Source organism: Nannobrachium achirus, assembly GCF_963921795.1.
Source record: "Nannobrachium achirus genome assembly, chromosome: 9".
NCBI lineage: Eukaryota > Metazoa > Chordata > Actinopteri > Myctophiformes > Myctophidae > Nannobrachium > Nannobrachium achirus.
In genome coordinates, this window is record NC_137818.1 from 49,068,072 (window position 1) to 49,139,970 (window position 71,899).

Below are 71,899 nucleotides of genomic sequence, written 5' to 3' on the forward strand. Positions count from 1 at the left end.
ATATATGGCTATGGGATTTACATCCCATCGCCCGGACTTGATTCTTGATCACAGCTGTGTAATCAGTAGAGTGGAGAGGGACATTTATTTATAGTTTTAACTATAACTATAGTTTTATACATCACACAGCTTAGATATTTGGATCAAATCAGAGAGCAGACCTGTGTGAACGCATTGATATAAATAGCATATCTGAAGTGTGAATATTGCAGCCACAGCGCCTTAATATAAACATGGGTCCCTTTCCTCACTAAACCCATTGGAAATGCATTGGGTGCTTAAAGTTAAACATTTTTATTTTTTTATAATTATACTACAAAACATTTCAAAAAGAAAAATACACGCACACTTGTCCTCAGTAAGCTGAACACATAAAAATTTGAATGGTGTTGAAAGGTGTAAGCGTTTAAGAGATGAAGCGCGCCAAAGTTTTGAGGATACTGACTAGTATAGAAATAAATAATGAAGATAACATACGTGTGCTCGCCTTCCAGGCGAGCCCACAATTATCTGCGGGACACATCCGGTTAACAGCAGACATACAAGCTCACGTCGCGTCACAGATGCAACCGTTATAGATCACACTCGGCTGCGACGCCGGAAATGCCGCTTGCCTTCTGCGCAATGCACGATGGGATGTTGGAAAGTTGTGGATACTTTGTTGTGTGAAAGTAGCAAATCTACAAGCTCAATGTACTGTATCGCACCACGACATTGTGTTAGTTGGTGGATTTGATTAAAATAAAGACAAAGACGTGTATGGTTTTCATAAAACTTTTATTCATGTTGTTTCATTCAAGACCATTAACAAAAGTACATACATAGGAGAACCTCTGTATGTGGCTCCTCAGGAACCCAGTGTGAACTCCACAGTTGAAAGTAATTTTGACTGTAACTCAATGTGCATAGAGGCACAACAGCTCTCCCACCAATGTCCCCAGAGCACAATTCATTCTGATCCTTACGTTTTTTTTTTTTTTTTTTTTTTTACTTTATCTTTTTTTTTTCTAATATGTTACCATTCCCCTTTTTTTTAAGTTAAATTTGTTTTTGTTATTTTGATGTTTGAATCTTTCACTAAGGAAAAAAGCACACATTACATACAGTATATTTCAACCCACAGGTATTTGGGATGCATACCAGTATTATTTCTACTAGAAAAAAAAAACAAAAGCCACCCTAAGATTGTTCTGAATATTTTGGCGGTTGGCTGGGGGTCAGAGGATACATCTAATTTTTTTACATTTTTTATTTTGCTTGTAGTTTTTAGGCACCTTATTCTTACTTTATCTTATGTATTAATTAGCAGATCAAGTTTTGATGAACAAAAAAAAAGAAAAGAAAGAAAACAATTAAGAAAATATGTGCAAGAAAAAAAAAACAAGATTGTATAAAAGAACTGCTAGATATAAGATGGCATAAGGAATTCTGCACCTGGGAAATTTTGCTTAAATGAGCATTTGAATACCAAGAAGGCATCTAAGATGATTGGTAAAAGTAAATCCCCATTTGATAAACTACATTCACATACCACACACACACACACGCACACGCATACACAATCACCATGCTTTCACTTCAGCTCTTGAATAAAGCATTTTAAAAACTGCTCAAAAAAACGAGCAGAGAAGTAGCCTCAGTTTAAGCTCGCACATATGAGAAATATGATCCTCCTTATGGAGGGAACTTCGCTTTGCTTTATATGTTTTTGTAGGAAAGCATACAGTAGTGGAAACTCAATGACACCATTTTAAGTTTCCTTGAGTAAGGAGAAAACTACAAGGGTGGGAAAAATAAAAAGAGCGGATGGCTCAAAACACATGCCAACATCAAACGCACTCCCACACCAACAGGAAAAAAATGGTTGCAGGTGCAGAATTCCAGACAAAGCAGAAGAAATCAAAGGAGATGGGGACAAAGACAGTCACAACCGTCACTCTTGATTTGGAGGGCCAGGGCCCTCGAAAAAACAAACAAACAAATACCTCCATTAACATACTTTAAGCAACTCTAGGTACAGCGCGCACACACACACACACACACACAAACGCACTCGGAAGATTTCCCCATGTACACTGCAGTGCAGAAGTGGACATGGGAGACTGGGAACTATGGAATGAGAGGGTTCCCTTCGTAGATGTGGACAGGGACATGGGTAACACATGCTGATTACTCTATGTATGCGCATGAATTTGTGTATGAGTTTGTGTGTACAAGTATGTGTCCAAGCAAAACAAAGCACCCTTGTCCCCTGTCAGCTTTAGTTTTTTTTTATATTATTTTGTTTTTATACATTTGTTTTCGGGATAGTGTTTCTTAATCTAGGTCCGCCTACTCTGGATGAGGTGGAGTGGGGGGCCGGTCTGTATTGCTCAGTCGATGACACCAGGCTGACGAGTCTTCCATTCCACATTGAAGCCCTGCACACAAAAATAACATACAGACTTCAAACTTAAAGTTGACTTCAGCTTGATTTATACTTTGTCATAAGCAGTGTCGCTTGCCAAAGATAGCCAATATATACAAGCTCAATCTAGAAACTCACATGTGGTGGGTTTGTAGATTAATATTACAATAGCCAAACACCAATCTAGCATTAAAGAAAGTTAAACAACGTCTTTGTTGCAGATTCTTTCCATAGAATGATTAATCTAAAAAATAGCTGATCTGCAAACTCGCATTGTGGCACCCAGTGAACTTGTAGAGTGGCTATTGCATATAATGACATGCCCAAAATAGGGACACAAGGTCGAATGTGGTTAAACGCTGGTGGAACAAGAGGCGGAAAATGACAAAGGTGTACCTTTGAGTTGTCAGGACCACGGGGCTGCCTCACAATGACAAGGCGGGGGGCACTGGCATCGTCCAAGGTGATGCTCTTGAGTCTGTTCACCAGCCGATCAGGACGTGGGGTTGCAACCGGCTTAGGCCCTTCACTATACAGATGAGAAAAACAAAAATGAATTGAATTTTAGTTCAACACATTAGATCAGGGGTTCTCTTACTTTTTTTATGCCACAACCATTTTATGGTAAGTTTATTATGCAGACACCACACTATTTATCATGCAATTTCAAAGTGGAAATAAAGAATATCTTAAAATAAAAGCACACACTGTTGGCCTTATGAACATTTATAAAAAAAAAAAGAGATTAAAGTAGTGAAACCTGCAGATTTGTAAGCCTCTCTTATCAATGAATAAATAATATTGCAGCACAGCCCCAAAACACCTCCACGGCCAAAATAGGGATGCCATGTCACCCATTTAGGACAGAGGCTGAATCTAAAAATGTATTCTAAATCATGAAAAACGTCTTATTCAAAATGTACAGTAGGTTGCTATACTGTAGATAGCAACGACTAGCCCAAAAGGGGTTCCCGTCCTAAATGGGTTAAAAGTGGTTAAGGAATATGACACACACATTCTCTCCCCCTGGTGTCCTTACCAGACTCTGCGTACGTTGCAGGCACTACACTTTCCTGTGCGTTGATTGAGGATGACTGAGAACTCCACCTCATCCCCAGCCTGGAGTTCCAGTCCGTCTTGCACCTCTTTGACATGGAAAAATAACTTCTTGCTCTCGCCGACTTCATATGTGATAAAACCAAACTGGGGGAGAAGTGCAAAAAAGCATCTTAAGTATCCTTATTCACAAGTGGCAGCAATTCAGAAATGCACAATAAAAAGCGACATTCACAGTTTATTCCTAATGCACATGAAGATTAAAAGGAGGTTCAAGTGATATGCCTTTGTGTTGGCAATCATTTCTATAGAGTTCAGGAACATGGGTCTCAGTCTATCCTGCTCTTTAGTAAACAAATGTATTATTCATTCATGTGTTCACCCAATATAGTATAATCTGCCTTGTTGCTTATTGTAGTTCTTAAGTTATTAAAGGGTTATTAAAATTATCCATTTCATGATATGACTTATGTCATATATATGTCAGGATATAACTGGTACTAAATTTCCATTTCATAATTTAACTTGTGCAGATAGTTTGGAGGAGGATAGCAGGGCACATACGTAGTCTCCCATCAATCATTTCATTGTCCCAACGACCCATATAAAATGCTTCTACAATTTCCCCCAAATTCAAGTAGCCTAGACTTATTTTTGCATGTCTGTTTATTTGGAGCAGGACAGATGGTAGAACCCCGTTACTGGAGGAAAAAAAACAACTCTATAGCAATTATTAAATACTTTTACATAAAAATCACTTACACCCCTTTAAAAGGTTTGAGTTGAAAGAGATTAACTACCTGGTCTTTGACACACTCCACCAGGGCTCTACGATGCGGCACCACACTACAAGCCATCTTCTGTCCAGTCTGAGCCACAGTACATAGCTGGAACTTGACCATCTCTCCCTTCTGCAGACAATCAACCTTGTTTGCCATGCCCATGATGCCAAAAGGGTAATTCTGTCCTTTAGTTCCACCTGAATGAGCCCACAGAGAGAGAGAGAGCGACAGAGGGAAGGATTATTTGTGTTCTACTGTGTCTTCCAACAGAAAGGTCTTGTATTACTTTTGTTCAATAACCACATTCAACCTGGCACACCTTGCGAGGCTTGGTAGAGCGGCTATGCTTGCCTTGTGACACTATCGTACAACAGAGTATAAAAGAGGTAAGGGGTTAACTGAGACGCACCTTCTTCTTGAACTTCAATAAGTCCTTGGTACTCTGTTTGGGAAGGGTCCACGCTGCGTAGAGGACGGATCACTTTTCCTAGCATCACAGTTGCACTGATGTCCTCTCCGACCCCAACGCCATTCACTAGTAAAAAATAAAATAAGTATGCTTAATCATGCACAGACAGAAAGAAATGTATATAATCGGTGGGAAGTGAGTTGCATAAGTTAAACAAAAACACTTACCTGCTGCCACTTTGGTAACTTTCTCAGCACTGACTTTGTTTCCTTTTCCCTTGGACAGGATGTATTCCACTGTATCGCCCAGCTCCATGCTCTCCAACTCTCCACACACCTCGCTATAAGTGAGAAATGTGATTAAGTTATATTGTGACTGAACCTTAAAACTATGATTCTGATTGAACATGTATTAGGCCATGGAGCCCCATTTGATACCATTCTTTTCAAATAATTTGAGGATTTTACAACGGAGCTCGGGGTACCAGTGTTAATTTAACGCAGTGTGTGCAAATGCACCCATATCTGTACACTTTCAGAGTTACAGACCCATAAGGGTCCATTTGGTTTACGACTATCAATAATTCGGTCCCCCTGGAAACCATGAACAATTACCTGTAATGGAAGAAAATCTCTTGGTCGTGATTGGCCGTCTCGATGAAGCCAAAGTTGTCCTTGAGCGTGGCGACAAAGCCCTGCAGCTTCTTGCTGTTGTTGCTGACCGGACGGTTGAGGACCTTTATGTTGACAGCGCTCTGCTGGCCGGTTCGCTTCACTTCATTTATGGAGAACTCCACCTAATGGCCAGACACATTGACAAGTGTCACATATCGGTCACTTCCCTCAATTATTTGTGAAATGTTCATATCCTAATACATTTAGAATGATTAGTTATGTTGCCAAATTCAGCCGATTTATTTATAAATAATCCAGCATATCGTCGTTGTCGGGTGAAATCCTTGTATGTCCAAAACCGTACGTTTTGCATTTATCATTTAAAAATAATTCAACTAGTGAAAACAGCCGATCTACAAGCACACAACGCCTCGCGGTGCGAGGCGTTGTGTGCTTGTAGATCTGCTGTTTTCACTACTTTTGTGCAACGGCCTAGTATGATGAAGCAGGGCTTTACTTTGCAAAAGAACATACACATTTGAAACTTACAAGGTTTCCACCCGACAACGACGATATGCCTGTTAAAGGACGACTTCACCACTTTTCAACCAATCTTCATATAATTGGTCCTCAATAACGTTTGTGATAAAATGGCAAAGAAAATCTACTCTGTGTCTCATAGGAGGGCTGTGGACAGTTCAGTAACCCGTCTGCCAGTGACATAATCAATGGAGAATCCAAGGCAAGCTAATAGAAACTGCAGGCTTTCTATTCCTGAAAAGTTGCAATGTTGTAATGGAAGCCATTGTTTTTTTTTGTGATAATAAAAATCTAAATATATATATAAAATAATTATATGAACATAGGTTGAAAAGTGGTGAAGTCGTCGTTTAAGACTTGCAGGACAATGTAGGACATATTAAAATACCTTATCTCCAGGTTGTGGGCAATAGGATCCCTCCAGATCCCTGATATGGTAGGTCACCGTCATTTTCACTCCGCAGTCTTCATATGCAATCACTCCCTCCTCAGGTTCCTACAGAAGACACACAACACAGGACACATTACAGCATTAGACCACTTCACTAATACAGGCGCCAACAGATCAATGGCCATCACTAATGGCGTCTTTATCACTGCATAGTACCGCTTGAAACCTTTTGGTTTTCAAATTTACATGGGGCAAAAAAAATAGGATAGTGTTTGCAACTGTTACTTTTCTTAATATCACAAGGGAGCAGACTAGTCTTGCAAGGCCAGATGAATGTGACATTAAATTCAATGTAGGGAATAAAACTGTATGTAAACAATTCAAAGATTTAAAAAAGCAAAACTGCATTGCAGAACAAATGCAGAGACCATATTGGGACATTATCAGGATTGATCTCAAAGCAGTATGTATACATGTGTTAGAGGTTTCATCACTGTACTAGCCACTACATTTTAACAACTGCATGGCCAACTACCTGCCTAAAATGTTATCAGATGTTATCAGAGGTTTTATGTTTGACTGTACAGAGGAAACATATTGTTTGCAGACAGCATTAGCTTTGACTTTAGTATCGTTTTTGTACTTTCCTAAACAGATGGATGGATGTCTCCATTACGACCAGCTACAATGGTCCTTTCTGCAGTGAAGTCGAGTGTACCATGCAGTGAAAAAGCACCATGACACGCCATGTAGCTCTCAGTTCTACACACAAGCAAAGGATGTGGTTGAAGTAGTTCACAACTGATTTGTGTGGACCACTGTCTAAAAAGTAGTGTACGGGATGAAAGGTTGGGCTGAACAGGCACGCATTCAGTGGCACACCATTAGTTAGCAATAACCATTAGTATTAGCCTAGATTATTTTAACAAATCTCCAACTAGCTTGCTTCATTAACCTTCTCATTTGACAATTCAGGTCTGATTTGATCAATATTGAAATCAAGAGATCAATTCCAAGACATTTAGGATGAAATCATCAACAACTTCTGATTGCATTGGCCATTAAAGCTATACCTGTACGCTTTAAGCCCTCTCGGCAGCTGGGATTCGATATCTGGTCTCCCACATGGGAAACTAAAGATCTACCACGTCAGGCTTATGATCTTCGGGCAGGAATACGTGTCAACCAGTAGAGATTGCTGTAATCCCTGCATTAAAGTATGGCTTCCTCTAAGATGATGTGCATCGCACAAAGAACAAGGTCTTCTTGAGTGAAGACAAATCAAATATCAACTGATTTACTTAAAAAAGCATGACTGATTAGAGTGAACACTGAAACATTGATACATAAACATATTTTAGAAGACCAAAGTTAACCACTATATATTTAGTTGACAGGGGTACCCTAGGGGTCTATACTTGGTCCCTTCCCTTTTACCTTCAACACCAATCTTTTTGCCAAATAGCCTATCTGCAAGCTCACAACATGTGTCGCAACGCAAGCTTATAGACTATAGAGATGCTATTTTTGCACAATGTTCGCCCCAGAATAGGAAGCTAGGTAGTTAAAGGTTTGTGAAGTACAGTTGATGTCGTTTAGTCAAACAAAATAACTTTATTCAAAATCAGATTAGTTTCAATGTCAATTTTGGCCACAACCATGCATCCCTATGATCAGAGCTCATTGCTTTAGACCGCTTGGTGAGGCACACTGAAACAGCCGCAAAGGAAATAAGATGGATTAAAGTTTCTAATTCTAGGTAGCTCAGGTTAATTGCTGACCATTCCATCAACAGTGGTGGTAAGTAACAGTCTACATAAATTGCCCACAGTCCAGCAAACACTGACCTTGACCTTTTCTACAACTTTAGCCTTGAGAGACAAGAAAAGATTAGATCAGGGGTGGTCAGAGTGAACCAAAGGGCGGCACAATGCCCAGGTCTGCATTAGATAGTCACACTCTAGCTAAGAAAAATACATTCTTAATCTTTCAACTCCATGTAATAACTTTTAGATTGCTCCAGTAAAACAAATAGCAGACAGCTCTAATAACGAATTTATACTAAATATTAGTATATTTACATTTGTTTTTTTTGTTTTTTTACAGGTTTTGCAACATTGTAGATTATTTTGTCCATGAGAAATGTGCATGGCTTTTTTTGGGGCCAATCTTTCCCCAATTTAGTTTGTAAAGCAATTTCTGAATGCCAATTTCTGAATTCCCCACATAATGTGGTGTGTTGTCTTGTCACTGCTGACCCCTACTGGTTGGCTCAACACCCCTGCTGACCAGCCTGTAGGAGTCTGTGGTGCAGCAACAAGGATCACCCCTCACTGCCCGGCTTCCCTTCCGTGAATATGGCCAACTGTGTTCGTGTGGACGCCCGGCCAAACCAGATGCACAGCAGAGGATTAATTCCCCTCGCCTCTGCGGTGGTGGACAGGAACTTTACTCCTTCACCGCCTGAGCGCCCAGGCATACCGTGAGCTTGTCTATGTTATTTGACTTATCTCAGTGGGGAGGCATCATGCAAAAGCCCAGAATCCTACCTTGTCTTTTTTCTAATGAAGTATGAGGGGGTGGAGTGTTGTGGAAGGAAAAGAGCATAAAAGGAATATTAGAAACTAATACCAGCCAACTTCAAACCCCAAGAGTACATATGCACAGCGGCCGCTTTGCTCTCACATCACGCCCTGGGTGGGAAACACACATGATGTCTGAAGGAGGTTGTATGCAAGTGTAAGAACTGAACTCGAGGATCACATCGGGAACTAAGGCCCAGAAGATGGGAGAGAATAGGACCCACAGAGCCATGGGTTTACTCAGTGACTTTCAGCACTCGTACCTTCGTCTCCTTTCCCTTGGTGGGACTGGCGTTCTTGGGGGAGGCGGGGGGCACTTCCTTCTCCACCACGCCTGCAAAACGCTGCTCCGACTGCGTGTGAAAAGATACGGTGCCCTTCGGCAGCTTCTTGATGCGCACTGCGTGGTTCCTCTGAGCGGACAGCATGTCCTGGTTAGGAGAGAGATGGTAAAGTGTAAAAAAGTAAAAAGAAAAAAAGTTGACCATACGTTTTAACAGTGGGCAACACAGGCGGCAAATCTGGGCGATAAATATTTTTATGTTTTTGGGCGACATTTTCTACCATCGCCTCGTCACCTGCTATCACCATTAGTTGCCGGGTCCCACTGACCTACAAGCTCACAACACATTGCAACGAGTCTGTTGAGAGCTTTTAGATTGGCTATTCTCGTTATTCATCGTACAACGAAGTAACAGTTATGCATGTCTGAAAAAGAGAAGAGATGCGACTTACAGGTACAACTGTGAATTCAACTTCGTCTGAGATGTGTAGCTGACTGTCTTCCAGGACCTCGCTGAAGTGAAAGAACATCCTGGCATCCCGATCCACGCACTTGATGAAGCCAAAGCCGTCACGCATGGCGGCGATCACACCCTAGAAGGCAGAAAAAAAAATTCCCTTCAAATCACACAAAGCCAATTAACATAACAGAGGCATTAGCATTTATTTCGTATTTTTAGATTTGACTTTTTAGTTTCAACTTTGGTCTTCAGTTTAGCTGTATTAGTTTTAAAGCAGGTTTGCTCATTTAGTTTCAAAAAGTGTTGAATTAAAACTAAACGGTTAAAACTGGCACAGCTAAAATTTTAAAGCTACATTTCATATTCGCCTTGAAAACGAAGGATTTCTCACCATTTCGCGGACCTCCTTGGTGAAGTTGAAGGTGTCAGAGAGGATGTCAATGTTGGTGGCTCTCTCCAGCTTGTCTCTGCGGTCCGTGGAGATGTTGAACTGGACGTGGTCTCCCTCCAGGAGGGTCACCTTGGACTTTGTGTCCTTCTCCCCGAACAGCAGCTCCTTGTCAGTGAAGCCAATCCTGGCAGTGATACGGCCTGGTAGCGGGTCGTTCTGCCAGTCACAGGAGACAGATGGTTGAGAATGCTGTGGCTGTGCCCCAGAACAATCAATATTCCCCTAATTAGCAGCACAGCCATAGCAACTGACAACCTAAGCTCACAGAGTAGATCAGCTATTTTTAGTTACATATAACCATAGTAAAATGACATGGACAGAAGTGGCCAAATGTTTTATTAGTGCTGCACAAGGTAATCACGACAACATCCCACCATTTTAGAGGCATAGGTGTGAACTAGATTTTAAAGAATTTGTAAATGTGTAACTTTGTACGCGGTCTGCGCTGTTTTTTTGGACATCGTATAACACGGTGGCCGCGGATGATCTGCAGATGATCAAAAACATGGTAAGAGCCTGGCAGTGGGGGCTTATAAAATGAATTTAATCCTGTCAGTAAATCAGTTTTAATGAAATAGCATTTTATGAAGAGTGCCTTGGCTGTTTTCATAATTTCCCTGAAGCTGAAATATGACCTTGAAACCCCACAAATAAAATAAATAAAAAACAAGCAAGTGGACACCAGGCACTAAAAATATACAGATCATTTTGGGTATTTTATGCGCATACCTGGTTCTTGGTGGGAACTTTGGGGATGACCTTGGCGACTGTGCCTTCAAATTGCTCAATGCTGATGTCCTCGAAGATGACCGTTCCCTGGGGGAGCAGCCTCACATCAGTGGCTACTTCTTTACCCTTGGATAAGAAGAGATAGAATTGTTAAAATCTTCTTTGTAGACATGATAACTTCTCCCAATTTGAGCCACGTAAATTCTAGGAATGACGGTTTAAACTTTAAGGCATCACCCACCTAACCATTTTATAATTTATAGAAGACAGATTAAAAACAGGGGTATATAAGGGTATATAGGGTATATCAATTATTTTTTGAGATTAGTAACAAAAATAAATTAATACATCTACAGCTTTTACAAAGGAATCACATAAGAAAGGTGTTGTAAAAGAGCGACATCTAGTGGCTGAATGTTGTCTCAAGACCCTTTAAATTAGAGTATATGAGGACACCTACATTTCTGTCTTTAATGGTGAATTCCACATCGTCTCCTGCCTGCAGAGCCTCCAGATCGCCCTTGAATTCACTGTAGTGAAAGAAGATCTCCTTAACCACGTCAGCCCTCTCGATGAACCCAAAGGCCTCCTAACAAACAAACAAACAATACCACATGTTCAACGCGACAGTTCACCATAATGCAGTGTTTCTCAACCTTTTTTCTGCATGGGCACACTTTTCATGTCCCAAGAATCCATGGGCATACCAACATAATAAGTGTAAATATTGTCACTGTCGGGAAGAAATTTGTATGTTTCTTCGCAAAGTAAAGCCCTGCTTCATCATACAAGGCTGTCGCACAACAGTCGTGAAAACAGCAGATCTACAAGCACACAGCTTGTAGATCGGCTGTTTTCACTAGTTTAAATCATTTTTTAACATGATAAATACAATACATGGCTTTCGGTCCCCAGGCACAGTGGTTGAAAAACACTGCCATAATGTAACGTTAGGATTAGCAGTGGCATGGCTAAGCCTTACCTTGGTGGCACACACCACACCCTGGCACCTCATCTGCTTTTTCTTCACCAGGTGAATATTGTGAGCACTGACTGCACCGGTACTAAAGAACACAACAAAAAGAAACAAACTCAATCATAAGATCACGATTATGTGGAGCCCTAGCTGAAGATTGAGGGTTTCCGTGGAATTCGAATGTGGACTATTATTACAGCTGCTGTCATTGTTGAAATTGTAGTTAATGAATTGTTTTGGGGTACCCTAGAAACCCTAGAAACAAGAGGGGGGGGGTCTCTGCTCTAATTGTAAACTGTCTTTAGGCAACTTGCTATGATTTGGCACGATAATGAAATGTCATCAGTGCAACCTAGAAAAGTATGCGTTTAACACACATTATGAGTTAAAGCCCAATCATAACCTCAATTTTATACATGTCAACTGTTAACTGATCTTGCAGTTGAGGATTCAAATCGATTGCCTGCTTTTTGCTTTATCCTTTTAGCAAAACTTCATAACTGTACTACCTGTATCATTAATAAGCATGTTAATGTATCTAATCAATCAAGCCATGGCCCAGATACCTTTTTCAATTTTACGACTAGAAGTTGGAAAATTCTGAACATTATCCTGTAGTTTGTGACCAATACTCGCTCGTTGGCGAATGTGCGCCTCTATGATAGAGCATGATTGTCAACGATGTCTTGTAAAATGTCTTTGTGTTGAGCTCCATTACTTAATCGAACAAATTTTGGCTTAAGGACTCACTGCTTGTTCGTCTCCATGTAGAAGCTGACTTTGTCTCCTGTGTCAAGATGCATGTTGCCCTCAATATCATCTGGGGTGTAGGTAAGGTAGAACACTTCCTGTGGAGGTCATACGAAATAGTTACAGCTTTGTTACCCAATTATATCATAATAATACTATATTAACTTCCAACGGCGGATTACACTTCCTGATTCCTTTTTCTCCCGATGGATTGTGGGGATTTTAGTTTTTGCTTCAGGGCCGGGTGCCACGGACCACACGTTACGGTTTACAATAGAAAACGTATATCCCGACTTAAGTCAGGAAAAGCACTCGATGGTCGGATTTGTAATCCTGACTTCAGTCGGTATAGGCACCCTGTGTGTTAACACAATGGTTGCCTAGGTGACAGTTAAGACGTTTCCAGACCTCTTTAATGGATAGTTGGCGTTTAAGACGTTTCTATCAAAACATAATGATCAATATTGCTATATTATCGCCAGATTAGCAAAAACACTACATTACCCATAAGCCTCAGCGGCACTCGCTGATGACGCACGCTGGTGACGCGCATGCCGTGCGCAGAGCTCTGGGAAACAGCATCATTCTGCTCCATGTTATGTGAACGGGAGCTGCTAGCAATGCTAGCTCGATGGTGCAACGCGGTTACACATTGAAATGGATTATACAACACGACGTTAACGTTATGATGCGGGGCAATCACCGCCGCCGATCTATGCACGGACAACGCTCATGCACGCGCCTTGATGAGTTCCATTAACCCTATGATGGCGTTCAATGTATTAATAGAATGAAATGGATTATCTCGGAATCTATCTAATTCATTACATACCTGGCAACCACCGTGTTAAACATGGCTTACATACATACTATGTCTGGTTCCGCATCATAAGTGTGTGTAAGCAAATCTAGCCAAAATACCTTCAGTGAAATTAGGTTCTGATTTGCACTTTAATAACTTTCAACTCTGCATCAGATCTAGAAGTTGTGATCTACAAGCTCAAAACACATTGACGTGTTGCAAGCTTGTTGATCAACTACTACTAACTACTGCATTCACATCATAAATTAGGCTCTGAACCACTTTCAATCTAGTGTCCCTATTGTGGGCTGTGGGCATGTAAATATGTAGTATAAATAGGGCGGATGACACAACCATTGTGTCGGTGTGTCTTTGACTAACTGGTCACATCTGATACGTACCCCATTTCTCTCATAGCAAACACTGCCAGTGGGTACCTGGCCAGGGGCTGACTTTCCATCCAGGTGAGTTGGTATTGCTGAGACAACCTATGTGAAGGAGGCAATCACAAGAAATTGGACAGTTAAAAAAAGGAGGGATCTTGGGATTCACAAAGAATGTCCCAATTTAATTTAAGGTTGCAATTACATATCCACATTTTTCTAATGTATACACAGTGACAGGTTGGTAAGACAAGACAGTATGAAATAAGTAAACTGCATGTGTATTGTGTACTTTCTCTCGTGAACCCAGTGTCCCTATTCTGTCATAATGGGTTAACAATCTGCAAATATAGGCAAGCATTCGTCAAAATGGCAGATCTACAAGCTCAACGTATGCCGCGTTGAGCTTGTGGTGTACATCTGCTATTTTAGCTATTTGACAAACCACGAAAGTTTTATATTGTCCCAGAGGTGCATTCATCTACAAATCAGCCTTAAAAATGAGTACGTACATGATTGATCAGCTCACACTGCAGTTTCGTCAGATCACTATCACAGTATCTAAATTTGCTGCTTAGACATACAGTACAACACTTCTGCACACCAAACATGCAGGTCAAGGACATTCAAGCTCATTGTAAACCCTGATGGAAAAAAGGGCACATGTGCCATATTTTTTATCACTACTAAATGCCAAGAGATGACTGGAATGGGTCTATGGATCACTATGAACGTGTTCTTTTTACTTTTAGACAATGGATAAACAAATCAAATTTACAATGTGCTTGAAAAAATGCATTTCAAAAACATAACAGTAGACAACACTCACTGAGATGACAGACAAATAGACAACCAAAAATAAAATGGTATTCCTTAACTGGATGAATATAACCATGCAGGACAGTAAAGGGAGAGGCGTGCGAGTCTGGCCCCACCTGGCCCGAGATGCGCTCTTCTGGCAGTACCTCTGGCTTTATCTTAAGCAGTTTCACAGCTATGGGCTTGCCCGTGCGCCTGTCCGAGGACACTTCAAACTCCACATCATCTGGAGGGTGGGACACGACAAGAAGAACAACGACAAGAAGAGAGAAGCCAGTATTTAGGTTAGTATACAAGAACACCACATGCACAGCTCCAACTTCTTGAAATGGCTTCTGGATTGGTGTCCCAGGGAAGAAGTTGCCAGCACTCAAGGAATCTCCTTTTCACATGATTTTATTTACCTCACTGGACAGGAGCAACGTACTTTTGACCTTGTTGTCTTCGTCAGCGCTGACGAAGACCAACAAGGTCAAAATGCGTACATTGCTCCTGTCCAGTGAGGAAATAAAATCATGTGAAAAGGAGATTCCTTGAGTGCTGGCAACTTCTTCCCTGTCTCATGTTATTTTGAGCCGTGCACCAAAAAGACTTTTGAGTGAATTTGGAGTGTTGCAGGCTTTCTGCTCTGTTGCAGAAATCTTTCTCTACTAGTCCCACAGTTTATTGGTCAAATGGGGGTCCATAGAATAATGTACATCCAACTGGGTTGGTTGAGAATCATTGCGAGTAAAACCTACCTAGTGTCTACTATCTAGCAATGGCCAAATATGTCAAAGAGGTCCACAGATTGTGTGGCTTACTTTGTACATGTCGATATAGCTACTGAAACAAAGCCAGGTGGCCGCGCTCACCTCCTATCTTGAGCTCTTGCAGGTTACCGTTGTACTGGGAACAGTGGAAGAAGAGTCGTGCCTGCCGCTCTGAGCACTGAATGAAGCCGTACGAGGTGAGCAGCTTCTCCACCACGCCCGTCTCCCTGATGCTGGGCCCTGTGCCGTTGGCATACGCCGTATGCCCGTTGTTGTGGAGCATGCCCGGGTCAAAACTCATCTGGGCAAGGGGGGGAGGACAAAACGTGTTATTAATTTTTGTGCAGATTAAAAAAAAAAAAAAAACAGTTAACAACTTAAGCCCTTTATAATGTGCCATATGACAGTGAAAATGGCTCATCTGAGCATGTAGTTATGCCATTTTCCCCTATTTTTGAAAATGTCTGAAAGTTTTCAGCTATAATGACATGCCCAAAATAGGGATGCCAGTTTGAAAGTGGTTAAATGGCAAAATGAATCGGCACAGAAAAAAACATGAGGGCTGGGGTTTAATGAAGTCTGATGTAGGTCTTGAATACTTCACTACAACATGCAAAGAACAGCACACATTTGGGGTGGGGTGGGGGGGTGCTGTCTATTAGAGCATTCTAGGGCTATCTAACCACCATTTGTGAATAGAGGTGAACACGCATAGACCTCCACACCTAGAGGGAATTTCATGATGATTCAGACCATTGGCTGCCAACAGGACCACACTGTATGGACTTTCTAGTTGGATCAAAATCATGCAGTAGGCTACTCTGTATGTACCAAGCTTTGTCAGTGGTGTTTGGGGCCCTATATGACGGAAAAGCTAACATTAGGCACACTTTTCATGCACACTTAAGTAAAATACTGCAAAGTCAAATATTACACTGCAAACAAAAGCTTTTACCTTTTTCTACCAACCATCAGTGGAAAGCAACGATAATAACCATCAATGATCCTACAACTATGAGTGTTCAACACCACAGCAATAATACAGTGAAACCATGCTGTTAAGGCATCATAGCTGCACACCGGGCTGTTAAAAGTCAACGTGGGCAAAATTCATGCCCACTTACAGATCTCTGATACAGGGGAGTCCGTTTGTGTTTTTTACTTCCCGGGTGGGGATGACATGAGACGGAGGAGGAGCGGGGTATGGGCACGGGCCCAGTGGAGGTGGACGTGGAGGGGGCAGGGGCAGGGGCGGGGGCAGGGGCAGTCGTTTTGCGTGCCACCGGAGGTTCAGAACAGCCTCTCTCCATATCTGACAGTGGGGGCAGGACTCTGACACGCTGTTGAGAGCAACCACTTTCAAAATACTGGATCTTTACATGAAATAAACAAGTACCCAATGGTAAAAGTTCACTCATTTCATTTTGGTACAAATACAATGCACATTACGCAAGCATCGAAAGTAATCAAGTCTTACTATTCAACACACCCAACGGTAATCCAACATGGCGGCAAATCATACTTGCGGGGATTTTCAATGCAACTCTCAAGTGTTTTCCCATAAATAACAAGCCGCTTTCATAACCTCTTTCCTGTGTAGTTTCTTTACCATTACTTGCATCTTACCCATCCTAGTCTGCCACAATATTGTAGTCTACATGGCAGTGGATTCCAGTTCCAATACTTAACCACTTAAACCCTATACTCCATTGACCTGGGTCCCCTGGGAAGTCTATCCTGCTTGGCCCCTCTCTTTTCACTACACAAAATCTGTTTGCCGAAAACAGATGATCTACAAGCTCACAACAAGTCCCAAGTGTCACGTTACGAGCATGTAGACCTGCTATTTGCGGCAAGTATTCATATGCCCAGAATAGGGATTAGGGGGATTAATGTGGTTAGATTTGTGTAGGGCTGTAGGCTCACCTTTGTGATTGTCAATATCAGTGAAAAGTAGTTTTCATAAAAACAAAACTCAATGCATTGCAAAGACAATGCTAATGCATTAATTCCAAGATTGCATCAGAGAGTAGGAAGATTGAAAGAACTGAAAAACATGGTTCAACTGCTGTAGCCAGGAATAGTGAGAAATGTCCACAGTGACAAACTGCAAATAACATGGACTACACCTAAGGTCAAGTAAGAAAAAAAAAAACTATAAAGTGTGGAGAGGATTGAAAAATGCAAATGACGGGTTAGATATAGGGTAATCTACAGTAGACAGCGAGTTGGTGATGGGTTATGAAGGGTCCCAGAGCAGCCTCCTGTTAGGTCCTATACTGTGCTAACAGTCCTATACTGTGCTAACAGCTATTCTGAACACAGGATTTAAAAGATGCTTAGGTCTGTCAGCTCCATGTGCTCTAGCACAGGACTACAAAGTAACACACCCAAGGTGTCTGTTGGTGGATCAGTACTGTACCAAGTCTTGAAATCCTACACATTTGGGTTTGGTTATTCACCATCAAATTGTTCTAAAAACAATACCTGCTAAAAACTTACAGATACATTTCTGGACAAATATGAAATTGCTCAACCTCATTCTGGATTAAAAGATTTTGTATTGTTTGTGGAGTGCACAACAAAGTTAATCATCTCAATTCAATCTGTGTTCAGATTATCAATTCCTTCTAGATTCAAGTGAAAATTGGGTTACCTGTAAAATAATTCAAATTTCCCAGGATGTTTAGGCAGCAGTGTGCCACAGGCAAAATTTGGCATTTGGAGAATATTCAAGGAAAGACAATTTTCCAGACCCTTGTTAAAACGCCATTCACCCTGCAACACTGCACCTGAGCAGAGGCTAGTCTTGGGTCCCGGAAGGGATGGAAGAGGTTAGGCCAGTCATAGCAGAGAGATGCAGGGCAAGGTGGGTGGATTGGGGCTCGATGGAGTGGGGAGGAGGGGGGTCACGGAGGAAAAGAGTTGGGAAAGGTGGAACTTACGGATCGACCGTACGGTGACAGGCTGAGTCCGACGGGGGAGGTGCTGCTCAGGTCAGCGCTAACGAACGCGGTGGGTGGTGACGCAGGCAAGGTAAACTCGACAAAGCCTTTCCAGGGGCTGCCCATATTTTTCCATAAACTCGGACCAAACTTGAGCCCTTGTTGTACTTGATAACTTGAAATTGGTTTGTTTTGACTTTTAAATTATATTTCTATGTAACCAATGTTACACCGCTGGATGTCTGCAAGGGTGAAGAGAGGGACAAAAATATAACGGGTAAGGCAGACAGGACAGCCAGTGTGCCCAGTGTTACAATCACAGGGAAAGAGCTGTGTGCTTTTTCAGGAAGGGTGAATATCATGACAGGATAGTCTAAGTGTAGTGGGATAGTGGTTGTGGACAAGCAAATCATCCCAGAAACAGGTGTTCACATAGTATGAGTCTTTAGAGACAATTCATTCTCAGAAATACCCAGTTGGATCTCCAGGATGGAAGAATGTATTTGTAACAAATTGCCAAGAGTGACTTATTGGGCATGAGAATACAAATCGCACATTTACTTAAATGAAATGCATCAGTCAAATATTTTGGAACAACATATTCAGTGGATAGTTTATACATATTTTAGAAGCACAAATCTCCATTGATGAAGCTACAAATCAAAGTAAGAGCAATGTTAAAAATGCTATAGATGTGTAAAGAGTACAAGAGCAGCATATAATTTAGTCAAGCAAAGAGGACAAATTATGTGTGCTCACTGTCAAGAAACACATCTGCACACTGCTGCCACCCTGGACACAGCTTGAGAGCAGATTTGAGAACGTCAGTGTCTGCCCATAGACCATTTACACCTATGAATTCCACCCAACATGCCCTTTGTCCTAATTATGTGTCTTCAATGTAGGATTGAATATTTCAAAGTGAAACATCTCAAATTGTTTCACAGAAGAAGATGGAAGTTAGCATATTGGTAGAGGCATTTTAGATCGGTCAGGGTCATCCTCAAAGTGAGATAATCGGGGGAGGCATTTAAGACCTTTAGAACAGTCAAAAACATCCTCAAATGAGACCCAATACCGCTGTAACCAGTTAAATCTAATTTCACAACCATATGAGTTAGACCCACCTTTGATTGGCGTCTTGAAACTTGCAGTTGTCAGGAATCTTGATAACTATGCAGTTGTAGATCTCTTCACACACAGTTGCGAACACACACTTTGTTGTTACAGGTTTCTGGCACAAGTTCTAGATGGTTGCATAAAGCAAAAAAAGAAAGAAAACAGAGGGGGGACTAGCACAAAAAAAGGCAAATGCAGGTGTAATAACACTGCTTAGAAAAACGAAACAAAATGAAGACAGTGGGAGGAGATAAGAGGAAGAGATGGGGAGACAGTTGGGGGACTGAAGGGGGATAGCAGCCCACTCCGCACCCCGGGGTGACTCGGTGGTGCGGTGAGGATGAGGGGGCTAGGAGCAGCGTTGGGACGTGTGCTTTGTCAAAGCTGTTGAGTAGGCACAAACTTCTGGTTTCAGATCAGGTATTGTCTTCTCAGTTATTTGCGTAGACGTAGGATTGCTTCTCTTCAGCGCGTTTCAAAAATGGCGTCTTTGTCTTTGGTCGTTTGGTTGCTTCTTTTATGTAAATCCTTGAAGTGATCCTTTTTTTCCTTGTCTTGAGAGGTGCAACGTTTTGCTTTATTTTGGGATGTTTGGCTTTAGTTTTGTCGTTGTGATCTGAACTTGAAGAAGCAGTTGCGGATGGTACAAAAATTCTGTTCTGTTTCACTTCATACTGTTGGGAAAGAGAAGAGAAAGAGAAGAGAAAGTAATAGACTTAATTAGTAAATCCAAAACAACTTAGTAAACAAAACTTTAATCGCACTGCGCTTTCATATGGCAGTGGGCATCGGGCAGTGAGCTTTGCATCAGCTGCGTCACTTGTCAATCACCTGGCTGCAAAAGTTTAATGCTTTGTTCCCCCACGTGAGTTTTCAAGTATGTTTTTCATCACTCCCTCGCTGAGTAATTCATTTGCTATTAGTATGCCAACCGATCAGAGTTTACTAGGCTACAGCTGCATGGCGCAAACATAATTGAACCCATACACTACTGATAAAACTTGACGTCATGCCCCCATTCAGTTTTAAGGATACCCCAGCCTCGAAACAGACAAATACTGTGGCGCAGTCAGGCTGGTGCGTGTCAATCACTTTATCACCATTATCCAAAACATTTCAACATTTTCCATGATTGATTAGCAACAAGTGTAGTGTACATGAATATAAATGAAGACATGGTGTCTTTTGGTGACATTTTGTGTGGCATCATGAACAAAGCCTTGTTTAGACTGTTCTCCCTTGCTAAAAGCAGCAACTACGCGAATACCTTGCAACAAACGTTGCCTGATAATGCTTTGTCATAGACTAGTGGAAGACCCCGTCATAGGCTTGCACAACATTATGCCCGTTTCTAGTACAGCTAGAATTAAGCATCCATAAAGTGGCCAACACTGTACTATTAGTATTAGCCTAACCGATAAGAATTTTTATTTTTTACATGAAAAAGGAAAGGCCGGTGGAGTGGGAACCAAAGATCACAGAAAGTACCGTAGCATATTGTCTTATTAAGACCAGATTCTTTGCCCTCAGACTCAGGCATAAAAATAGGGTTTCCTCAGCTGCCTCTCTGGACAGCCCACAATGCCAGGCAGCTGACTAGATGTAGCAGGCTGGTTTTGTGGATCAACAAGTCCTTGTGCATACCTCCCACTCTGGCCATGCTGATATTTATGGCAGCCTTTCTGACTAGGGTCCACTGCTTAATCATACCACTTTGATGGTGTGTACCCTCTTGTGACACCAGCTATACACCAGCAGCAAATGTGGTATTGTCCAGTTAGCAATCTAGGGTAATAAAAAAAAGTAGGCTTTGTTTTATGTTAAATGCAGCAGCTAACCTCAAACTGTCAGAGGAGATGGGTGCGTTGTTGACCTTATTACAGTGATATGAAAACAAGCTAGGCTGACCGGGCCAGAGACACATGATATCTATTCTGCTATGGCTGTGTCGCAATGGCTCCCACCCCACATGCCTCTAGGATGGTTCAAAAATAATGTTGTAAAAAGGCCCCAAATGGCATTCCAAGCACCACTTCCAGACACCCCGAATGTCTTTTTAAATAACTTTCTTGGTATTTCAGATTGGTAATTTGTAGAATTTGGGACTATGCGATTGACCTAGTCTGAAGCTCAGATGCAGTAAACAAGACAAGGACGCACGTCGCACATGTCCAAACTCCAAAGACATCTTTTTTTAGTCATACTCATCCATGTACAGTACATACTCAAAGGCCTTGGGTTATCTTTTCAACTCTAATTTTGAATGATTGAGTTCTTGTACAGCCTCAGAGCTATACAGAATCAGTACCCATCATCACAAGCTGTATCAGTGGGTTAGAGGTTACTGGCAAATAAACAATGGAAACCAGCATTCTTGGACAAGATTTTCAGCCAAGAACACACTCCTCCCACTGAACCACAAGCAGTGATTGGCCATTTTCAGTACTTTCTAACATGTTATCATACTGCATCTTCTTAACCGGGTAATAATTAAACCAAAACATTAGGCAAGACATCACAAAATGCAAGGTAGTAAACAAAGGAACCCAGTACCTGCCTTAGTAGTGCCCAATCTGATATATTGACAAAACACTGCTGAACAGCCTTCCTTCAGTTCCATTTTAGAGGGTTACTTGTTAAATTCGAAAATTCAACTGACATCTTCTTGTTTTTACATTTGTTATTTTGCCTTTTAAGAACAGTGGAAAAATACAAACGTGCCATAAAAAAGTATAATTTCTTTGTCAACAACCTAAGCCAGCTCTGGTTTAAATTCCCGATTAATCAACATAGTTGCCACCTTACTACATAATCATAATCATATTTTACAAATCAATAAATATCCGGTGTTGTGTTTGGGTTCAATTTGAAAACAAATACAAACACCAGTACATACAAAAATATTTCGTTATCAATCGTTGTTATTACGTGGTTGGTGTCGTTCTAATCAGACCTGGGCCTGAATAACAAACTGACGTCACTCCGACATTGGTGACTCATCGAAATCTGTGACTAGGTTTCTATAGATATCGCTAAACAATCGAACGTTCGGAATGGATCATTTACTCCCGAATGTAACAGCCTGTACTTAACTAGTACAGTAAGCATTACTCACACATCAGCCAAGCCGAGCCCGTCATTTGCTGTTGAGCTGCTGTGCGGCCACATAATACTTCCCTAAGTTCCCTCACCCTTTGTGCAACAACAGCAGCCGAGGAACGGCCTCGAAATAGCGCCCTCTAGCGTCACACAATTCGAGGGGTCACCAATGTCGACAAGACAGCGGCATTGACATACAGGAGCAGCGCTGCTGCCATGTGATTTCCTAGAAAACAAGAACCGTTCTCATCTTCTCATCTGAGGCCTGAACAGACACGTTGCGGCATGTCAAAGCCCACGAGCACGAAACACAGCCATTATCGCCAAAACAATCAACACAGGAAGGCCTGCGTGAGGATTATTACTTTATATTATATTAAATAGCCTATGCCACATATTACGTTATAACGTGCAATTAAAACAGTCCGCGTCTGGGAGTGATTTGGGACCACTGGTTCGTTGGAATATTAAATAATCTACGATACTACCATCGCGCGAGTCGCGACTGTGTCGGTCCGACCTACTCGGTCGTTCGACAAGCTAGCTTGGTCCATAGCGTTATGAGTTCTCCTATGTCACCGATGATGCGCCTGCAGCAAAGGCTGCGGACCCTCTCCTCTCGTCTGTAGTAGAATATGCAAAATACAGTTTCACTACGCAACAAAACAAAGACGTCTTTAGGGAGTTGAAAGCCCACTTTACTTAGTGGGAACACTCCGAGGCGTGTAATTTGGACGTGAGGTGGGGGGCTCGGAGTCCGAGCCCCCCACCTCACGTCCAAATTACACGTTTTAGCCAGAAAATAAAATATTTCACCGGAAGGCAAAATTTGGTCAAATGAAATTTCTATTGACAAGATCTGTAGAGGGCGATGTGGAGTAGCCAAAACGTCCCGTGAAATATTCTCTTTTCTGGCCAAAAAGTGTATTTTAGACGTGTGGTGGGGGGCTCAGAGTGTTCCCACTAGGGAAAGTAGGCTTTCAACATCTTAGAACAGTCTTTATTTTGTTGAATAGCGAAAGTGTATTATATATATTTTTACTACAGACGAGAAGCTGGGCTGCCGTGGCTGTGAGCGCAAGGGATCGTTTGTGACATAGGAAGGAAAACTAACTGTCTATGGACCAGAGCTAACAGACAAGCCAACAACGCGTCATGTTATAGCCACGCTAAGCCAACGTGTAGATCTGTTCTGGTCAGCGAGCAACGGGACAATTAGACGGGGCATAAATATATTATTATTATATTATACATCGATAAACGTTTGAGGCACATGTTATAACAAAAGAGCAGCGTCCGTCTGTGACAAAGTGAGCCAGGCCTCCGTGTTGGCATGCTAAGCCGACGTGCTAACCGCTATGTGTTGTGTGATTTATAGCGACGAGGACAAACACCGCTGCTGCCCCCACCCAGCAGGCCCGAGCGAGCGTCGCCCGGAGAAAATACATGTACACTACGCTGCGAAACAGCGGCCTCCCGTCGACAGACAACCACCGGTCGAAACACCGTCGCATACGCCGAACAGAAATATACACAAAGTGACTTTTATAATGATGAAAATAGTAATAAACTCACCCCAACAGCTTTCAGCACTGTCACCAGCGCCGCTAGAAGCAGCACGGCACATTACGTAGTGATTAATGACTGGGAACTACCGCGAGATCTCGCCCTTTCTCGGGAAGACTCAGCAACAAAGAGCATAAAGACAAGAGGAACGAGAGCGACACCTACTGCTGGCCGCTGGTGTTACAGGCCCAAATTAACATAAAACATGTAGTGGTCACCCTAATTTTAAAGTTTAATTAGGGTGAAAACTAGTGTTTTGTGTTAATTCGACCAGTACCAGTATTTCATTATTAAACTACAAAATAATATAGATTGCTGCTGCTGCCATAAAGTGCCTAACGTGGAATGTAGTAGCCTAATACTACTAGGCTACTACATTCAATTATATTTTTATTCTTATTGCTTGTACCAAAATGACCAGGTTTTTCTTTTCGAATTTGTAATATCTCAATTAAGCACTTAACTGTCACAATTTCCTAAATAAAAACCATTTAACAACATATTGATAAAGACAGGCTTTTAAGGCTATGTTGGTCAAGCTCCAGCATCTCTCAAAAATATGTCCCCCATGGACACAATTAGAAGTAGAACATACATTTTTATAGTGATTTTAATTAAAGATAGGCTATGCAGTCCTTTTTCAATAAAATATTCAAGTTAATGGGACTTTAGTATCTAAATTAAATCTAAAAAGAAATATCTCTGGTCTAACTTTAAAACCACTTTGTCCCTCATTTGTTTATAAATAAATCACACAAAAGGTGTTGCTAACACTTGTGAAAATAATTTGTAAAATGCATAGGCTTTAGAGCCTCTACGCTCCATTGTGCCTGGCCCTTCCACCTGCTGGGGACATGGCCAGATGAAAGTGTGACCTCCTGAATATTAAAAGCAGGCGCTGTCCAAAACACCAATTCCTCCCTTTCACAGTCATGAAACGCCTCTTCAACTGAACAGGTGTCAAACTGATGGCTTGATGGATTATAGTGAGATTAAAAAAGAGAGAGAAAAGAAGAAAAAAATAAGATTATCCCAAATAAAGCTTAACAAAATAAAAGGTACATTTGGGATATTGTGGGCAGTATTGTGATCGAATGTCACTTCACTTCTACTGGGTTATAGAAAATAAGCTGACATAATGCTACCTGTCAAATTTCTGCCTGTCTGAAACAACAAGCATAAAAATTAGAAGAACAAGCCGTAAAACCTTTTTCAGAATGCTGGTTTAATGTATCTATAGGCCTGTATGGATATGAAAACATCCATGAACAGTGTTAAATCTGACAGGACTTAAAGCAGCACTAGGCCTATATTATGTAACTTTTAAATGTAGGCCTATAAATGACACAGGATATCTGACACAAATGTTGATCTGACACTAGATTACATTTATCCCCTAAGCAAGCAGGCAGGCTCAATGGTACAAGCAAGAAAGAAACGTTCGCAGGAAACCAGGTGTAAAGAAACCTGATGTTGATCACAATTTGAGAAGAAGTCCTGAGGTCTCACATCCCGAGGTCTTATGACGTAGGCTACAGTGTACACAGTAAAATAGCTATATAGTATGCTTCCATTATGCATTCAAATCAACTTTGTGATAGAATATCAAGAACCTTTAAATGGTCCAATATTGACCTGGCTGTTAACATTAAGCAGACAAAACAGATTGGAAACATTTTAAGTATTTAATTTGACAAACATCAAATGTCACTATTTCCCCCCAAACAAAAAAAAACATATTTTATACATTTTATATTGATTTGAAGACCCCACTAAAGGATGTTCACACACACACACACACACACACACACACACACACACACACACACACACACACACACACACACACACACACACACACACACACACACACACACACACACACACACAAACTGTGATTGTACAGTCTGTTTGTTCTTGACAAAAACAAACCAAACAAACCATAGCACAGAGGGTAATAAGCTACTTATTATAACTCTATGGTAATAAGACCATAGCTCTATGTTACAAACGCTGTTCTTGAACACACCCCGTTTGCTGAAATGCGGAAGTGACGTCAAATAAAGGCATCTCGGAAATTCTCCATAGTTTATTGGACTTCACAACATGACCGTACATTAACTGTCTACTTATATACACACACACATTACATTTACATTACACAAACAGATATGTTGCATACACAAGTCTGACTTGCAAACATTTAATTCGTCGCAAAAAAGGGAGGGAAAATATAATCTTTGGGCCTAGTTGTTGTTGACTCGTCTATGTAAGCTTATTAGCTAATGGTCGTTATAAGTGAGCGTTTTAGGTTAAACTGCATTATTCGGTGTTATCATAATAATGGCGTGTACTTTAGAGAAGGTCCTGGGAGATGCCCGGACCCTCCTGGAGAGGCTGAAAGAGCACGACACTGCAGCGGAGGGGCTGGTGGAGCAGTCTGGACAGCTCAGCCTCAGGGTCCAGGGCATGAGAGAGGTGGGCAATGCCCTCCCTGACAAGGTAACAAGAGAGAAGCTTAATATCAGTGGTGGAAAACCTACTAAAATGTTATAAGTTAAAGTATCAATACTGCAATGTAGAAATACTCTGTAAGAAAAGGCCTGGAATTCAAAATGTACTTGAGTAAAAGTAAAACGTTTTGGTATCATCAAAATGTAGTACTAAAAGCTTAAAAAGTAGAAAGTATTCACTATGCAGAATGTCCCATTTCACAAGTTTTCAAATGTATAACATTCTTTAGCAGATCTATAAGTAGATCAGCTATTTTCAAATGGCCAAATATAAAGTTGTCAAAAAATAAATGTAGTGGAGTAAAAGTGCAATATTTGGATCCGAGATGTAGAAGTAAAAGTAGTGGAAATTGGAAATACTCAAGTAAAGTTGAAATACCTAAAAATTGTACAGTACTTAGGTAAAATACTTTGTTACTTTACACTACTGTTAATTACACTGGATGTATAATGTAATACAGTGGTTCTCAAACGTTTAAGCGACCCCAAATTGATATGTATTATTTGGCTGCAGACCCCCATCTGATGATATTTTGTGCCAGGGAGTCCCCCATACAAGATATGTGTTGTAAACATAAGAAGTGAAGCTTAAAAAGTAGAAAGTATTCACTATGCAGAATGTCCCATTTCACAAGTTTTCAAATGTATAACATTCTTTAGCAGATCTATAAGTAGATCAGCTATTTTCAAATGGCCAAATATAAAGTTGTCAAAAAATAAATGTAGTGGAGTAAAAGTGCAATATTTGGATCCGAGATGTAGAAGTAAAAGTAGTGGAAATTGGAAATACTCAAGTAAAGTTGAAATACCTAAAAATTGTACAGTACTTAGGTAAAATACTTTGTTACTTTACACTACTGTTAATTACACTGGATGTATAATGTAATACAGTGGTTCTCAAACGTTTAAGCGACCCCAAATTGATATGTATTATTTGGCTGCAGACCCCCATCTGATGATATTTTGTGCCAGGGAGTCCCCCATACAAGATATGTGTTGTAAACATAAGAAGTGATTTACACGATTGTGGTGTGTTGTCAGTCAGCTTGTAGATCTGGTCTGGTCTAGTCGACAAGCAACACGACAGTACCACATTACAGGTATAGTAGTATAAGTTAGACGTTGCACTGTTCCCAGTGTCACATTAATTTTGACCTAGTGCCATCTGAATGTCTCCCGTGTTTCCACAGTACATGGAGGAAAACTCTGAGCTTCAGGAGCTGACCAAGTACAAGCCTCATGTCCTTCTGACGCAGGAGAACACACAAATCAAAGAACTGCAACAGGAGAATAAAGGTAACACACACCACGTCATCATGCCCTTGTCACCATGCTGAGGCCTACATGTTTCTCCCCTTGTTTGTAATGATTGACTGGTCAATCTACAATCTCACAATGCGTCGTAATCAGCTATTTTCACAATTCGTCGTACAGAGTTAATAGGGCCTAAGTGGTTAATCTCTCTTCAGTGTCTTTTTTGTATTGCCACAATTACAATATGTGGTGTGGTGGTCTTTACTGTACCCAGTGAAATGAGTAATTCCGATTTCTGATGTTTGTACCTGGTATGGATTGGTTCGTTGCTTGGTTTGTTGTTTTTCGTTTAATAGTGCTTGCTATTGAATTGCAGTGGCTTAAGCCCGTATCAGAGTGTACGGTGGAGACCTATCCACCGCAAATTTTAGGTGGAAAGCTTTCCACCTCAAGTCAGAAAATAAGTGCAGGCCATCATAGTACGCCACGGTGGAGTCCTATTCACCGTGACTGACTAGTCTAGATTGACCAATCAGTGAACGGGGTGTAGAGCCTGTCTGTCTGATAGTAAAAACAGAGAGATGTGTTGGGACTCACGGTGGAAAGCTCTCCACCGTGAGGAATGATGTAACGTTGTAGTTTCATGACTCAAAAAGACTCGAAAAGACTACACCGCGGTGTAAAGCCTTCCACCGCCCAGCCGACTATGATGCCGGCTTTAGAGCCTTAGGAGGTGGAGCCATGTCCCGGTTTGATGATGATCCCACGGCTCCTCCTGGCTTCCCGTCCGTGTCTTTGAGCAAGAACTGCTCCAGACAAAAAATCAAATAAAAATTAGCATACATTTACTGTCTTCACAGAGCTATGGCTGTCTCTCGAAGAACACCAGTATGCGCTCGAGCTGATCATGGGCCGATACCGTAAGCAGATGCTACAGCTCATGATGGGGAAGAAGGAATTGGACACCGGACCTGTGCTTAGCCTCCACCAAGACCATGCCAAGGTAAAGTGGGTTTAAAAGTGGTGAACGTGGTGCACCGTCACTTAGTCATTCTTAAAAGGAGGGCAACAGTTCTAGTCCATATCTAGATAACAATATCAGTTGCTTAAAAATATATATATCATTGGAATGACCTAGAATGAGTTAAAATGAAGATTCATGGCAGTAGAGGAGTAGAGTAAGTTGCTTGTGTACATACACATTGACTGTACAAGTTTGGTCAAATATTGGCCTATAACTGTAAAACCATCAATATTTGCAATTCTCTGGAAGCCTTTCAGTGTTAAATATATTGCATATATTTGTGTATGCAACGCTTGGATGAGTTTACCATTGTGGACTTGGACTCAGTCCTGATGAATGTTGTGGGCGGGGGAAGATTGATGCTCTTCCAAAACAGATTTCCAAAATGTATATAACATAAATTAAAATTATGTTGTTTATGAGAATGCCAAATTATAATATGGGTCTATTAATCAACCAATCAATCAATGTATCATATGTATCGATCCCAAACGTCCAGTATGGGTTGTGCTCTTAACTTCAATTACATTTTGAGTGATGCTTTGCCGACTGACAACATCTCCTTGATCAAATGCTTCTCTGTCATTTAGGAGGTGCAGAGCCAGGTGGAGCGGATATGTGAGATGGGCCAGGTGATGAGAAGAGCGGTTCAGGTGGACGATGAGCATTACTGTTCTGTCAGACAGAAGCTGGCTCAACTAGAGGTAAGAAGAAGAACAGTGCTGTGTTGGGGAACAGGGCTTACGGGGATACACTACACTCTGTCTAGAAATGAAACTTATGTCGTGTTAACAAAAAGAAAGGAAAACACACGTGGCTGGGAGAAGGGTGCACTCAGATGGCTGTATGTTTCACATGCACGCTCGCGATCGGACAAGGAATATCTTCAGATTCTAGCAGACCCACAGCTGTCTTTTGAATCCTCCCGCGATATTCAGCGATTTTCATCTAAATCCCTGCCGTCAATGTGTTAACATAGGAATATCTTCAGATTCTAGCAGACCCACAGCTGTCTTTTGAATCCTCCCGCGATATTCAGCGATTTTTCATCTAAATCCCTGCCGTCAATGTGTTAACATTTTACCGCTGTTTCAGATTGAGAACAAGGAGCTGCGAGACCTACTGACCATCAGCAAGAGCTCTGTGAAAATACCGAAGGAAGAACCAACCAATCAACCAGCGCCAGCACAAGAGACGGTGGAATCACCGTCCGTTGAATCAACATCCGTCGAATCACCATCTGTGGATTCACCATCCAGTGCTTAGAATGGTGTCGGGGCGAAACGTCATCCCTGAGGAGCAATCAGACAGGGTCTGGCTGCATCTTCCACTGTGTTCATCACTTTACTCTTCAATGTAGGCTGGAGTTCAGTTCAGTCCAGTCAGCATTGCAATATGTTTTAGCATATTGCTTGTGACTGTTATAACATCTACCTGCAGGCATACAGGGGTGATAGATACTCTTATGTTTCTACATGAATTGAGTTTTAACCACATGGACCCTAGTGTCCCTACTCTGGTGGCAAAAAGGCATTAAGTTGTGCGCTGGTTTTGGGAAAGATATTTAGTGTACAGAGAACACAGGAGAGGGCCAAGTATAGAGCACTGGGGGACTGGTATTTTGGGTTCAAGTTGTTAAAAGTTCAATTTAATTTTAGAAATGAAATAAATTGTGTCTACACAGAGTGTATGTGCAAGTTGGAGTGAATTTGAACAGCATCATCTCAAGATTTGCATTGAGATGGTATTGTTACCACTATACCATAAAACATTTTACAAGGAGAAGAGCTATAGCACTGTAAGGCACAGGCGGGTGGAAAGGGCCTTAAAAATAGGAAAGTGTTAGTGGGATTGGTAAAGGGTGAATTTTGTTATTTTGGCCAAAGAAAAACACGTTTGCTTTTAAGGACATAGTTTCTACCTCTTTAGTGTCCCCTCTGCTGTTCACACGCTTTTTAAATTGTTACAAAATGCTCATAATCATCCCCTGCTGTTCAGTAGGAGTCCAGTGATGATACCTTAAAGGACAACTTTGTTTTCTTTTACAGCAAGGGTTCATGCCTTAGATTGTAATTAGAGATGAGTGTTAAATGTTTTGTTCTATCGTTTTAGCCATTTTCACGATTTTTATTTCAGTGGCCGGGGGCATTCGGACAAATGGCTAAATATGTCTTTTTAGACACAATAAGCCAGCGATTTGTTTATTACAGTAACACTACTTGCCCCCATAAGTAAAATCTGCCCATGAAAGATTGTGGTTTATCTTGCGACTGGGAAGCGGGAGGTAAAATTGCTGCCATTACTTTTGTGTTAGAGTCATTGTTTACCTCCAGCCTCCCATTCCCATAAGAAAAACGTGTCCGCATGCCCACGCATGCGGATCAAAATGGATAAAATGGCTAAAACGATAGAAAGCAGTAAAATGAAAAACATTTAACAATCATCTTTTCATTTTCTAAAATATGAACTCTTGTAAAAAAAAAAAAAAGTTGTCCTTTAATTCTGAGCCTGCACAGTTTCTTTGGAGGATGTGAATACAAGCCTTATAATCACTCCTGCGCTAATATGACTCCCGGTTGTTTCACAAGTCTGTCCATCTCACTCGCCTGGTGTAGAGTGACAATGGATTATTTGTACGTGATTGTCGTTTTTGATACGTTTTGTCAAAATCTGTTTGTAGAATTCATTAGTAACATTTTCCAATCCTTTGACGTCCTTCAGTGTGTGCATACAGTAGTAATAACATTTTTCTAGATTTCAGATTTGGGATGCAGGGTAATCAAATATCTGAGATTATCACATTGTCACATTTTTACATAGGTTGTACAAATCACAATTTACATGGTCAACCTGTTTGTCTTGTAAACATCAAGCAATTTGACACTATGTAATTGTTGTGTATCATCTCAGGAAATCAGATTTTTTTAAGGTAAATGTGCTGTAGTGACTTCGTGGCAGTATAAGTTGTGTCAAATAAAAGTTAAATCAACAACATTTTTATTCTGTGTTAATTCAGTGTTGATATAATGACTTGACACTGCTGTCTGCTATCAATACCTAGGCCATATGTTTTCCTTTGTCCTTTATAATATGCATTGGATGATGTATGGATTTCTATAATGATCTAGAATGCTTTGCTTTGTCCTATTACTACATACATGATCTGAAAACGTGAAGCGAATACATTATAATTTAGAAAATGAATTAACACAACTACCGTAGGCCTATGCGGTTCTGGAAAAGTGTGTGCACAGTCTGTATTCTGCAGTAGGCTTTTCCAAACGTTTTATTATACAGCCTTTCGAATAATTACAAAAATCCAAAGTATTGCAATTATAAATGGAAACATGGGAAGCGAGTAAGCGGGGAACCCTCACAGTTGTGTCGCTAGATGGCGACATTGGGCAGTTATAGCCTACTGCTACATTGTCCAACAAAGCAACACACATCGCGAGACTTCACCAAGTGCCGAAAATAGCAAATCTACAAGTTCACAACGTGTCGTGGATGTGACGCGCTGTGAACTTGTAGATCCGCTATTTACGACACGCGACACCGTCGTACGACGAAAAAGTAAACATACACACTGCTTTTCAAGTTCATCTGAGCTGCGGTGCATTTGACATTCCGTCGCCTCCACGGCCACAAGAAGAACATTAAATCATGTCTGAAAAAGAGCTGGGGAAGAAATTGGACCGATGCCTCGCAGATTGTGCCGTCAAAGTCGGTAAATAGTCGGCCAAAATGAACGAAGACCCTGTCCCTGTCTAATCTGACAGCTAACGTTAGCTCACAGATGTCATTGACTCACTTAGGGGAGGCTAACTATTTAGCCACATAAGGTCTAGATAAGGACACTTGGATGTATTTATATCTATATGTAACGTTATTGAATTCCCCAATATTCTATCCATATATTAATACATGATATATCATCTTTAATAATAGATAAATTCAACAAAGATATTATAATTCCCCCCTCAACAGTGAGGAAAAACCTGCTATCTAGAAATATTGATTCCAATATTGTACAGGTTACAGTGTGCACATGTGTTATATCCTAACACTGACAGATGTCAGTTTGTTCCATATGGTACACTTTTACAACAAGTACATTAAAAAAAACATTCAAAGCTGAAAATGATGCTTACATTTAAAATATGAGTCTATCTTTTAAGACACAGGCTTGTGTTATGGATGCTTTTTAATGTTTTGTATCCCTATAGCATGCACACATTAAAGGTAGGGTAAGTGATGTGTTTTGGTTAAAATAAAACGTTTGTTGTTATATGGCTACAACACTGTATTCTGCTAGTAATCACTGAGTGTTTGTATACCTATTTTAACCAAAGGAAATGACTTACCCTACTTTTAAATTTTGTCTTGAGTATTTATGTGACTCTAGGAGTGTAGCTACAACTGGGTCCATTTGGTTACACGTGCACACTCTCTGAGTTGCAAATAGATATTTAACAATGAAGATGCAATAAAGAAAATGTCAGCAAATCCAATTGTAAATAAACATGCTGTGATAGAAGCATTGCAATCACCCTTCTCAAGCCCCCTCTGGAGGTTTGAGCAATCTGTTTTCAATCCATCCATTTGTGTCTGGTACTTAAACAGCTTTTTAAATTAATTATATTGCAAGTTAGCGTTTTAGTGCATGTGAAAAGTAAAGCGAGTTTTGTTACCATCAACTATCAATATTTTTGTAATATTTTTTTTATATATATCAATGAAACAGTAAACACAGCTTTATTTTATACTTTCTCACGTAATGGTGTTGTGCAAAAATGTGAAATAGCAGATCTACAATTGGATAGTGAGTTGCGGTGCCACGCTTGCCTGTAAATGGCCTATTTCTTACTATTTTAGATTTCTTCTTACACTTTTTGACATGCCTAAAAGAGCGATCAATTATTAATCGATTATCTTGTTAAACTATTAATGTTTTTCTTTAAATTGAACTAATACCATTCTTTCTTCTGTAGGTGCTGGCCTGGGGCTAGGGATTGTGTTATCAGTGGTGTTTTTCAAACGTGAGTAGTTTCAAAGCATTTCATGTTGCATGCCTAGTTAAACATTAAATTAGCCCCAAGCTACTCTCTTGAGCCAGACTGTTGACTCACCTAATTTTAAATGCTTCTGCCAAACAGTCTGTGCAACAGAAGAGATGGGAGTAAATCAATCTGAATGGTAGAGTATGATTAATAAATAAATTATGGATCTCTAAATCCATAGTTAAAATAAGAAGAGACGAGCCAAAGGACTGATCTTAGATTGCTGTATTGAGGAGAGACAGACAAAGAAGACAGACAGTGAGCATACCATCCTGGTGGCAGCGTTCTAAATCTCTCCCCACCACTAGTAGTAGGGCAGGAGAGAGGGGTCTACCAGCACCCCAATGACAGTTTTTCGAAACCTGTTTTTTTTGGACCGTTATGATGTCTAGTTATGATTTCTGCTTGTTGCCGTCGCCAACTAATGTCCCATGGGGTTCATTTTTAACCTTTTATCACAACTATTCCCAATCTGAACCATACAATGGTCATAACAGAAAATGCCATAACGCTTGATGTAAACAACCTACAGGGACAAATGAACACACTTTTCTATATGATTTTGACCCAGGGAATTCATTAAAGTGGTTATTTTTTACATTTAAGCACATCTTGACCCTATTTCAGGACAGAAACGGCGAAGAATAACCCAAAAATGTTCAAAACACGTCTATACTTCTCTTTGTACAGATGAATTAAGGTGTATTCTTTTGATACCACAGGTTTTTTAGGACCCTTATGATGTCTAGTTATGATTTCTGCTTGTTGCCGTGGTCAACTAATGTCCCATGGGGTTCATTTTTAACCTTTTCTCACATATCCCCAATTAGTGTGGGGATTTAGGGGAGCAAATGCTAATTTCGTGCAATTTTGACTTAAAGCGTGAAATTTTGCACAGATGTAGCCCAGGGCTTGCTCTAATGATTTAGCTAGGGCGCCCGAGTCTGCGACCTTCGGGGTCTCCACAGCGGTCAAATCAAGTTGGGCTTCCATTGACTTTCTATACAGGAGGAAAATACCCAGAAAAAGATTTTTTTTCTGGGTATTTAAGTAGGATCTGAGGGGTCTAACTAGAGGTTTGTCACGATGCTGAATCCATTGCAGGCATTTGTTTTGCACAAAAAACATTCAGTGGGCTAGAAATGGCCTTAGAAAACAATACACGTATGGGTGAGTATTCATGTTAGTCGGAGGCCTTAGGGTTTTTTTTCTCGTGCTAATCAGTCTAAAAGTTCAAGATTTTGCACAGATGTAGCTCAGGGCATGCTCTAATGATTTAACTAGGGCGCCCGAGTCTGCGACATTCGGGGTTGCCACAGCGGCCAAATCAAGTTGGGCTCCCATCGACTTTAGTGATGAAAAGTGATGAGTCATCACTTTTCAGAGTTGTGTGGGTGCTGTGGCGACCCCGAAGGTCGCAGACTCGGGCGCCCTAGCTAAATCATTAGAACATGCTCTGAGCTACATCTGTGCAAAATTTTGAACTTTTAGACTGATTAGCACAAGAAAAAAAAACCCTAAGGCCTCCGACTAACATGAATACTCACCCATACGTGTATTGTTTTCTGAGGCCATTTCTAGCCCACAGAATGTTTTTTGTGCAAAACAAATGCCTGCAATGGATTCAGCATCATGACAAACCCCTAGTTAGACCCCTCAGATCCTCCTTAAATACCCAGAAAAAAAATCTTTTTCTGGGTATTTTCCTCCTGTATAGAAAGTCAATGGAAGCCCAACTTGATTTGACCGCTGTGGCGACCCCGAAGGTCGCAGACTCGGGCGCCCTAGCTAAATCATTAGAGCAAGCCCTGGGCTACATCTGTGCAAAACTTCGCGCTTTAAGTCAAAATTGCACGAAATTAGCATTTGCTCCCCTAAATCCCCACACTAATTGGGGATATGTGAGAAAAGGTTAAAAATGAACCCCATGGGACATTAGTTGACCACGGCAACAAGCAGAAATCATAACTAGACATCATAAGGGTCCTAAAAAACCTGTGGTATCAAAAGAATACACCTTAATTCATCTGTACAAAGAGAAGTATAGACGTGTTTTGAACATTTTTGGGTTATTCTTCGCCGTTTCTGTCCTGAAATAGGGTCAAGATGTGCTTAAATGTAAAAAATAACCACTTTAATGAATTCCCTGGGTCAAAATCATATAGAAAAGTGTGTTCATTTGTCCCTGTAGGTTGTTTACATCAAGCGTTATGGCATTTTCTGTTATGACCATTGTATGGTTCAGATTGGGAATAGCTGTGAGAAAAGGTTAAAAATGAACCCCATGGGACATTAGTTGGCGACGGCAACAAGCAGAAATCATAACTAGACATCATAACGGTCCAAAAAAAACAGGTTTCGAAAAACTGTCATTGGGGTGCTGGTAGACCCCTCTCTCCTGCCCTACTATAGTGGCAGGTCGAGCATTCTCTCTCCCAAAATGGAAGTTACATTCAGTATATAAAGACATACAGTTATGACAGTATAAGATCGTGGAACTTATTCATTTGTTCCCATATCATAACAAGGAAGTAGCAGGAAGAAAGGGACACGTAGTGTTGGTAATTTTCCACAGTGAGATACAGTATATCATGATTTCGTAGCCAGGGCAACCAAAGTTACTATGACCTGTAATCTTTAGCCTGACCCTACAGTATCCGACCAAAATGTGGTCTCTATACTGTAAGTTCAGTTCATATTATATAACCTTATGGTCATATGAGCTTCATACACAAACATAGAATTATGTATCATAATTCTTATCTTATCAATCTATCCTTTTAATTTTTGTATGAGGTTCATATGACCTCCATATTAAACATTTTATCAGGGTAATAATAATAATAATATTATGAAGACTTTAATAATATTTAGAAATTCAAATTTTCAAAAAGGACTGTAATAAATCCTTAAAGTTAAAGAAATGTGACACCAAATAAAATATTTCATCGTTTTTTTACAGATGAATGAAGACAGAATTAAAATTGAATAAACAGATAAAAATTAAAAATTAAAAATTAAAACCTGTAATAAAAGATGAATTAAAAAGTCGATGATGACGGTGATGACGTTGATCGGATGATGATGATGAGGATGATGGGGCAGTGGAGAGACGGCGTGGAGGAGGACGCAGGAGCTGTGGGTTCTTCTGGGTCTGGGTCGTCTTCTTTCTTCTCAGGTAGTTTCCTACGGGGGACGAAACCTTGGCCAGTCATTTGTTCATAACAATTTAGTTCTTCAGGTAGCGTTTGTACTACTACATGGCATACTTCAACAGTGCAACAGGAACTCACCGACCAGGCACGATTTTTACATCGTGCCGCTGCGGTGGATTGGCATGCACTGCTGGCCTGGCCTCAGGTTGTGGTTCGTCTGCACCCCATCAGTCAGGTGGTTTTCGATGATGACCCGATTCTCCTTCCCCACACTGCTCCTCCTCCGTCACCGTCAGCCCATGTAACAGAAACATTTCAAATTAAGTTTCAAATAAATCTTAAATCAATGAAAAACCAAATTAAATAAATTAAAATCAAATCAAAATGAAATTAAAATCAAAATGAATCCTTAAACACTCCCCTTTTGTTACAACTTATAGTTGTGACATAACAGTTATAATAAAATAATTTAAATTATTTAAATCAGGGGAGACGGACAGTTGAAACTGTCAGTGATAAGTAATACGCCTCAGGGGCGAGAAGCGACCTTGTGTCCTTCTCAGCAATGGGGTTTAAAGGTTGTTATGGTAACCAGGGAACAGGAAGTTCGAAAACAAGAGATTTATGGGTAATGACGTTTTTCTCAAATGTATTCATAACAAGACAGGATAGAACTTAAACAAAATATTTTAGACAGAAAACAATTTAATGTTGACGAAAACTAGGAGAAAGGAAGAGACAGAGACACTTGTTCCCAAAACAATTCTCTCACACACAGACCATCTGACCTTGAAGGCTGCAGATGTCTCCCAGGCACACAGGCACACATACGCACACACCTCAACAGGCATGAATCACAGTCAACACGCACGCTCACGCACACACTCACACAAGAGTGATGGAGAGGGAGTGGAACAGATAAGGGGTTAAAGCCACCTGACATTTACGCACACACAGGCGCTTGCCCGCACTCACACATACATTATTGGGACGGCACACACGCGTTGACGAAGAGAGAGGGGGGGGTGGAGCTCACACATTCCACCTCTAACTCACACGCACATGCATGCACGCACGCACACATACAGTACAGTAAATTCATTCTCACAGAATCACACCCAGAAGCCTCCAGGAGGTTTTAAAACTTAACGTTACAATAGTTTAAATTAATTTAGACATCAATAATTTGAGTTAGTTATTCTAGTCTTAAATCTTAACTTTAATTTCTCAGAGACATTTTAAAACGTCTTAAAAGTACTTAATATTACAGAAAACAGAACTGGTCCATAGTCAAAGATAAAAATATTGTTTCTCAATTTCCAATGGCTGGGCCAAGCCATGAAAGTGAGAGACCTAAATAAACACAGTATTATCGGTACAGTGAACATAACAGTAACAAACTGACAAATACTGACCCTTAATAGGGTCCAGACATAACAGTAAAAAGCTATAACCGCAACTGACTAGAAGTACTCGTTAAATTCAGGCCGACTAGAAGTACTTGCCCTAGGTTATAAGCCAAACATATAATGACCATTCATAGGGTCCAGACAAAAGACAACGACATGACTGTACCGAAAAAGTTAAAAGTCTGAAAATATTTGTCTCTCCTCATGTCAATGAGAGGCAGAGACCAGAGAAATAGATAAAAAAAAATAGAATAGGGAGTTTGTACACACTTCCCTGAAACTTTGTAAGATGAAACAAAGAAATTTACGAGTACGACCATTCTGAATCTAGTAGATAAGGGTTAATTTACGATGCGTGTCAAACCAAAACATTATTAGACTCCTCCAGACAGAGGGAGAACATCATTCATATTCAATTAATTATCATCACATTAACATTGTTAATTCAAAATTCAAAGACACGACACGTTACGGGGACTTAGTAAATATGTACTTATCTTAATCAACTTAGGAATTTGCCGAGCGCAGAAATCCAGGTGTAGCCGGGCGGTGGAGCATCGGTGGAATATCCAACCTTTCGTCACGGTCCGGTGCTCCTGGATGTCCACGCGGTTCCACATTAATCCAAAACTCATAACACTGTTGTCCAATCAAACCCTTTGTCTGATAATACAGCAATGTAGAGATAAATTCCAAATGTCTGGTTCTTTTAAAGCGTGTCGGAGCGTTTTGACCAGCCCTGGTAAGAGAAGGACCGTACAGTACCGGTCTCAAGTCCCCCCCTGGCTGGTCAAACGCACCGCAGCTTGACCATTCTCGAAGGACCAATTAATAAATAAATTATGGATCTCTAAATCCATAGTTAAAATAAGAAGAGACGAGCCAAAGGACTGATCTTAGATTGCTGTATTGAGGAGAGACAGACAAAGAAGACAGACAGTGAGCATACCATCCTGGTGGCAGCGTTCTAAATCTCTCCCCACCACTAGTGGCAGGTCGAGCATTCTCTCTCCCAAAATGGAAGTTACATTCAGTATATAAAGACATACAGTTATGACAGTATAAGATCGTGGAACTTATTCATTTGTTCCCATATCATAACAAGGAAGTAGCAGGAAGAAAGGGACACGTAGTGTTGGTAATTTTCCACAGTGAGATACAGTATATCATGATTTCGTAGCCAGGGCAACCAAAGTTACTATGACCTGTAATCTTTAGCCTGACCCTACAGTATCCGACCAAAATGTGGTCTCTATACTGTAAGTTCAGTTCATATTATATAACCTTATGGTCATATGAGCTTCATACACAAACATAGAATTATGTATCATAATTCTTATCTTATCAATGATAGTAAAATTGTCTTGATGTATTACCTTCTGGGTATGATGAATGATGGTGATGTCACACTACCCTCTATTGTTATTAATTTATTTTTTAATTAAATACTTTTCAGTGTGTTAAATGGATCATTTTGCCTGGTTTGTTTAGTTACTGATAAAACAGGGCTGAATGAATGACAATGAGGTATTGAAAAGATCTTCACATGGCTTCACAAGTTTTTTTTTTGTTTTTTTTAGGTGATTACTGTAATGTTTCTTTGTATTAATGTGGGATGACATTCATTCAGTGCTTCTATCATTCACAGGACACACATGGCCGATTTCATTTGGCTTAGGAACAGGGCTTGGCATGGCATATTCCAACTGTCAGAACGATTTGAGATCACAGTATTTGGTGCATAGAACTAATGAGGTGAGTTTTTCCTACGCATACATTACAATGAGGCAATTTCTTCATATTTTTTCATAACTTTATGAAAGTGGTGCATTGTTGGACTTGCTCCAGCTAATTCCTTTTTTCTTTTCATCAATTACAGGAGCAATAGCTGCCATGACATCAAGGGAACTGTCTTTTCTTTCTCCTTTGCCTTTGTTGGGGGGTTCACCATTTGCACTGTTCTTTAGTTTCCACACTTCGTTTGACCATAAATTTACTTGAGTTTGCTTTGTATGTGCCTGTAAAACAGGTCAGTTTGTGTTTATTAATAAAATGGTTTCAAACAAAGACAAAAGAAGCAGTCACTCTGTTAATTTATTCACAAAGCACAAATGTATGCCTACATTTGACAGGGTTTGAATAAAAGTGAGGCTGCAGGCTGCATGTATGTGTCTATAAAGGCGAAACATAAATTGGCAAAAATAGAGAAAGTAGTCGATCTACAAACTCACGTTTACTTGTAGATGGTCTATTTTCAACACACAACACTGCTGTACAACAAATAGGGCCTAAGCGGTGTGTGTGTGTGGGATACACTTCCCACTACACCTGAAACACAGAGCATTCTATTCTGGAGAGGTATGGTTATCAAAATATTGAATGAAAGGTCTCATTTTCTTTCCTTTTTAGGAAAGCTTAAGAAGCTTAAGAAATACATCATAAAACATAAGAGCTAATTTATAACAAACCATTTCATGAAAAAGAAGAAAAACTAATCCTGAGTTGGAAGGTACACTAGAAGTCATGAAAGTGAATTGTAAATTATTGTATATATAGAAGCCGTACAATACCACAATCCAAAAAGGACAGAGGCCACCAACACACCCACCATGCCCAGAATTAGCATTTGGTTGCTGTTATTGTGCATGGGCATGCATTAACAACGCACTCCTCCTGAGATGCCATGCGCTCTGGCTGGTAAGCGCGCTGGAGTGGCCGACACAGGGATTAGAGGGAGCGGGGATATAACCACTTAAGCCCTATTTTGTTTATGCTTCATTGTACGATGGTGTTGCACAGTGAAAATGGCCCGATCTACAAGCTCACAACGTGCCGTGATGTGACGCCTTGTGAGCCTGTAGATCTGCTATTTTCGAGAAACATTCGAAAGTGGTTAAAGGTGCTGTTACCCCGACTGTCATACTTTGAAGAGCACTTATTGTGAACAAAGGCTGCTTAACAAACATCTGCACCACAGCATTTGTTCTCTTTTGTGCCTCAGAGGGTAAAAAAAATACATTTCTGGCTGAAATGCAACAAAAGATGATCCAGTATGAGGAGAATGCCTCTGTGAGGTGAGTGGTAATTATGAGAACCCCCCCATCCCCACATTTTTTTCACCGGCTGCGTGCTCTCAAGCTCAGTCAGAAGAACCCACATCTCCACTGGCCCTCCCCCACGGTCACTGTCATCACCGTGTGTGTGACACGCAGCTTAGGAAAACCCACCGCCTGCCCCCGAATGGCTCACTCTGGCTGTTAACCGGGGATGAGGCAGGGTCTGGTACGATGGGGGGATACTGAGGTGGTGGTGGTGGTGGTGGTGGTGGTTGTAGTGGACATATCCACAGGGCACCAGGGGCGTTTTGCGCCACCAAGGGATGACATAGTAACCTGGGGGGCAGCAGTCCAGTTCACCTTCCCACAGAGAGCAATGAGTGGCTTCTCAGTCCAGCGTTCCGGTGGCTTCTCTCCACACTCTCCTTGATTGTGTCAACTGGGAGCTGATTCTGCACAGGTTCCTGTGCTCTTTAACACTCGACGACGGCTCTCGGTCTCACAGAGAAGGAGCAAAGAATTGGGTTAGGTGGGACTTCAGGAGCCGGGCCACTGCTTCCTACCAACACCATGGGTGACCTGGGCGTAGATGGTGTAAACCTACCATGGATCCATAACGGCAGCATTTCAACCAACAGCGCCTGGGGTGTTACTGGCAGTGGGCCCTGGTTGTTGGCGTTCATGCTGACCATCATTATCATAATGACAACTTGTGGCAACATGCTGCTCATTGCTTTGGTGTTCGCCCATCGATCCTTGCGCTGCACCTCCAACTGTTTCCTGGTGTCACTGTTCTTCTCTGACCTGATGGTGGCACTGGTGGTCATGCCTCCGGCCATGCTCAACGTGTTGTGCGGATCCTGGGTTCTGTGGCCGGGCTTCTGCCCCGTCTGGCTGTGCTTCGACGTGATGTGCTGCAGCGCCTCCATCCTCAACCTCTGTGTGATCAGCCTGGACCGCTATCTGCTCATCATCTCACCACTGCGTTACAAGCAGAGGATGACCCCTCCACGGGCCCTGCTCCTGGTGGCAGCCTCCTGGGGCCTGGCGGCACTGGCCTCCTTCCTGCCCATCAAGATGAAGTGGCACAGCTTGGGCCACAGCAGCGGGCACGCTCCGATGCATGGCAGCCGAAGTGCCAACGTCAGCTCGTACTGGGACGCTCTGTACCCCGCCTCCTACTTCCAAATGTCACCCTCCGGCGGCCAGTCGTTCCAGTGCCGCCTGCGGGTGACCTTGCCCTTCGCCTTGGTGGCGTCCGTCCTGACCTTCTTCCTGCCCTCCAGTGCCATCTGCTTCACCTACTGTCGGATCCTGCTGGTAGCCCACCGACAGGCGAGGCGGGTAGCGGCACTAAGCCACCCTCCCTACCCACAGCACTCCATCGGAGAGCCTTCCCGTCCCCCATCGTCTGGGGCCGCTGCTGGGCACGCTCACCAGGAAGGAGATGACTTCAGTCACCCAGAGCATTCTGCATCCCGTAACATACCGGTAAGACAGAGAGAGAGGAATGTGTACATACGATGTCTGAGGTTTCTCTATTTTGAGCTGCTCAAAGTTAAACAGCGAAAATCAAGTGTTGATTTATCCCCTTATGGCTTAGGCCCATACGAGGCATTAGACAATGGAGATGGATTGCTGAGCAGGACCCAAATTAGGTTCTGAGAAGCTTATCTGAAATTGAGCTGTATGGAAACAAATCCAGTCTAAAAGAGCCATAAGTTACATAAGCCTCGCTACTCATACACTGACTTGGTGTTGCCAGGGATCAAACCTAGATCCTTGTGGTTGAAAGGCAAGTGCTCTACTGACTGTGCTGGACATTGTGAATTAAATGAAACACTACAGATTTCCCTGTGATTGGAGTGCTGATTGTTCACTCACCGTACTTGACATCTCTTTCACAAAGACTACACTACAGAATAGGAGGGTAGTTAAAACCCAAAACTATTGAGTGGTAGAAATGCATTTCCACATCCTATGTGTGTGTTTGTGTAGAAAGCCGCTCAATTTGGAGGAGGCGTTGTTTCCTTTATCTGTGATTGATGTCCCCTGTGTCTGACTCGTATGCCAACTGTATTGTATGTAACAATGTTTTGTCTAAATAGGCACTTTGTAACTGGCTGTTTTCCTATTGTCTGACTGCACTTTCAGTGTTTATGTTCTTTGTACAAGGTATTCTTGTACTTCTGTTTATATGGACATAAATAAATATTTCAAGTGTGTGTGTGTGTGTGTGTGTGTGTGTGTGTGTGTGTGTGTGTGTGTGTGTGTGTGTGTGTGTGTGTGTGTGTGTGTGTGTGTGTGTGTGTGTGTGTGTGCGTGCGTGCGTGCTCGCTCGCTCGCTCGCATGGGCGTGAGTGCATGCTTGTTTGTGCTTTCATTTGCCACACTGCCACATTAAAGGGATAGTTCACCCAACTATTATTATTTATTTATTTTACTTTTTATCTATCAATTACTCACCCCAGGAGACTTGAATTCATGGACAGTTTTTGTAGCATTCCTAAGCCAATAATTTGATGACCAGCAGTGGTTCCCTATGGAGACACAAAGAGGAATGCGGCAAAAACAAACAATATCCATGAGTCTCCATGGGGGTGAGTAATCGATACAATCATTTTGGGGGTGATTCCTTTAACGTTATATCCCCTCTCATTAACAAGGTATAGTACTTCAGAGATTTGCACGCTGATTGCTGAATACAAAAAGAGAAGAGAGGAGAGGCATAGGATAAAGAGGAAAGGATTACAAAAGAAAATCAAGGCTGGATGGGATCCAGTTCATACTGTAGGTTAACAGTTACTACTTACTAATTCTACAATTCGACAAAAAGTCATAACACTAGCTGGAAAATGTTATTACCTGCCTTACATGTCTGCAGATGGGGATCAAAAAAAGAATTATGACCATAGCCTTACAAGTTTATTTGTATAACAAAGTTCAACAAGGCAATTCCAAGTGCTTTACTCAAAAAGTCAGAAAGGTTAGATCCTTGGTAAAAGGCAAAAGACACATGCACCTATATGGTGCATAAAACGCTTCTCCACATTTAGTTCGAACTGTGGGTTCAGAAAGCAGACCTGTACCAAGAGACACGTCAGTCAAGAATGTTCAACATGTGTAAAATACTGCATGTAATGTATCTAAATTCTAAAACCATCACATTACCCGGTGTGTCATGCTGTTCACAGTCGTCTATGAATACAGAGCGTCGTCTAGCACACAGGCAGGGCCGGACAGCTCTTAAGGCCAGTCTGACACTGGGAGTTCTGCTGGGCCTCTTCTTCAGTGCCTGGTTGCCCTTCTTCATCACCAACATGGCTCAGGTTAGTAGAGAGAGAGCAGACACTGGCCCAGATGTAACACAACACTGAGCTTATGGTGGAGTAGAATTATAATGTAGCTTAATGTCACAAGTTAAAAAAGGAGGAAAATGTTTTCACCTGCTGTCCATATTTTGTTCAGTTTTCCTCTTTGAAAATAGCCAATCTACTTGTAGATTGGTTGTTTTCATTACCTGTCAAGTAGAACATAGAAAGCATAATTACATCATTCATACAATTTAAAAAGCTAATCCTCGACACGTGTTTCCCTCCCACCACCCCTTCAAGTCCTCCATAGTCTCCCTCTACTCTCCCACAAGCTGGGAAATGTTCAATATTAAAGAAATATAAAGAGGCGCACATTCCCAAAGCACTAAACAAGACATTTATCATAGCAGGGGATTAAAAACGCCTGCACTTTAAGCCGAAGCCAAAAAGTTTCTGAGATTGTAAAAAGGAAGAACAACATCTGCAAGAGTAAAATGGATGACAGAAAAAACAATCAATTGGTAATTACACTTATCCTGCCTTTCAGCGTTCAATGACCCAGTCATTTGATGTTCCAACTGTGTCTGCTCAGAATGCACAGTCTGTGCCCTCCTTCATTAAATGTGATGTGTGAACGTAGCTCTGCCTTGAAGTTGAAGTTCTGCCCCATCCGCATCCCCACCTCCTGGCCTCCCCCTTCTCCCATCCACATTCTGCGCTTCCCCCTTCTCTCGTCTCCCACCTCCCCCCTCTCTCATCTTGATGGTACTGGAGCCTGCACTCCAGCAGCTGGCACCATTTTCAATAAGGCTAATTTATACTACAATTTATACCCAAAGCAAAAGGAAAATGTGATGTGTGTATAACTTGTATAACAGCATTAGATCTAATACTGTCTTAATGTGTGTCAGCTTGAAGATCAGTCCTTGTCAATAAATAAATAATAAAAAATAGTCAGATTTTGACGTGAAAATCCTTGCTTAATCTGTCTAATAGTCTATAGCAGAATTGAAACTCTCAAAAGATCAGCAAACCTTGACTCAGAAACGATGTTAAAAGATAATAGAAACATTTGCACACAGTCACACACAAATACATACACAATACATCCTACACCAAGACACACCAAGACCAAGACAGACAGACTGCCTCACTCTCCCCTCACTGTCAGCTTATAATTTGCTAAAGAAAAACAATAAAACATTTGATCTCCTCTACTAAGCTGTGTGAATCGTAAATCAAAGAAAGGACCACTCTTCTGCTGGCAGCTGTGTGACCTTCAACTTGTAGCTACTCCCTACTCTAACCTTATCTAACATACAACTTGTTCTCAGCGTTCAAACTCAATCTAGCAACACAAGGTATTCACTGCTAAGCAATACAACACAATTCACTTCTTCAATTTCTCTTTAACCTTGTGTCATTCAGACACTGTAGCTATAGCTACACAGCATAACGTTCTAACACAGCTCAACATCACCTTAACTGTCTGTGTCCTTGGGTCCACGTCTTTCTCTTCTCCCAGGCGGTGTGTGAGTGCATCCCCCCTGCGCTCTTCGACGCCATCACGTGGCTGGGCTATTGCAACAGCACCATGAACCCCATCATCTACCCACTGTTCATGCGGGACTTCAAGCGGGCCCTGGGGAAGCTCCTGCCTTGCTGCTCCTCGCGCTCCCCCCGGAGACCCTCGCCGGTCTCCCTGTCCCTCCGTAACTCTGGCGACCCCAATATGGCCAGCGATCTAGCGTCTCCTTCGGCCTCCGATCCTCCCCACCCCCCTGCCACGGCCACGGATGCTGTGAACCTGCTGGATGCTGAACACGCCGGGATAGGGATGCCTTTGCTCCTGCCCAACCAGGTGGACACGCTTGACTGACAGCTGGTTCACACACGGAGAAGGGGATCACCGAAAGAGAGACACATAGTTACCGTATAGTATACTGTACACTTGTCTACAGATCATGGGAACTCAATGTGGATGTTTGATGAAAGAAGAATGTAGGAAAAAGTACTAAACCGTATATAAAATATTAATATGTATCACAATTTTCTTAAATTGAAAAATGTGCTCCTCGGAGCACAGATCTCCGCCAGGTCTACCCAGGGCCCTGGCAGAGGGTAGTCATAGCCACTTCACTCGGAATGGGATCTGGCGATTTTAACCCATACATCTTGATCACATGACTTAATGTGTACCTTTTTTTTATGAGTTTGGGACAAATTTGTAAGTATTTTAAAACATTTGTTTTGAAAAAAACGCTAAATTATGGAAAATGTATTTGGCACAAATGGTTGGGGCCTTTATGAGAACTTGATCCAAGGAATCCAGGGATTTTTATTTACCGGTATTTATTGTGTGACCTATGGTTCACCAGTTATAGGCCAAAACGTGAAGCAGGCTGTTCTGGCCAATTTCAAAATCTGTTGAGTTATAGCAAAAAGTGTTTTTTGAAGAAAACGCAAAATGGAAAAAAATTAACATTTGATTGTACGACATTCGGTTCAAGAGTTATAGGCCGAAACATGAAGGGCCCTGTTACGGTGCCACCATTAGATCGATTTGAAAAGTTTGGGGCAGAGGTTCTTCCTTGTCCTCCAGGGAGTGTGAGTGCAAAGTTTCACGCCGAACAGTCTAACGGTGCTGACTGCTGACTAGTCTAGCTGTACACAGACGCTGGACAAACACACAGACGGACGGACAGGCAGAGGCCTGCAGCCTGGCAGAGACAAAAATCTCTGGGGGCAGTGGGAGGGAGTAGCAAAAGAAAACTACATTTCATTGTTATGGTTGTGTGTACTGTTTTAGATTACACGATTGGCACAAATAAATAAAACTGGTCTTGAAACAGTAGTGGGGCCAAATGTTTTCTTTGTTAGTGGGTCGGGCCGGCCCTGTACATTTGGCACTGTAACTGAACATAGTATAGAAAAACTGAAAACAAGGCAATGGTAGCGATTGAGCAATATTTTAATCTTTTAGCCTACAAAGGAATTGAAGGACTTTGGCAAATTACTTTTGGTGAGAACCAATCAGTATGCTGGGCAGAGTGGCAAACCCCAGCGTAAGGAAAGATTCTAAATGAAACCTTCGTACAGTGCATTCTCTTCAGGCCATGAGACAGATATATTTTCTCAGAAACTAGCTTCCAGTCTTAAGCCCCTGATACACGTAGCAATTTTTTCATCAGTATCAACTAACAACAACCAGAGGCGTCAATTGGGTATGGCTAGGTATGGCAGTTGCCATACCTTGGCTAAAGGGGAAAAAATAAAATGTACTTCCTAAAATAAATTCATACCTGTTGATAAGGTATGGCAACATGACTGTTGTCTTGCACGCGTGAAAGCACAAAAAGATTAATCCAATGACGCTGCCAATGGCCATACCCAATTGACGCCACTGGTCGTAGCTGGTTGATATTGATGAAAAAATTGCTACGTGTATCAGGTGCTTAAAAGACAATACTGACAAAAATATTAACACTATTATTTTCACAGTGTCGCTATAAATAACAATTATAGCTATAAATTAAATTAAAACGAAATTCAGGGTTAAAATGATATGAGTTATTGAGTTATCGTTATCATCTCAAGTTGTATTATGATTTCTCATTATTAATAAATTATCACTGAGCTGAGAATGGAATGCACAATTGCTCCCACGATGCTGAAAAGTCAAGTTCACAGGAGTTGAGTTAAAAGGGGGTTGGATTAAAAAGCTGCTCTACAAGCTCATGAGTCCACCGTTTCCCAAAAGGAAATGCGTACCGGTATGTTCAGTCTGAGCAGAAGCAGGGATAGAACATATCCCCGCCGGCGGGAAACAAAACAAAACGAATGGCTAGTAGTGGGGGATATCAAAAGCAGAGGCATGACCCCCCACACCCCAAGCAAATCGCCGTTGTCGGGTGGAAACCTTGTATGTCCAAAACGGTTTGTTTTGTATTTATCATTTTTAATATGATTTAAACGAGTGAAAACAGCCGATCTACAAGCACACAACGCCTCGCACCGCGAGGCGTTGTGTGCTTGTAGATCAGCTGTTTTCACTACTTTTGTGCGACGGCCTTGTGTGATGAAGCAGTGCTTTACTTTGCGAAAACATTTACAAATTTGAAACTTGGAGATACAAGGTTTCTGCCCGATAGTGACGAAATCTAACCTTGGTTGTTCCTACTACGTGTGGTCATGTTTGTTTGGGTGTGTGAGTTCGCGGGTCCAGGGCGTATCCTCCCAGCTCCAGGACACGTGTTCGTTGTCTGAGCTGGCCTCTTCAGCACCACCACAGGCGCTGTCGAAACCTGCGTGTGTGACATCAGAGTCACTGTCCTCCGCGGGATGCGGCGAATTACTCCCAACAACTCCCCTTTCAGCTGCACCGTCCTCATCATTCAGGGAGTCCAACAGATCAGAAATATCAGGGATGTCCCACGCGTTGTCCTCATCCTCTGCCTCCGTCACCTCGCTCTGTTCTCTGTCGTCTATTATTGTGCCAGTCTCACCAATCCCTGCTGGGCTACAGTCAACGGTTTGCCTCTTGTCGACTTGCTCTTCCTCGAGGCATTCCTCAGCGGTGTCCCCTTTCCCTTCGGTTATCGTCACAAGCCGACTGGAGGCCGAGGCGCCCGGTGTTTCCCTGGTGGGCACGCCCACCGCCACCAAGATGGTGTCCATCTGACGCATGTAGTCCAAGTGTCCCTTCACCTGGGAAAGCACACAGACACACTTTGTAGGCGTCTTCTTGAAAAGGAGGGGACATTTTCAGTGTAACATTATAACAAATGTGAATGTTTCTATTCAGTTTTCTTTTAAAACTATTTCTACTTTCTATATGATTCTGCATATCTTAACTTTTTCATATTGCGGTTTATTTTCATATTGCGGTTTATCCGTTTCAAAATGTTGTGCCCATAAACTTTCACCCCCCACACCAATTCCCATGGTTATCAGATGATATTTGCAGATGCTGATGTACACATTTCATCTTCATCTGAGTGATTTGAATGAGCTTAACCACTTTCATCTGGTGAACCTAATTTGGCCATGTCATTATAGGTGTTATAGGTGATAAAAAGCCAATAACTTATAAAAAGCAAAAACAGTGGATCTACAAGCCTGCACCTATTGCTTCATGACCCATTGTGTATAGATAACTAAAAGTATATAGGGCTTAAGTGCTTAATATCACCACAGTTGACGCTTGATACAAATGTCCAGTTCATGCTTTTAACAGAAGATAGATGGTATGAAACCACATGCAACCGTCATTTCAAAATCTACAAAAAGAGGCCAAAAATATTTATTTTAAAGAAGACATTATGGCTTTGAAAAACATTCTGAAAATATATTTTCACTGTCTGTACTTTCAAATCTATAGTACATAGTACTGAAGAATGTGGCTTGAGCATGTTTTAAAAGAATGCATCTGGCACAGTTATGTTGTCACACAGGAACATGCAAACTGGCTCTCTGCACCCACCAATTAGTCACTGACCCCTAATTATAATGCAGATGCAAGCCTGCTAACAAACAAAAGTCCCCAACGCAATAGATGAACATGTCAGTTTGACACAATACTGTATTAGCCAGTGGCCTTTTTGTATTAAGTAGTAACCTTGTGTTAGTCATCATGTTGTTTGCTATTCATATTAAACCATTCTTAGTTAAAAACAAGCTCCCAATTTCCAGGGCACTCGTACTTAAAAGGGTCTGTAACGAGTGGTGACTCACAATGGAGGAGAGATCCACGTTGACGATGCGCCGGTCGTCTACGTTGACTGGCTGTAGCCCGGCGACAGAGAGCTGTGCAGCCGAGCTCCGGTACAAGAACCCCAGGAGCCAGTCTCCCCTGGTAGATGATGAGAGATTAGGAAACATTACATACATGTGTTGTACACATCACGCGCAATCTGTAAAAATGTGGGGACCCTGGGCTTTGGAGGTGACCATCATATGACCAATAGGGAAAATAATATTATTAGTAATATTTCTGAAAATGTTGTAAATGTGGACATTTTTATAACTGTTTTAAAACATATTTGGGGTTTTTAAGAAAGGTTTCATGTATCATTTTTTATTCAATTCAATTAATTTCTTCTTTTTCAAGGTTTCAAGTTACATACCCAAACTATAGGGACACCACACCAGGTTAAACAGTGGTTAAACAGTGTAATTTATAATTCACCAAAATCTATCTCATCTCTAACTATCAGTTGCTCCTCCTTTAAACCTGTGTTATTCAGAAGTCTGATTTCAGTTTAAAAAAAAGACATAGCTACCATGTTTACAAGACAAAATGGAACATCAACACTTTTAAGTCATATTGTCCAGCTCTAAGATATTCTATGTCCATCATACAGTCATAAAAATAAGTTGTATTCATTTGTATACTATATTGACATTTAATTACATTAATTACATTCTTACAAAATGCTTAATACAATTAATAACAACATGCAATAAAATGATCTCTTAATATTCAAAAGGCTTAAGATGAGATGAGGTTAAAGTAAAATAAATAAGGAGAAAAGAAAGAAAGAAAGAAAGAAAGAAAGAAAGCTTTCGTGTACTCATGTCTCGTGAAGAGCTTTAAAAGATGATGCTCCTTGTTGTTGTTTTTATGGCATTATGGTTATTGTGGTGTCACTATGGAAATTATGAAATTTCTTTACACACTATAAAGGGGAGATCCCTGGCATGTTTACCTGCAGTAGCCGTTTACGATCTTGCCCGCCACAACTTTGGCCATTTTCTTCCAGGCCTTCTCGGAGCCATCGACAGGAGCCCCCAACAGAACCACATCCTCCACTACACCTTCACTGCCTAAGAAACCAAACCACATCCCATCCACACCACAAAGGTTTCTGTATAAAACAATATTCACATGAAATAAACAAATTCTCCCTTTTCATGCTTACGCTTGTTTTTTGTAATGGCTGAAATTGCAGTTAGGGTTAGGGTTAGGGTTAACAGTTATACTCTACCTAGGATTTAGTAGAAAACTACAGGGGTATTTCAGCAGTTATACTCTAACTAGGATTTAGTAGAAAACTACAGGGGTATTTCAGTGTCTCGGGCTGATAAGATAATCATGACATGGGAACAGGGAGTAATTAATCTCAAAGCAATCATTTCTAAGCATCCTTTGCACCTGAGCACCTCGGATCTCAAGGGGAATTATTATCGCACTGTGCAAAAGAGCACGGTGTAGGCACAGGTGTTATTAAACATGTTCCAGTTTAAAAGCACATTTCCATTGGGGGATTTATATATTGTTTTGTGGAAATTACACAACTTACACATTTAAAAAATTAAAACATAAAAAGCAAATAGAGAATTAGTTCCGGTGATCTAACAGGTCCATGTGGTTGTAACTCAGGTCCGTTTTATAGAGAGGGTTTTATGTGGTTAAATTAACACCTAGAAGTAAGGCATACTTGGGCAACCGGCAGCCCGGGGGCCACATGCGGCCCTCACCTTCACTTTAATGCGGCCTGCAGGTTGATATAGGAGTACTGATATATCATTGATTTCAGCTGTTACAATTCCAAACATGGAAAAATTACCTGCTTTAATTACTTCAGTCTATACTAGTAGCTAAACGACTAGTATTAAAATGTTATTGTATTTTTTATGTCCAATGTATTTGTATTTAAGTTCATAATGTTAACATAAGAACATATAAATGCATTTGAAAGTTTTAGAAAAAAGAAGGAAAAAAAAAGTTACTTTTCAGGATTCCCATTCAAAAATAGCCGATCTATCAGCTAGTTTTGCTATGTATATGCATTGTGGCCTTCTGGAGTGAGTGTGAAAATGTAGTGGCCCTCTCCATCATCAAAGTTGCCCCTGACCTAATAGTGGGAGAAATATGTAACAAAAAAAGGCAAATGTGTTCACTTCCGGCAGAAAGCGTGAAAATTTGCACCTAGGGGTATTTTTGTGTGCTGAATTCAAAAATTGACGGTCCCAAGCACTTTTCCCATGGGATCTGGTGGCTCTCATTCACTTACCATACTAGGGAAAAAAGACCCCCCAATAAATCTTCTTCAAGTAGCATGTGAGGGGTCAAACTAGGTGTTTTTCGGGATTCTGAATCCATTGCAAGCATTTGTTTTGCACGAAAAACATTCCTTTCCGAGAAATGGACACAACAAAACTTTGAAAAGTGATGACTCATCACTAAACCATAGTTTGTGGGGTCCATTTCTTCCCCAAGGAATGTTTTTTATGCAAAACAAATGCTTGGAATGGATTCAGAATCATGAAAACCCCCTAGATAGACCCCTCACATGCTACTTAAAGAAGATTTTTGGGGGGTCTTTTTTTCCTAACCCTAACCCTATGGTAAGTGAATGAGAGAAAAGTGAATTTGAGAAAAGTGCTTGGGACCGTCAATTTTTGAATTCAGCGCACAAAAATACCCCTAGGTGCAAATTTTCACGCTTTCTGCCGGAAGTGAACACCTTTTTCACATATTTCTCCCACTATAAGAGTTTACTGTGTAGTGCACTGGTGGTCTGGACTTACCTTTCTCATTGGCAAGCTCCTGCAAGCAGAAGTAGATGACCCTGGCACCCAGACTGAAGCCTATGAGGCTGACAGGACGCTTCCCCTTGAAGTGCACAGAGATGGAGGCAGTCGAACAGATGTAGCGCTTTGATCATACAGCCTGCATTTTCGCCCTCCTGCTATTCGCTCCACATGCATTACCAAAACCACTCCAAGTGGCGTCAATTCACCAGCCACACTTTCAACTTGTTTCATGATCCTACGCTGGAAATTGAAAGACGTTTCAACCGAGTCCAAAGAGTGAGGTCATCAGTGTTTCCCCCATGAACCACAGACCACAGAACTACAGACTGATATTAAAGAGAGGCTTTGCCAGTTCATGACCTCAATCTGTTCTGATGTGAGATTGTATATTATAGATCTAGGGTCTTCAACAGGCGGTCCGGGACCCCTAGGGGGTCCTCAGAGTTACTACAGGGGTTCCTCCAAATATTTGTGTGATAGAAACATTTTTTATATTAACCACCGGAACCCTAGCGTCCATATTCTGAGAACTGTAGCCACAAATAGCAGATCTACAAGCTTGTAGATCGGCTATTTTCGGCAAAGAGGTTTGGTGTAGAGGGGGAAAAGAGCAGACAAAGTACAGAGTGAAATGTCAAGTTAAGTATTGAAGGTTCAAGTGGTTAAATACGTATCTGAAAACACAAATTGACATGAATCCAAAATACAATGATGATTGTGCTGTCAAACAATGAAACTACAGTATATGGAATCTATGAAAAAGTTGTGAGGGTCCCTGCTTCATTTCTTTCTCAACTAAGAGGTCCTTGGACCTGAAAATGTTGAAGACCCCTGTTAATATGAGAAACCATGTGTGCAATGTTTAGTAGTAAGAACTTAACAGTGATGTTACCTGATGTCTGCTTCTGAGAACATGGGCCAGGTGTTTGCCCACCTCTGCAGAGCGGCTGAGACAAACAGACCAGGGGTTGTCGATGACACTGGCTGCTGCCAGCAATGACGCCGGCCATGTCAGAGCCGTCACAATGCCTTAACAGGGAACAAGGACAGACAATGATTCAGGCGCAGATTGTTAAGGACAATGGCTAGATAAGACAGCTGGGATTGGTTGACATACATCTGTCCTTCAATCAACTACTTTACGCACGGGACACAAGCTATCTTCATTGAGTGAACAGGTTGTTAACAACATGGCACAGAAACTAATTTCTTTGTTGGGCCCAAATCAAAGAAAATCACAGAATGTGTAAATGAAGAGCCCCAGCCAGAGTCTATCAAGTTGTTGACATCATGAGGGAATTCATTACCATCACCCCAGAGCGCAAGAGCACATTTGGAATAGTTAATAGCTTGTTTATTCGGTCCTGAAGGTCAACAGTGACCCTTTAGGATAGTATTTATTAATGAATTATCTCTGCTCTCAGTAAGAGCTACAAAAATACTTTAAAATCTGTCTTGTAGCTGCCAAATTTGCCTATCCAACGCCGTTACCCTTTGTAATCCATCCTTCAGATAAAGTAAAAGCTCTATTGTACTGGAATGAGTATAGCCTGGCTATTGGGTTCTGTAAATAAGTAATTGTTCTTGTGTGTAACGTTTGTCATTTAGAAAAATGTATAATATTGCCGCTGTGCCAAACTGTACTTATGGTCTGATGGGCTGCCATGCCAACTGCTATAGCCTACAATTGTGTTCTCACGGGCCACTGTGCCAACAGCCATACTGTAGTGTGTTTTATGTGGCGGCAGGCATTTACACACATAGATATCAAAGGGGGCTTGAGCCCCTGCCCTTTTACTCATCTGTAAAAAGTGTCCTCTCCAGACCATGAATGCAGTTTTTACTATTGCGAAAGAAATGCAATTGCCCTCTTTCCATGCCATATCTGAAGGCGAAATTCAAGAGAATTGCCTTGTCAAAAACTCTCCTGAACTTGAACGCAGCATCTTATGTTGAAAGAATTGCCCTCTCTGTGTAGAAATCCATGCCTTTATGCCACATCTCCAGTATTGACTTGATTATGCTTAGTTCAGTGTGGTATCACACACCGAAAATAGCTGACATCCAAGCTCACAACGTGTCGCGCTGCGACGCGTTGTGAGCTTGGAGGTCTGCTATTTTTGATATTTCCACCAAAAGGCCCTTTTAGAAATGTCAGGAGACATTTCTGCACTGTGGCGGTGCTGTAGATTTGTTATTTTTTGTACTCCCCCCACTGCGGCTATGCTTGGTTTCTGTTAATAGCCTATTAAATTACCCATAGGCCTGTCCTACCTGACAGGATGGTGTATTTCAGGGCTTCCTGGGCCATCATGCTGACCAGGCCGTCCAACAGGGAGGTCATGGCTGATCCCAGGTCTCTGAGGAAGCGGGACTCCCACACCAGGCAGTACTGCTCACCACTATCCAGGTTGCACCATGGGGCCTGGAACGAGTCTAGAAGGGTTTTTTTGGTGGTGGGTTTGACGAGAGACGGGGGAGGATTCAAGTCGATTAGTGTTACATCTTGCGTACAAGTACATAAGAGTGAAATGACTTTGTTCTAGTTCCTCAGACATTGTAGCAACTAGCAATCAGTACTACAATGTCTAGTAATTACAGTAATAAGTAATAATCAGAGAGAGAAAGAGAGAGCCAGACAGCTCAGAGAAAGTGAGTACCACTCTTACCTGAAGTGTTTTGTAGCTATTGTGTTTGAAGAGGACACTGTGCAGTGTGCTTGAAAGCAGTTTTATATATTGCTGAGGTGAACTGGCTGCTGCATAGGCATATAAGTGGTTTGTTTGCAGAAAAGCAGCTTGAGCTTTTCTGGTTTTAGTGAAGCATGTGGACAAATGTTGCTGATGTCTAAAGATACATTTTTTGCATGCAGTTATTATTCACAGAAACCTTGCATCACATTTTTTAAAATAAATGAATGCCTTATTTTATATTTTTATCATGAAGTATGAGGAAGCTGTTTTTGCATAAGTCAGTGAAAATGCCTAATCTACAAGCTTACAGTGCATTGCGGACCAGTGCAACGCATTGTGAGCATGTAGATTTGCCATCTTTGAAAATAAAAACAAACAAAAACACTAGAGCTTTGCTCCTGCTTGACTGAACAATAACTACATTGGTACAATACAAGGTTTCCACCCGACATGAAATGGAGTATAATGCCATTATGTGTGATCGTCGTAAGCCAGTGCTTACTGTATTTGCCGCTGCAGAGCCAGCCAGTCACTGCTATGGTGAGGTGAAGGTGTTTCCCAGAACTCAAGGGCAGGAACTCAAATTCCTCTATCGCCCCCACACACTTATTCATCTTATAGCCTGGGGAGAGAAAGAAGGTAAGAAAGACAATAATCAAGGACACAGGTAAGACAGATAAAAAGGTAATATGTAGAAAGTGCTCATGCTTTTTTTTTTCAAATGGACAACCCATCCTACATGTATAAACCTACCAGTCAATCCGGCTCCTGCTGCTCCAAACATGGAAGCCATGATGGCGATGCCAGTGGCAGAGCCCAGAGCGGCAGCCCCTCCTGCCCCTATCACCGCACCTGCCCCTGCTGCCACGAAGGGTGCTGCCAGTCCACCTGTCACTCCTGACACGGGCACAGGGAATCAGAATTATGCACACAAATTGATATTTTTGATTGAACATTTTTAATGAATCAGCGCAATATGCGTTTACATTAGTAAAGGCTGGTGTTATATATAATTAACAATTAAATCCATACCGTATGAACTGAATTGTTGTGTCTATGACCTACTGTAATGAAACCAGTTACGTAGGTGTTAATTGTCTTTTGTGATATTTCGCAATTTGAGTGGTCAAATGTCTCTAATGAGCTAAGATGGAAAGCCTGTTTAAGCCAGGCTTGCCAACACTCCTAAATTCGGCAGAAGTCTCCTGAATTTTGACCCCATCTCCTGCCATGCTCCTGAATTGTAATTTCTCCTGAATTTCTCCTGGATTGGGGGATTTCCGTGTTTCTGCATGGCAACATGTGTCATTTCTCCTGGATTTGGTAACCCTGGTTTAAGCAGAAATATACATTATGGTTTATTACAACACTGACCGATTACAGTCCCGCCCCCGACAGTGGCAAGGCCGATGAGGAGGTAGCGTCGTAACCTTCGTCCTCTCTCCCTTTTCCGCCTCCGAGATGAGTCCTCTCTAACCGATGCAGAGCAAAACAAAACTGGTCAAATGGATTGCTCCAAGCAATAGATCAGTGTTTTGGATGCAAGCTTAAGACATGTTTGTGCTCAACACTTTTAAAGGGACTACACCATGAATTTTCATTTTTCCAATTTTTATGTATTTTCTTGGTGTCCCACCAGCAACTTCTATCCTCACAAAGTCCTATTTCTGACCATTGTGTCTTTCTCAGTTTATGGGCAGATCTATGTTAGCATGTCTCAGAACGGTCCTGATTGTGAAATGTCAGATTTGTGATGTCACAAGGCCTGAGAAGGAGGCAGGAGGAGCTGGGAGAGGGTTGGGGAGGGGTGGGCAGGCCTGAGAAGGAGGCAGGAGGAGCTGGGAGAGGGTTGGGGAGGGGTGGGCAGGCCTGCTGAGCAGGAGGTGGGGAGGAGTGTGGGGCCAAAACTGGCTCAATAGCGCAGTCCTCCCACTCAGGACAAGGTGGTACTGCAGCTGAAAATGCTCTGAAAGCCAGGCAGAAATGACAGGGGCTCTGTATTCAGGAGTGGTAATTTAGCCTCAAACCTTTTCAAAAACGTTTTTGGGACACAAACAGTGTTATATAAATTATTTTTAAATGCATGGTGTAGGACCTTTAAGGGTTTTAGCTTTACTTTTTAGATTTTTTGTTATCAGGCTGAACAAAAAAGCACTGGCAAACGTTTAAGGACTGTAAGGATGAAAGGATAATCTCACATAAATAAGGCTTCACAGTCAGAACAAAGTGATGCAAGGCTGTGACAGAGCTGCTGTGACACTGTGTTCTGTGACAAAATCCAGCAACATGCAAAAGCATCTTAACACCCACAGGCAAACTTACTGTAGAGGTCGGTCCCGAATGTGAGCAGTTTAACATGAAGAGACATAATATTCAATAATCAATGCAAAGAACATAACTATCTTTCATGTGCAGAAACACTCAATGCCATTGTCTTCCTCTGTATCATGGTCAGTATTGTGACAGCATCATGGTCAGTATTATGGTCACTGGTCAGTGTCACGGTCAGTTCCTCACTTTATTAACTTGTTAACTTGTTTGTGCCATCCACATTCTGCAGCTATAAAGACCCCATTCATCCATCCATGCAACCATCCTTTACTTACTCGCTCTCCTCCACTGCCTCCCTTAGCCTCTCTCCCAGGGTCTCCTCAAACTCCTCCAGTTGCTGGGGAGACACTCGTAGCAGACAGCTGATGTGTCGGATGAGAACCCTGGCTCTGGCATCGTACTGACCTGAGCACACGTCACAGCACCAGAATGATTTATTGGTCACATGTTTTTTACATCAAAGACAAATATGCATTCATAACATGAGATTCTTACCGTCTTTGACAGAAAAGGACACCAGGTCCTATAACAGAAAATAAAAGTCATTGAAGCACATTTTGCAAAAATAACACAATACAAAAATCTGCATTCATTTGTTTTCTTACAGGCAAAGCAAACTGGACAATACAGTTTATAACCCCACCAGTGATTTGCAATTTTGGCATTTATATCAAATATATGTGATGAAATATGGAGATACAAAGTTTTTTCCCGACATCAACAATATGCAAAAATGTATGCACTGTAAAATAGAGGTTATCTAGGCATCGTCCTGCAGGGCTCAGTAGGACTTGAAATGCAACAGACTTGACGCTTGCCAGCTCCCTTGAGTTAAGTCGGCAGCTCTAGGGCGGTAAATTAAACTTCTCTGTGCTGGGAGTCTGATAATAAACTCTACATTATAACTAGCATCTCTCCAAAAGGCCAACAAGCAGAAATTGGGGGACACAAGGATAATAATCGCTAGGAGATGAGCTGGAGTGAATCTGAAGTCCTGAATGAGGGATGGAGGTCATTCCACAGCTTGCTATCCATTTTAATTTCGTAATTAAGAGTTAGAAGCTAGTTAACCATGAGCAACTGCAAATCTTTTAATACACATATATTTTTAAAGCAAACATTTTTAACTCAAATCTTTGAATAATATTTCTTCCCCATCTTAAATATTTTAAGGTGGGGGTCCAAAAACATCAATTAATTTTGGAGGTCCTTGACATGAAAATGTTTGAGTGCCACTGGTATAGCAACATACGTTTTTCAGAAAACTGTTAGGCTTTAGAAGACATTTGTAGAATCGGCCTCAGGTCTTAATGCAGATGAGTTAAGACAACATGAGAAGTCATACAGCCCAGTGTCAACTACCTGTGCGACTGGCGTGGCCCCAGCAGCCAGCAGCGGCTCAGCCTGGAGGATGGAGTAGAAGGTATCAGAACCCTCACAGCCCAGGCCCGACAGAAAGGCCCCCATGACAGGCATGACGGACTCATCCAGGCCCAGCCAGTTCACCAGGCCCTCCAGGTACTGTTCACGAAATGCTCTGGACAAACCACAGCAAAAATCGATACCAAAATATTACATATTTAGTCTTCAGGCATCCATTACCTGTTGTATAACTAGAATCAGTGTGAGGGCGGCACTTGTTTTCTGATAAGTTACCTGTTTTCAGGCCCACCAAACAGCTGCCCCAAGGAAACGGCACACATCGCAGCATAAGCAAAACGCCCTGACTCTGTCAGCTGTCTTCCAATGATCACCTTCTGGCTGGGCTGCAATCCCGACCCTCCAGGGTCTGATGAGAACAAAGCACATACTGTAGGTTTGAACCAGGTTTGGAATGGAAGTAGAATTTGTGTCAACACTAGACTTTCTCAGCCTCTGTTAATAATCTGACTCAAAGAAATTGGTGAACAACCCCCTGAGTGAAAAGGCTACACTTCATGAAAATGTATAGCCAGTGATGAAGCCATTGATAACACATGGGGCAACAAATATAAAACATTGTCCACTTTAGAGTTTTGGGGCTATTTGTCACTGTACATTTGCAGATAACATGAAATGTGTCCTCTGTATTTAACTAACCCTAGCTGTTTTGATTGATTGATTGATTGAAGACTTTATTAGAAGTTTGCATAGAAAAAGGTACAGTTTCATGACGGTTCAGTTCACTGGTACAAGGTCAACTAAAAGGAGATCCTAGGAAAGCACTTGGCTTATTTACCCAGGAAACCATTGAAGTATCTCATATAACATTGAATGACAGACGGATAGAACACAGTACTATGCAGTAGATATAAATCTACTGTTAGGAGCAGTGGGGAAGGGACATTATTACAATGCCTGGGGGCACAAACAGTAGACTGGCGCCTGTGACACAATTACGCTGAGACTGGGTGGCGAGGGTGGCAGACCAAAACAATGGCCTTCTGATGACCAGACAGCAGTACCCATTCAGCTATACGGCTGCCCCAAAATGGTGTAATATCACTCATACAGTTGAGTTTAGTCCAGATGTATTGAACAGAATGTTCAGTGCTGTAGAGAGTCCCAGGCTGCAGCATGTACTGTACACTACAGGTGCTGTGCCAAAATGTGTGACTCCAGTGTTCAGTTGCTGTCCATATAGTCAGTGCACATACAGTACTTATATAATATACTGTATAATAACACATACTGTATGTTAAAATATAATGTATGTACTGTAGGCTATACACGTATGTATAACGGAAGTAGAAGGACCCATGCACACCGCACATTCAAAGCATCTCAAAATGTGATATAGGGCTAGAATTGGCTTAGATTTTCTTGACATATCCTAGGCAAGTACATCTTGTTATTCTTGAGTATACAAAAGGACCTTTTCTTTTCAAAATCTTTTTATTGAAATCTCAGGGCAGGCATAACTAGTGACATCCCAGATAGGTCCCAGTTATTCTAAAGCAAAACAGCAGTAGAATTAAATCTTTTTAGTAGACCTTGTATCTGAACTGTACTGTCCTGTACTATTCCTATGCAAACTTCTAATAAAGTATTCAATCAATCAATCGTACGATGAGATAGATGTAGGCTACTCTAACACATCTTGAATAACCTTTAACAACTTTCTACAGCATTACATAAACACTGAAAAAAAGAAAATAATGAAGTCCAAAAAATAGAGGAAATCCGGAATGAACTCTCTACTCTACACACTATAACAGCTGGCTGTTATAACTCAGTAGTTACAAGCCAGTCATCTAAAAAACCCTAAAGTGAAATCATAAACAGCAATGATATAATAATAATAATACTTGTTTTGTTTCTTATCTTGAAACGTAGGCCTATAGCAGTGTATAATATACCTGGAGTGAAGTTTCTTTCCGCGTTTGTCTCTTTTTCCTCCATATTGTCGGTGGTTTGTTGCTGCAAACACACACATACACACCACTGTGTGAACTTTGTTTGCAACTTCGTCATGACGTGTCGTGTACGTCTCCTGCTGTTGCCTGTTGAGGAACAGAGCTGTGTTCAAGACCGCAAGAGACGTTTACTAAAGACTCATCATGTCTAGCCAAGTCTACACGATATATTCCGTAATACGACGGTGTCACACGCCAAAAAGACCTAATATGCAGGTTAGCTTGTTGTAGATCAGTTATCTTTGTATAAAACTAGAAGGTTCGCGGCGCCTATATAAAATTGGACCACAATTCAGCGTTCTATCGAGCACTCACTACCAAATTAGAGCTGTAGTACCATCATTGTCCAGCAGGTGTAAGTGTAACAGTCCTTTTGATTCACACCGACTCTTTTTCACTGATGTTTTGATTGATTGAAGACTTTATTAGAAGTTTGCATAGGAAAAGGTACAGTTTCATGACGGTACAGTTCACTGGTACAAGGTCTACTAAAAGGAGATCCATGAAAAGACTAAGCTTATTTCCACTGGAAACCATTGAAGTATCTCATATAACATTGAATGACAGACAAATAGAACACAGTACTATGCAGTAGATATGTAAAGAAAAACAAAATAGAAGACAGTAAGTCAAAACAAACAGTATATACAAAGAAGGGGCAGGGGAGGGTGCTGCATGTCCTGTGTTTAAAATGCCGTAGTTGATGTCTAGTTAGTAGTTTCCTTAACCTGGTGACTGGGTCAATATTATAACCTGAATTCCTTTCTGCAAGGTATTTTGCGACCTAGGTGGTGTGATGTCGACATGACTCAAATGAAATAATGATGACTGACTATGCTTTTATACACATTAAAATGTTATTTTAGGCTAGGCTACTAGGCCTACATTGAGCAAAGGTTCCCAGACCTTTCAGGCTGTGACCTCCAAAATTATCATATCCCATTATTTGAACTGCCCCCCACCGGCCCACCCTGACAAGCAGTTGGATTTGTAGGAGTTGAGTATTACATTTAATGTGATAAATATTGTGAAAATAGTAGATCTACTAAGCTAACAACACCTTGCAACCTGAGGTGTGGTGAGCTTGTAGATCTGCTATTTTTACAATGTTTGCCTCTTTCTTATATTAGGCCTATTTGACAATTTGGCCAGTGTTTGACCAGTTTTTATTCAGTAGTCCTACTTTGTTGATTCATTTTGATGCAGCAACAGTCAGCAACAGTCTTTTATGTATTAAAAATGTGCTTAAAGGAGTAGTTCACCCCCAAAATGACTTTTTTTTCTATTGATTACTCAGGCCATGGAGAGTAGAGTTCAATAATATTTTTTGGTTTTTGTCACATTCCTAAGACAAAAATGTGATAACAGTAAATTTACCCCCATTGATTCCGGATGGTGACCCGTTTCGAAACGGGTCACCATCCGGAATCAATGGGGGTAAATTTACTCAAATCAAAATGTTGTCTTAGGAATGTGACAAAAACCAAAAAAATATTATTGAACTCTACTCTCCATGGCCTGAGTAATCAATAGAAAAAAAGTCATTTTGGGGGTGAACTACTCCTTTAAATTGTTCACTGTCATCTAGGAACCCCCCAAAAAACATGTGGGGACCCCCCCTGGCCAGTCTGGGAACCACTGATATAGAGAACCATGTTATCCATTTGAACATTGTCATATAGGCAATAAATACCTTTCTATTTGTACTGTATGTCTGTCTCTGTCCACAACACATGTTCTCTCCTCTCATCGTTTCAGATGATATGAGGCTGAGCCTGACCGGTCAACCACCCCAGGTAATGTATAACAAACTGATTCATTCAAGGTCATCACCGTGGGAGGACACACACAGTAAAATGTTTCGTAGCTGCACTCAATGGCCTTGAGAATTTAACAGACAGTTCAAGAGAGAGTCAGATGAACAAACACATCAAGACAAGGCCACAGAAGGGGTGCTATTTGATGAGATTCCAAAGTAAATCCTACTTTTGTTGGCTTGAGTATTAACCTATAAAATAGAACAAGTGGTGCCCACACCCTAGGTGGGGTTGGCAAAAGGGCCTTTCTGTGTGGAGTTTGCATGTTCTCCCCGTGTCTCCTAGGGTAGATACCCTCACAAAAACATGCAGTAATCCTGGTCTCTATAATGCCTCCCCCTGGCCAGCCGGGGCGCCTGATGGAGGGGACTGGAACTGGTTGGAATAACGTGTTCCTTCCACGTGCTACGTTCAACCGGGGAAGCTCCCCCTGTCAGGTGATAAGAAGCGGCCTGCTCACTCCTCATGCACTGAAGGAAGCATGAGCTCAGTTCAGGGCCCTCCCCAGGTTGGCAGAGGGAGAGCAGAGCCCAGGATTACAGCTTAGGCAATTGGCACCGGGTGAAAAAATGGGTTACAAAAATCGTGGGATAAAAATTTAGGAAAAAAAAAAAAAAAAAAAAAAAATAGAACAAGTAGAACTAGAAAGATGCAATTCTGGGAAATTGCAAGTGTGGTTGCCCTGACGCGAGTCACGAGGAATCGTCTGGGAAATGTATTCCGTTTGACCATTTTCCACTTTCATGCCCATATATGGATATCTCATAGCTGTCAGTCCTTGTCCCTATTTGAGTGGTCCTATAACCATTCAGTCCTTTTCCCATTTATGCCCATATATGGAGATCCCTGATGTCATCAATATTAAGCCCATATCTTGGAATGCCCATATATGGACATACTGTTAATCTCATGTGGTCTATGACGTCAGTCAAAACTTGGGAACAGTTTAATTTTTGCATTTTCCCATTCCTGTCAATGGAGAAAATTAATTTGCAGATAAATTAATATAAATTAAACTAACTATATATAACGTATCTCGCAAAATGCAAGCAGACGAGTCCCGATGAAGCCGGTTGATTTATATGGCCCAAGTGTGCCACCAAAACTGTGGGAGGAGTAGCGCGTCAAAATAACGTTTATCTAGAAAGAAAGAAAGAAAGAAAGAAAGAAAGAAAGAAAGAAAGAAAGAAAGAAAAGGGTTATTATCGCACTCAAAACGTGTTCAGGTTTCAGTAGGCCTATACCCAACATTGAATGAAGTATATACCATATATGGGCATGTGACATGCCATTTTGTGCAGATGTCAGGCATTTCCATATTTGGGCTGATAAAAAGTGCTATCAGCATGTCCATCGTTTCTGGGGTTATTGGCCTTTAACTGTGTATAGTAGAGCTGATATCATATCATATCATATCATATCATATCATATCATACTGTAGAATGTACGTACTCTATCCCTTTCAGCTGCATCCTCCTTATACACTACCGTATATTGTTTATTAAGTGTATTTATTGTGTTTAGCATGAGCTCTGCTTCCTGTACTGCAAAGCCATGAGATCACAGCACATCACGCTCAAGCCTTGTGATTCAATCAGCAACGCTTCTCTGTGGACTGTATGTTGTAACCATGACAATCACTTGTTTCTCTCTTCTCTTGAGTTCCCAATTTCCCTGAAATCTCTTTTTCTCACACAAATTTGTCCCCTGTTGTTTGGCCCCCAACACCCCCCAAAGCACCCCACATCCCCACACCCATCTGCACTTCCAAGTTTCATTTCATATTATTGGTTGGTGAGGTTGAGAACTGATCATTCTAATGTTTATCTCACAATCAACAATGCTGGCTATTATAGACTGGCAGGATTAAAGGGTTGATTCGAGTTGACAAGAGATGTGCCTGGAAAAAAGCATAAAGAAAGGACTAATCAACTACTATAGTCTTGGTCGACTAAGACCGAATCGACAATTAATCAACTACATAAGAGCTGACAGCCCTAAAATGATCAACTTTAACCCTGTCTTTCCTATTTTGGTCATGTCATCATGCATAAAGTAGGTGGAAATATCAAAAGTTCTAAACATCTAAATCATTTTGAAAAGGTTTGTGGTCAAGTTAAGTAGTTAACACTTTGACAGTGGTCTTCGTCTTCACCATGCCTATATGCCCATCTTCCCATCTTCCAGACAAAATTCTGTACAATCCCAACTTACTGTAAAGACAACAATCCAGAGGGGAGACAGGAAAAGTGCGTGGGGGAGGATTAAACTTCCACCGGGCTTCATGAGCTGGACTGTTAACACAACCAGGGACACTTAATCAAAATAATATCCTGCATGTGTCATGGTGGAATCTCCCAGTCTACGTGCTGTACTGTTTCTGTCTCCGTCAGCAAGGTATCCTGTTTATCCTGCCTCTTTGCAGCCTCTTGTGTGTCATAAACACTCTGTTTTATGTACAGTAACAGATACACTGTGTATTTGGTAATGATACAGTGTATCTTGTCAACGGCCTGGCTATTTTTGACCAATAGACCAACAGTTATTAACATGGTAATAATAAATATTCAGTTAATCGTCATTGATGACGATTGTAGTGTATGTAGTGTGTAGACTAGAACAATGTTCAACCACGTGGTTGATTACCATTTACAGACCTTGTCTGTTTGTCGAACCTGGTGATCAGGTAAATATACAAAAACGTTGGACTATTCTTAACCACTTCTGACTTTGAAAGCACTGAACGTTGAAAAGGGTTGACGTGAATCAGACAAGGTATTCCCCCGTTGTCCAATGCAAAATATTCCATCTAAATATTTGTAGACCTGTGTGTAGTGACTCTGTAAGGGCAAGTCTTTGCTTAGATTTCTCTGGAGTTATGCAAAGCAAAGCCAGTGGTCTGGTAAACATCAAGCCTCCATTGCTGCTGGAGACACTCTCCCCAAAGTCCAGTCTTTTAAGAGAGAAACATTCGAGCTTCTCAATACAAAAAAATGCAAAAAAAGGAAATCTCAATACAAAAAAGTGTGAAATGAATGAAAAACGTTGTATACAACTTGAGGAGGCAAATACAATATTTATTACTTTCATTTATGGACTGGAATGCAACCCCCCAAAATAGTTCGATGACTTGTATCGCAGCAATGAACAACTTAATGAGGCCGGAGATGAACAACATGCGTGATCTCCTTTCATTTTTCATTTTGTACTATTTGTTAGATTTATTATTCACTATTGGTATTAATCCTGAATAGGTTAAGAGATACAGACATCTGAGAGCACTTTCCTAACTTCAGAAGCAGCAGCAGTCTTCTCGGTCTTATAGCCATCGATCACCCGGGGGCTAAAACGCCCCTTCCCCTTGTACCTTGGCTGTGTGTCACCCGACCCGACACTGCATGTGTGTGTTCAAGTCCCACAATGGATTACTCATTGAGAGCAGACAGGTAGACAGCCGGAGCTCACAGCAGACATGTTCAAACACAGCCCCCCCTGGTGCCATATCACTAACAGACAATGTTAGGTTCATTCTCACTTTGACTTCTGTCACTTTGACAAGAGGCTGGTTGAGTGGAAATTTGTCAGATTGGAATGTCTGACCCTCTTGGCTCCGGGGAAGTCTGTGTGTGTGTGTGCAGCGCGCGTGTGTGTGTGTGCGTGCGTGCGTGTTGTGTGCGTGTGCGTGTGTGTGTGTGCAGGATGCTAGGATTCAGCAGGAAGGAAAGTTGTGTGTGTCTATGGGTGTGGGAGTGGGTGCTTGAGTGCATGGAAGCGAAAGGACCCCCGTTAGGAATGAGAGGGGGGTGGATCAAGGATGAGGGTGCTAACAGGCTGAGCTGCGAGGCTTTCATCTGCCTGTCAGGGAGAACCAGATAGCAGCATCTGGTATCCCAACAGATGCAGGTTACTACTACTTCTGTCATGTTGTTCCATACAGACACATAGACAGTGATGGGGACACGTACCAACCTTCACAAGAGGAATGGGAAAGGGGTGCACAGTGGAGCGCATACATCCGCCAGGCCGGGTGACCTAAGGCTAAATGTAATGTTGCAGGGGTGATGAGCGTACAGTGCGGCATTGTGCCAACCTATGCCTAGGCATATATTTTTTGATGTGTTTTTAAATTGGGTCCTGTAATATTGGAGAGTATAGCATGAAGGCCTATATACTGTATGAACCTACAGAAAGCTGCTCGAGGTGTCCGTCCGTCCGTCCGTCCGTCCGTCCGTCCGTCCGTCACACACGTCACACGTCACACTTTTGCCCTGCTCATATCTCCGCAACCGTTGCCCCGATCCATGCCAGATTTTGCACACACACTCCTTACCTGCCAAACTACAACCTCCAAGGACCCCCGGAGCTCCAGGGACCCCCAGCTCCCTCGGGGACCCCCAAGTGTAAAAAATGAGCACATGTGCAAAAATTACCAAATGACCACCCCAACGGGGCTGCTCACGGGGCATTCCCGGGGACCACCCACTCCTGGTGCTCCAGAACGGATGCAAAAGTGGTGGCGCCCCCAGTGGAGGACCCCCTGCCACTGCAGCTCACATAAAATGCCGTAACTCGGGCTAGGAGCGACCGGGAGAGCCGGGGCCGGTACCTATTCGTCCGCCTTGGCGGCGCGGAGACCCCACCCCTCATTTCTCACATGGCCCTGATCCAACAACATGGATCAGGAAGATTTTGGAAAAACACATTTTTGCTCTATTTGTGGAGATAAGTGACCTACGGTCGCTTATCTCCCGATTAGGGAGTCTTACTGGTATTGGAGAGTATAGCATGAAGGCCTATATACTGTATGAACCTGCATTGTTTCAGTATAAGGAACTGTAAAGAGTTACAGAGAGGCAGAATTAACGTAACTGTTGTGGTGGCTGCATTGGATAGCAAAAATGTTATTATTGCATGTTACAATAATAATGTTCTTCACAGCATGATCAAGTACCCAGAAGGCATGCCCCAGTAATAATACTTAGTTAACACTGTCTGATTCAGCATCGTTACCCCATCTCTCTCCTGTTCTGTGCCCAGTGTGTATACATCATTGTCACGACTCCCAAGATTATGTGCACATAATTTGGTGAAGACTGAATGCCAAAGAAGAAGAAAGTCCTTTATAGGTCGAAGTGTAATCGCTTTCGGTTCTGCAGTATATTATTAAACTATGGGATAGATGCGATAGATAGAGCGATGTGTTCAATATTCTTTCTGCAAAGTAATCCCTTTCCACAAACGTTAGAAGCCATCGGTATGAAATATCAAAAATATCATATATCATTTGTAGCAATGTGTGTGAGCTATGGACAAAATATGTACAGTAGGAGTAGCAAAATGTGTGTTTTGAAGAAAATTAAAATCTAATTAGGCTGAAATGGCCTGTATGGGGAGTTGCACCATGAACCAGTTAAATATAAAGCTAAGCTATAAGTTGGTTTGGCGCGGTCCTGAGGCAGATTTGAAAAGTATATACAGGAGAGTAACTTCCTTCCTCTACTGGCTGCATGCACAAGAAAGCTGGAGCTGATTGGTCTAATAGTTTGCGAGATGAGCTCTGTATGCATGGACGCACGCACTCATGCACGCACGCACACACTCAGAGAAAAACACAGAGAAAAAAATATTATTATGGATATAAATAAGTAAACACTGTGATTCTCTAGCAAATACATGGACATTATGTTTCAACACATATGGACAAACCTGCATCTTGACATAGAATAGAGATCACACACAATTATCGATAGACCAAGAGTAGCTATTTAGAAAAGTAATTAGACCCCTCTTTTTCATTTTCCCTCTTAAAATAGCTAAATACAAGGCACAAATACTTAGTTTCCATACAATCGATTGTTTGCATTGCAAAACGATTCGATACCAATTATCTGCACTGTAAAATGATACGATACCAAAACAGTACGATGTCATTGCAAATTAAAATTGATTTTTCGATTCTGTTACTAGGCTATATCGTTACACCCCTACATTAGACCTACATTAGGCTTTTCACCTAGCAGGAATAAAAACAATGGAAAGAGGTGAGCTTAAATAGACCATTGGTTCTCAAAGTGAGGTCCGGGGACCCTGATGCTGTTAAGAACCAAATGTACCCTTATGGGTAACTCAGAGAGGTTAAATTAGACAACATTGATTTTACGATATAAATTGGGGTCTCAGAGATAGAAATGTCATTACATGGGGGTCCGTGGCCTAATAAATGTCAAACTTCTGGGTCTTCGAAATTAAAATGGTTGAGAATCAATGAAATAGACCACCAAATTGGCTAGCCACAAATTGGCTGGTGTGACGTCACAGATGACATCACACATACATGTCACAGATACATAATAGTGATGCGTGCGCGTAAACCTCTGGAGTATATCTGTCTGAGGCAGCTAGCGAGCTGGGCATTCTTTCAGTCTGATGTCAGATGACACAAATACTGTAGATGAAAACACATTTTATTTAGAATGTAAATACATTTTTGAATTTTTAATTTGATCTTGGTGAATTTTGCCCCTGTGCTCAGCAAGTTAAAGGACATCCATAAACGGTATAGATAGATAAGACAGATAGACAGCTAGACTGATAGATAGATAGATTGACAGATCCCTTGATTTATTGATTCATTGATCGTTTAATTGATAGATTACTTTGATTGACCTCTTTTAATCCAGTGAGGGGAATCCAGTTGTTATAGCAGTCCACCACAATAGGAAACACAGGACAGATACAGTAGGAGTAGAGATACGCCTAAGCTGGAGGAGGGAAGGTATTAAATACTCCCGTCACCTTTTGATTGTTTAAAAGAACTTAGTTATGAACGTTATGTATTGAGTTGTGTCAAAACGGCGGTGCTATCGAACAGCAACGTTACTATTCCAGACTTTTCAAGAGGCTCCACTAGCTCCTGGACTTCCTCTAAATGGATAATCGGGATCCTGAGGAAGACCTGTGCGGCCAGTCACCAGGGGCTCAGATGAGGAAGAGTAGCTTCGAGATCACCAGCGTGACTCCAGCTCAGAACTCTGTGAGCACCAACAACAGCACGTTGGAGGACACTGAGACCTACGATGGCCTGGATGAGTACCACACAGAGGATCTGTCCACCCCTGAGGTCCTGGATGTGTCCGACGACATGGCCGGGTCGGACAGGAGGCTCTCTGACCCAGGTGTGGACCCAGGTCTGGCCCCAACCCCTGTATCGTCAGCTTCATCCCAGCCCACCCCGGCTCCCACTACCACCAGCTCTCGCTTCAGGGTGGTGAAGCTGGAGACCTTCAAGAGGAGAAGATGGACATGTTCTGAGTCCTACGACAAGATGGAGCCTTCTGTGCCTTCTGTCCCCACAGCGTTGTTGTCAGAGAGTATGTGTCCTTCTGGCCTGAGGCCAGGGGAAAGCGCGAGGCAGTTTACTCCCGACACTTTTTTGGCGGGTCCAGAAAGGGAGAGCACAGGTGGGACCTCTGTGAGTAGCACTGCAGGGACCTTATCGCCCAGGCTGTCCCACGATTATGCCCCACCTCAGGGCTGTCAAGCATCTTTTGCTAGTAGTCTAAATATGGGACTGTCCCACAGCCAGCCTCACATACACCCACAGGATCTCACCCATTCACAGCTGAAGACTACCATGGCCCCCTCGGCTCCTGGAAGTATTCACCACCAGCCTTTCTCGATGACGGACAACCAGACCACCGTGGGCCACCCTCTGCCTGGTGTTTCCCAGGACGTTGCCAGTCCACCCCTAGACGCCACCCAGTGCCTGGTGGGGGTTCAGCAACAGCAGCAGACAGCCTACACTTCTCTGCCCCAGCAGCCCTCTACCAGCTCTCAGGCAGCCCAGGTGCAGGTGACCCCTCCAGGAGTCCCCCAGGAGACACCCGCTGGCCCTGCCAACGCAGCTGTTCCTCAGCAGCAGGCTGTGACCTCACAGCAGCCACAGGGACTTCAGCTTCACACCCAGCAGAGCTCTCTTCAGGCCACTACTTCCACCATGGTCCCTCAGATGGTGGTAGATGGTATCAACCAGCAACCCCTGAGCCACCCTGTCACTCTGGATCAGCCACAGTCACTCCCAGCCCAAGCCCAAGTCCAGTCTGGGTCAGTCCAGCAGGCAATGCAATCCTGTGTGTCTCCTTCTAACATGCAGAGTGATCCGCAGCCCCAAGCCCTCAATTTGGAGCATGCTGGTGGGAAAGCCTCTCAATCTGTTCAGTCTGCTCAGATCCAGCCACCCCACATGAGCTTGACCCATGACTACACAAGTGCCCAAGTCCAGGCTCAGACAGCCCAGGCCCTCTACGCCAACCTGCCCAACTTCACCACCACTCAGTTGGAGGATGCCCAGCGTCTTCTCCTCCAGCACCAGTCAGCCTTGTTGGGGCTCCCTGCCTCCGGGGCTGGTGCCAATGGAACTGAGATA

General features: G+C 41.8%; 4 protein-coding genes across 6 annotated transcripts; 2 read left to right on the forward strand and 2 right to left on the reverse strand.

The window, feature by feature from the left end:
* Window positions 1-758: 758 nt before the first annotated feature.
* csde1 (cold shock domain containing E1, RNA-binding) lies at window positions 759-24,010 on the reverse strand. Of its 2 annotated transcripts, none has more exons than XM_080733983.1 (20): window positions 23,925-24,010; window positions 19,259-19,924; window positions 15,289-15,487; window positions 14,551-14,660; window positions 13,634-13,720; window positions 12,431-12,528; window positions 11,687-11,768; window positions 11,165-11,293; window positions 10,705-10,830; window positions 9,916-10,131; window positions 9,517-9,657; window positions 9,045-9,212; window positions 6,197-6,304; window positions 5,269-5,450; window positions 4,882-4,994; window positions 4,655-4,780; window positions 4,264-4,442; window positions 3,447-3,610; window positions 2,804-2,936; window positions 759-2,420 (listed from the first exon to the last, which is right to left on the reverse strand). In XM_080733983.1, exons 3-20 carry the CDS (start codon window positions 15,485-15,487, stop codon window positions 2,373-2,375), a joined length of 2,409 nt encoding a protein of 802 aa, XP_080590109.1. In that variant the 5' UTR covers window positions 19,259-19,924; window positions 23,925-24,010; the 3' UTR covers window positions 759-2,372. The 2 variants fall into 2 exon arrangements, with proteins under 2 accessions (XP_080590109.1, XP_080590108.1); XM_080733982.1 differs by having other exon boundaries at window positions 14,494-14,660.
* Window positions 24,011-26,014: 2,004 nt separating this feature from the next.
* Window positions 26,015-31,574, forward strand: sike1 (suppressor of IKBKE 1). Of its 2 annotated transcripts, XM_080733991.1 has the most exons (6): window positions 26,015-26,184; window positions 26,275-26,417; window positions 27,619-27,724; window positions 28,543-28,685; window positions 29,297-29,410; window positions 29,802-31,574. In XM_080733991.1, exons 2-6 carry the CDS (start codon window positions 26,385-26,387, stop codon window positions 29,970-29,972), a joined length of 567 nt encoding a protein of 188 aa, XP_080590117.1. In that variant the 5' UTR covers window positions 26,015-26,184; window positions 26,275-26,384; the 3' UTR covers window positions 29,973-31,574. The 2 variants fall into 2 exon arrangements, with proteins under 2 accessions (XP_080590117.1, XP_080590116.1); XM_080733990.1 differs by having other exon boundaries at window positions 26,015-26,417.
* Window positions 31,575-41,956: 10,382 nt separating this feature from the next.
* Window positions 41,957-46,579, forward strand: htr6 (5-hydroxytryptamine (serotonin) receptor 6; the record flags this gene model as incomplete). The annotated part of the gene is made up of 3 exons (XM_080732848.1): window positions 41,957-42,877; window positions 44,581-44,715; window positions 46,226-46,579. The coding sequence occupies 3 exons, from the start codon at window positions 41,957-41,959 to the stop codon at window positions 46,577-46,579; spliced, it is 1,410 nt and encodes a 469-aa protein (XP_080588974.1).
* Window positions 46,580-48,773: 2,194 nt separating this feature from the next.
* Window positions 48,774-61,663, reverse strand: tmco4 (transmembrane and coiled-coil domains 4). The gene is made up of 14 exons (XM_080733103.1): window positions 61,601-61,663; window positions 59,919-60,051; window positions 59,625-59,799; window positions 58,758-58,785; window positions 58,538-58,667; window positions 57,306-57,403; window positions 56,685-56,828; window positions 56,434-56,553; window positions 55,513-55,674; window positions 54,131-54,267; window positions 53,233-53,317; window positions 51,408-51,525; window positions 50,434-50,551; window positions 48,774-49,407 (listed from the first exon to the last, which is right to left on the reverse strand). The coding sequence occupies exons 1-14, from the start codon at window positions 61,641-61,643 to the stop codon at window positions 48,880-48,882; spliced, it is 2,019 nt and encodes a 672-aa protein (XP_080589229.1). The 5' UTR covers window positions 61,644-61,663; the 3' UTR covers window positions 48,774-48,879.
* Window positions 61,664-71,899: the final 10,236 nt, after the last annotated feature.

What these genes read in the sequence shown, in the direction of transcription:
- csde1 (XM_080733982.1), bottom strand. Translation starts at nt 15,487, where the DNA reads ATGAGTTTTGACCCGGGCATGCTCCACAACAACGGGCATACGGCGTAT. An exon ending in CCAAGGGAAAGGAGACGAAG is followed by an intron (nt 6,305 to 9,044) that starts GTACGAGTGCTG and finishes TGTCTTCTGTAG; the next exon opens with GAACCTGAGGAGGGAGTGAT. An exon ending in TGCAACGTACGCAGAGTCTG is followed by an intron (nt 2,937 to 3,446) that starts GTAAGGACACCA and finishes TCATCTGTATAG; the next exon opens with TGAAGGGCCTAAGCCGGTTG.
- sike1 (XM_080733990.1), top strand. Translation starts at nt 26,259, where the DNA reads ATGGCGTGTACTTTAGAGAAGGTCCTGGGAGATGCCCGGACCCTCCTG. An exon ending in GCAATGCCCTCCCTGACAAG is followed by an intron (nt 26,418 to 27,618) that starts GTAACAAGAGAG and finishes GTGTTTCCACAG; the next exon opens with TACATGGAGGAAAACTCTGA. An exon ending in ACTGCAACAGGAGAATAAAG is followed by an intron (nt 27,725 to 28,542) that starts GTAACACACACC and finishes CTGTCTTCACAG; the next exon opens with AGCTATGGCTGTCTCTCGAA.
- tmco4 (XM_080733103.1), bottom strand. Translation starts at nt 61,643, where the DNA reads ATGGAGGAAAAAGAGACAAACGCGGAAAGAAACTTCACTCCAG. An exon ending in TTCTCAGAAGCAGACATCAG is followed by an intron (nt 53,318 to 54,130) that starts GTAACATCACTG and finishes GTGCACTTCAAG; the next exon opens with GGGAAGCGTCCTGTCAGCCT. An exon ending in GGAGCTTGCCAATGAGAAAG is followed by an intron (nt 51,526 to 53,232) that starts GTAAGTCCAGAC and finishes TTGGTTTCTTAG; the next exon opens with GCAGTGAAGGTGTAGTGGAG.